The sequence below is a fragment of the Rattus norvegicus genome, chromosome 16, assembly GCF_021556685.1.
Source record: "Rattus norvegicus strain SHRSP/BbbUtx chromosome 16, alternate assembly SHRSP_T2T, whole genome shotgun sequence".
NCBI lineage: Eukaryota > Metazoa > Chordata > Mammalia > Rodentia > Muridae > Rattus > Rattus norvegicus.
In genome coordinates, this window is record NC_141549.1 from 114,136 (window position 1) to 185,492 (window position 71,357).

Genomic DNA, 71,357 nt, shown 5'->3' on the forward strand with positions numbered 1-71,357 from the left:
CTTCCTCATGCCTGAAGGAGATTTCCACAGTAGGACATAGACCAGCAGCCGGTGCACCAGTGACTGTCATGGCGTCGCTCTGCACACAGGTACAGGGGAGTCACAGACTGTGGATGTGGAGAAGGGACTGTCGGGGCAGTAGGTGTGAGAATCGCAGTCTCTTGTTTCCACCAGGATCTCTACTTCTATTTTTCTTCCTCAGAAGTGAATGGCTCATCCCCACTGTCTCATTGCCTCTTTGTTGAAGTTTATGTTTTTCCTGTTGAACTTGCATTCAAGTCTATTTTCCAGTCTCACCTTGTGTCCAGCGCACCTTACATAAGACACAAGTGGAAGACAGCGCTGAGGGCGCCCCCTGGTGGCTTCTACTGAACGGATTTCAGATAATGAGATGATGAAAGACTAATTCTGAGAAAGGTGCTGTAGTGTGTACAGTAAATTTCTTTACACAAATGTTTATGTGTAATGTTTATTTTATTAGAAAAATTTTGTAATAGTTTTATAAATAAATTTAATAATTACATTATATATTATATAAATAAAATTTTAAAATAAAAGATTTAAAATAAAAATTAAATTTTAAAAAAGTTTTCACGGTCTTTAATTTTAAAAGAAAAATTGTTTCTGGGTGAATGAATCTTTGAAGCACATTTCGGTAGCCTATTCCCAACGTGATCAGGACTCTAGCTGGAGGACAGGATGTGCAAACTTGCTCAACTACATGTGTTTTACATGACTGTGCTCCCACATCAAAGGGAATCTTCTTATCTGTAGTTTAGGTGCAGAGCATCTGGGTAACAAACCATCTTCTTCAAACAGACATAGAGCCTTTTGTCATCTCAAATAAATCTCACCCACCTTCTTAGGGAAGAGACAAGAATTCTCCTTTTTTTGGGCAAAGGTTTTGCATTTTTATTCTTTTTTTTAAGATTTATTTATGTATTATGTACAGTGTTCTGAGTAGCATTGTTAAAAAGGAGCTGGCAAAACAGGACACATTGGGGGTACACCTACTACTCTTGGACTTGTACCCAGAAGGCTGGGACACGAGAATCAAGAATTCAAATACAGCCTTGACTAATTATTGGCATCCAAGCCAGGCTTGATGACAAACATCACCTCCAAGGAATTTGTGAAAATTTAAAAAACACAATGAGGAACAACCACCCACCACCCTTTCACAGACAACACACTGTCTAATACTAAACAACGGAACACTCAGCTAATAGGGATCCCATTTCATACACAGCCGCAGACAAATACTATCACCAAGTGACAGTGCAGTAGAAGATGGACAGAAGCCACAGAAGAACTACAATAGCCTAACATACTTCTTTTTTTTCTTTCTTTCTTTTTTTTTTTTTTTTTTGGTTCTTTTTTTCGGAGCTGGGGACCGAACCCAGGGCCTTGAGCTTCCTAGGTAAGCGCTCTACCACTGAGCTAAATCCCCAGCCCCACCTAACATACTTCTGTAAGTGGATTTGGCACACATACACTAAACTTCAATAACCACTCCAAAAGTTGCAAAATACAAGCCACACCCAGAATTGGTGGTCTCCACCATTACATATGAGTGAACATGGAAAACAATTTGCTTTCATTAAGGCTATGATGAAAAAGAAATGAAGCAAGATTTATTTCCCCATGAAACTGAAGACAATGATGATGTCTAAAGTCTTTATCAGATCACTCACATAGATATGGCATTTCTCTTATATGAATTCTTTATTTCCTACCATCAAAGTGAAATATAGTCTTTAAAATATTCACAGGGTTAAAGACATGGCCAAGCAGTTAAGAAGTTCAATCCTGGGATCAAGGTCAGGTGAATGACAGATCCCTGTAATTCCTACTACAAGATCCCAAGGGATTAATACACACACACGCGCGCACGCACACACACACACACACACACACACACACACACACACTCAGATCACACAATTAAAAAGAAAATTCAAACAAATGATTTTTACTCATGAATGTTTTTCTTATGGAAGCATCCATTCCTTTAACTCAGGAGTTAAGGCACCTAAGAGGTTACGTACAGTGTTTCTTCATCATGAATAGAAACAGAAAGCAAGCACATAGGCATGAAGTCAGAGAAATCAAGACTGCTCAGTTGGTTCCAGAGGACTACGGGATCACCATGAAGGTGGCAATGCAGCAAGTGTCAGACCTAGGAATGGTGTGCAGACCTAAATTCGCCAGTCGACCGCAAGTGATATTTCTCCTTCAGCAGGGCAGCATTTCTTAAATCTTCTGCCCAAAAAATAACGCATGACACTTGCTGCATAAGTCAAATTAAACTCTTTTGTAAGTTGCCCTAGGCACGATGTTTTATTATAACAACAAAAAAGGCAGTAGTTCACACCTGTAAACGTTTACATCGGATGAGTTGTTTCCTGTAATTGAAGAGAATTGTGACCTCTAAAAGGGCTAGATTATCACTTAAATTCATACAGCAATTGTGCATATGAATGTACAAGTACAAATAAAGTCAAGAGGAACATCGTTATGCTTGGATTGTTTACACCCATCAGATGTTCTCTTCAGAATAATCTTGTGCAACCAAAGTATGTTGGCTAAAGTTCTTATAGGATCCTTATAGATCCCCTACAGTATGAATTCTTCCAGGTCACTAAACACTACTATGGTGTGTAAAGTCTTTAAGAGATTGATTACACACTAAGGGTTTTAATATTGCATAAAGAGATCATGACATGCAAATCTTTATCACACTGACTGCACTCACAGTTTCTTTGCACCATGGCTTTTTCTCCTGAGCACAGCTACACGAAATGCTGCTACTCACACAGGCTTTGCCACATTGCTTACCTCCTAGTGTTTCTCTCCAGCAGGTGTTCTTCTACTTAGTCGTACAGAACTGCGTTAAGAAAAGGCTCAATCACACTGATTACATTCGTAGGGTTTCTTGCCAGGACATGTTCTTTTAGATATTTGTAAATAACTGTTCTGAGAAAAGGGTTCCTAATTTGACTCCATTTATAGGGTTACTCACTTTTATGTATTTGAAGAAGGCTGTAATATGCAAATGCTGTGAACGAGTGAAAGAAAACTGTCCTAAGTACAGCCATTTTGTTACCAGACTTCATTTAATCATAGAGCGAAACAAAATTCAAGTTCCTAGAACATCAGGGAGCTGGAGACTCCCTGATAACTGATAAGCTTCCATTATTCATCTTTGTTCCCCACAACATGATTGTTCGTAACCAGGGTCCCTATTCCACAAAACATATCGACTGTTCCTAACGACAGCTTCTGTTATTCATCTTTGTTCCTTCAAACACAGTACCTGTTGCTAACCACGAAGAGAAAATGGAGATGATCTTTAGACTGTAAACCTACGTCCTGCCTGCATCAGCAGACACAGACCAACTACACAGGGAATACCCCTAGCCCTGAATCTGATTGGTGGGAAAACATCGTTGTACCTTGACACACATGTGTGTGGTTTCCAAGCTTTAACGTTCAGTACCATTCTGGTTCACGGTCAAAGTTCAGCTCCTGAGTATGTTCTGTGGCCCTGATTGGTCAGTAAAGGCCTGATTACAATAAACCTCCATCAGCATTAACCTGGTTTCTAAGTTGTGTTGGATCTCTAAGTGGGCTCCATAACACAAGGACTTTAGCACATCTCCCACATTCATATAATTTCTCTCTGGTATACTTTTGTGATGATGAAGACTATAAAACGTTCGCCTTCACCGTATTAAATACATTCTTGAGGTTTCTCTCCAGGATGAATTCATTTATGCCTCTGAAGATTGCTGAGACATACGAAGGCTTTACCACATTGCTTATGTTAATAAGGTTTCTCTCCAGTATGTGTTCTTTCATGTATTCAGAGACTACTGTGATATGCAAAGGCTTTATCACACTGATGTGCAAACAAATCAGATGCCTGACACTGGGATACATGATGTCATGGTTTATGTATGCTTGGCCTGGGGAGTGGCACTATTTGGAGGTGTGGCCTTGTTGGAGTAGGTGTGGCCCTGTTGGGGTAGGTGTGTCCCTGTGGGCATGGGCTTTAAGACCCTCATCCTAGCTGCCTGGAGGTCAGTATTCTGCTAACAGCCTTCAGATGAAGGTGTAGAGCTCTCAGCTCCTCCTGCACCACGCCTGCCTGGATGCCGCCATGTTCCCACCTTGGTGATACTGGACTGAATCTCTGAACCTGTAAGACAACTTCAATTAAATGTTGTTTTTATAACATTAGCCTTGGTCATGGTATCTATTCATAGCAGTAAAACCCTAATACACATGGTTTTGTGAGGATTTAATAATCACAAATATGCTTAAAGCCGTGCTTTTTAAAATGTTTCATTTTAAAACTCTTCTATGACATAGTAAAAATTTCTTCAAAGGCACTATTGTATTAGCTTGTACATGAAAATTACCTTCCATGTCTTCTAGGACTTTGAAAATGTTCTTCAATATTATGTCTTCCAAACTGTAACCTAAAATATAGCATCAGAAAATGTATGCTCTATTATTGGAAAGTAGGTAAAATTCAAGTTGTTATCTTCATTAAACTTTAGAGCCATGATTTAATGATTTATTTATGGCTTTCTTCCTCATCAGCAATTGACATGACAATAAAGGATTAATAACAAAAACGGTTGCACCTTATTTTAAAAAGTAAAGAACATTTAATGTCAAACCTATAGCCGTGAGTTCCAGTAGGTCTCCAGCATCACATCTTTGTAAAGACCTTTCTGGGAAGGATCCAACAAAGCCCACTCTTCGGAAGTGATAATGGATGTTATAATGGAATTACGAAGTAATTTGAAGAGAACTGAAGAGGATGGTGACCCTTGTCATTTCTCTGCCCTTTGAATACAATATAGTCTTGCAAGAGTAATGGAGGGAGGGAGGGAGGGAGGGGAGCAAAAAGATCAACAGTAGGGAGTACATATCAGAGAAACGATTTGAATGATTACTGACAACAGAAAGGATGGGTAAGATGGCTGTACTTGCTCACGCCTTTAATCCCAGCAATCAGGAGCCAGAGGCAAACCTATCTCATTGAGTTGGATGCTAGGCTAGTCTATGTGATGGGACACAGGGCATGCAGAGGTAGATATTAAGACCCTGATTCCCCTGCAAAAATCAGTTAAACAAACAAAATAGAAAGAACTCAGAGGTCTTTACTAAAGTTCCTGCAAAGATATAAAATTTAATACAGTTCTGTATTCATCTACCTGAAACTTTAAGTGCCCCAGTTTAAACTGTAATATTAATAAGAGCTTACTAGTAGGAAACACATGCTTACAGTTATGAATAGATGGATAAAACATTAGAAATATAAATGTTAATCATAAATAAGCAACATAGGGCAGGAGGGATGGCTTACCAGTAAAATAAGTGCTCTTGCTAGTCTTGCAAATAATTGGAATCAACTGTACTTAGCCCAGCAGCTACGGTTCTGCCCTGCCTTAACAGGGACCCCTTTTCCAATCCACACCTGCACCTGCAACTGATGTTCTGCACCCCATACTCCAACCCACAGCTCTTCTGGCCTTTTGGGAGGCTTGCAGCTATCCAGGACAACGAGTCCCAGAGACTTACTTACCCAGGAACTACCAGGCACCAACACAAGAGTAAGCCGGATGGCAGAAGGCAATGCTAGAACATAATCAACAGAAGCAGTGCAAAATGACATCATCAGACACCAGCTCTACCACTTTGGCAAGCCCTGGATATGCTAACACACCTGAGGAGCAACACTGTGACCATAAATCTCACCTCATGAAGATGATAAAAGCCTTTAAAGATGATATAAATAAATCACTTAAAGAAACACAGGAAAATATAATCAAATAGGAAATAAGTAAATAAATCACTTTAAAATTATAGGGAAATACAATTAAACAGGTGAAGGATAAGGATGAAATGGCTCAAGACCTAAAATGGAAATAGAAGCATGAAAGGAAACATAAATGGAGGCAACCCTGCAGATAGATAACCTAGGAAAGAGAACAGGAACTACAGATGCAAACATCAGAATACAAGAGATGGTAGAGAGAATCTCAGGCACAAAACATACCATAGAAGACACTGATACATCAGTCAAAGAAAATGCTAAATGTAAAAAGTTTCTAACTCAAAATATCCAGGAAACTTGGGACACTATGAAAAACCAAACCTAAGAGTACTAGGAATAGAAGAGGATGAAGAGTCCCAACTCAAAGTGCCAGAAAACATCTTCAACAAAGTCCTAGAAGAAAACTTCTCTACCCCAAAGAAAGAGATGGCTATAAACATACAAGCATCCACGCAGGCCTGGTGCAGGAGGAGCTGAGAGGTCTACATCTTCATCTGACGGCTGCTAGCAGAAGACTGGCTTCCAGGCAGCTAGGGTTGGGGTCATGACCCCCACACCCAGTGATGTTCCTACTCCAACAAGGCCACACCTACTTCAACAGGACCACACCTTCTAATAGTGCCACTCCGTGGGCAGATCATCTACAAACCATTACAGAGAAGGAGCTATTTTATCCTCAGTAAACAGGGCCTTACGGGAAGTTCCCACCCCAGGCTGTTGCTAGCTCTGACAAGCATGTTCCTGGGCTTGAGAAAAAGCTGTGTCATTCTCCATACACGAGGGCCTCCTGGAAAGCCTTGCTTGATCAGGCCAGCCCTTAACACAACCATGTTGTGTTTTCAAAGAGTTATCACCCGGTGTAGTCTTGCCCATGTGGCAGAACAAGAAGAAAATGTACCTGTAGGGCACATCAGGTCTTAATGTTGGTTATGACCATTTAATGCCCCCTGGGCAGCTTGTTAGACGCCTGTTCTTGGATGTGACAACGAACCTCATGGCTGATTGTAAATCAGGGGCATCTCCTTTGTTATAGTTTGGAGCCAAGTTTCTGGACAATCATGGTCAACAGACATGTGTATCCTAGCCTCTTACTCTCTACTAGGCCTGGTTAGCCTGCTTCTTGTCTGTAGGGTGTCTTAGCTTAAATTTTATTTGATGTCACTTAGTATTTGTAAGCATTGGTAAATCTTTTACATCATCTAGTCTCCTCTCCTACGTCACAGCTAAATACTGGAGTGCTGCTACCCAACACTTGAGAGACCTTGAACAACCTCCACAACGTTAACTCCAAATGGATCTAACACCTAAATGTTAACATTTAAATGCTAAGGGCAGAACTTGTGAGAAACTTGGGCCTTCCAAGCTTGGCTTCCTGCCAAGGATGTTTCTAGACACAAGACACTGATCCAGCCTCCAAAGTGAAGTCATTTCAAGGCCACCGCCAGGTCCGCGGAGTAACTAGGACCCTGAAAGACTTCAGAGGGGGCTGCAACAGGCTGCCACGTCTCACCCAGCCCCAGGAAAGACCCACCACTGAGGGCTCCCAGCGCTCAGCCGCCAGCTCCCACCACGCCCTGAATGCAGAGCTCGCCTGAGCTCCCTCACCGCACCAAACTGCAGCGCACAGAGCAGTCACACCGAGCCATTCAAGCCTTCTCAGCTGCAGAGCTGGACTTGTAGTATGGCACCGGGAAGAACCCTCCTCTTCGACTGACAGGTCTGCCTGGAGACTCTGAGTCTTGAGCGGTTAGAGCACCTCCCTAAGGTTAGAGTGTGCTGAAGTCACAGAACACAGTGGTTCCTGCCCGGGCTTCCAGTCCAAGGCCAGACCTTTTCCGGATACGTAGAGATTCGCATTTCAGTAGCACTTTTTCTTGTCCTTCAATACCCACACTGCCAGCTCCAGAGAGGCCCCACCACTCCAGCTCCTTGCTGCTCAGCTGCCTGCTCCTCCCCTTTGACCCTGCTCTCACCGCCTGTGACGTCAGAGCTTGCCTGGGCTCCCCTCACAGCGCTTCCTCCCTTTTCCTCCTGGAATCAAGGTGGGCAGCTTGCCGTGGAATTATCAATATGTCCCACAAGTGGAAGGGTTTTTTGTCTTGTGGCTTCCTGCTAGGTTCAACTACTTTCACCTGGGAGGTATAAGACAAGACTTGGAGGAAAGCAGGAAACAGGTGACAAACAATGTGTTTGCCCAGCACATCTTCCTCAGTGGGGAGGTGGAAAACAGCAGAAACCACTGCTGTCTTAGTCTGGGATCTCCAGATGAACAGAATTGATAGATTGAGCCTCTGGAATGTTCATCTTGTACGATCAGGTCTTAGCTGAAAACAAGTAAATGACACTGTGAGTCAATTCTCCCTGTTGATTATGATGTGTGATCTAATAGATGGAGATATCAATGCCTCAATTCTCACATACGCAAAGAACACGGAACAGCACATCAGGAAAAGCCACCTGTGAATGAGTGCCTTTCTTAGAGGGACAGCTTTGCTGAGCTTTTCTAGCCTCACAATGAGGCTGTTTTGCCACTGAGCAGGCTGGCTCTGAGGAATGCCCCAGCTGCTTCCACACAAGACCAGAAGGAGTTCATGTGAACTGGTCCTTACTGTTGTCCATCTCAGGGCCGTGACATCACTGTAGAGAATTCTGTATTTCTAAGGTTTGCTTTTATTTTATATGCATGTGCGTTTGCCTGTATGTGTCTGTGTTCCGCGTCAACAGAGATCAGAAGAAAGCAGGAGAATCCTGGGGCTGGAGTTATAGTAAATGGATAGCTACCATGTGGTTTCTGGGGATGGAACCTGTGTCTTCTGTAACAACACCTATTGATCTTAACTGCCAATGTATCTTTCTGGCCACATTTTAATTTAAAATTTATTTTTATGCATTTAAATAGAATATATTACATTACTTCTCCCTTCCCCTTCCCAAATTCTTCCCAGCCAATTTCTTCCTTGTTAAGTGTGTGCAGATAAGTATGATCAGATATATTAATAAAATTTGCTGGGGTTGGGGATTTAGCTCAGTGGTAGAGCACTTGCCTAGCAAGCGCAAGGCCCTGGGTTCGGTCCCCAGCTCCGAAAAAAAGAAAAAGAAAAAAAAATTTGCTGAGTCCATTTCTGTCGGTTGTGTGTATGGTTTCAGAATTTTCCATGTTGCATTAGATACCGGGAGAGGGAGCTCATTTGCCTGAAGCTAGTTCACCCACTTGCAGGAGAGTTCCACTTCTTAAAGAGCAACAGGATGTTGGGGTTTGGAGCTAAACCTCAGGACAATCCTGGTGAACAAACATGTGTGTCCTAGCTTCCTATTCTCTAACAGGCTTTGCACTCACAAATCACTAGGGAAGTCTGGAATGTTAAAAACACAGGGGCCTTGTTCCCCCTTCTAAGTAGGATTGAAGCATCCACACTTTGGTCTTCCTTCTTGTTAAGCTTCATATAGTTTGGTGAGTTGTATCGTGGGTATTCTGAGCTTTTTGTCTAATATTCACTTATCAGTGAGTGCATACCATGTGTATTCTTTTCAACTGGGTTACCTCACTCAGGATGATATTTTCTAGTTCCATCCATTTGCCTAAAAATTTCATGAAGTCATTGTTTTTGATAGCTGAGTAGTAGTCCATTGTGTAGATGTACCACACTTTCTGTATCCATTCCTCTGTTGAGGGACATCTGGGTTCTTTCCAGCTTCTGGCAATTATAAATAAGGCTGCTATGAACACAGTGGAGCATGTGTCCTTGTGATATATTGGAACATCCTTTGGGTATATGCCTGGGAGTGGTACAGCTGGGTCCTCAGGTAGAGCTATTTCTAATTTTCTGAGGAGCTGCCAGATTGACTTCCACAGTGGTTGTACCAGCTTGCAATCGCACCAACAATGGAGGAGTGCTCCTCTTTCTCCACATCCTCTTCAGCATCTACTGTCACTTGAATTTTGGATCGTAGTCATACTGATTGGTGTGAGGTGGAATCTCAGGGTCGTTTTGAATTGCACTTCTCTGATCACTAAGGACTCTGAACATTTCTTTAATTGCTTCTGTGCCATTCTAGAGTCTTCTGATGTGAATTTTCTGTTTAGATCTATACTTCATTTTTTAATTGGGTTATTTGGTGTTTTGTAGTTTAACTTCTTGAGTTCTTTATATATCTAAGATATTATCCCTCTGTCAGATGTAGGGTTAGTGAAAAAAAAAATTCCCAATCTGTAGGTTGCTGATTTGTCCTTTTGGTGGTGTCTTTTGCCTTACAGAACTTTGTCAGTGCCCAAGCAGACACGGTACTGAGCCAGGTGTGGGCCTGCGAGGCATAAGAAAAAACACAGATTCAGGTCATTGCGTCACAAGAATGCCAAATCTTTTACTTTGTTCAGCGAATATATACCCCAAGTTCACCGACTGGAAAATTCCAGGAAGCACAATGGAAAAATGGGCTTATGCCCTCAGGAACAAAGAAAGGAACAAAAGACAGGAACTGATTTTCGCCCACATGTAGTGACCCAGGGACTTCAGGGACTGGTCTTTCCTTTGCTAGGAACAAAAGGCTTCTAAATGCATCAGCAGGGCTTCAGCCAGGGTCAAAAACTGTAGGGGACCCGCAGGGTCCGACAGAAGTTTTTCAGTTTCATGAGGTCCCATTTATTAATCATTGATCTTAGAGCCTGAGACATTGGTGTTCTGTTCAGAAAACTTCCCCTCCACAGGCCAGTCCCAGGAGCTAACACAAATATAGTAGACATCTGCCTGGTCAGGTCTTAGTGGGAATTTGCTTAATCCTTGAGAGACTCAATCCTTGAGAGACTCAATCCTTGAGAGGCCATAGGGAAGGGGGAGGCCTGGTGGGAGAGGGGAGCAAAGGGAAGGAGGCATGGATGGGGGGCACTCAATGACTGGAATATAAAACAAAAATTATTAGGTTTATAAAAGATAGAATGTAAAATAATGCTTGTTTAATGTATTAAAGCTCCATCTTCATGCATTTGTATACAAGAACATATCTTGCTGGAAGCCAAATTTTGTGACATAAAAGTAACTCACTTGGTGTTGAGTTTAGAGTATACTTAACTGTTGACACTGTTAAAACTAGGTTTTGCTTTCTCAAAATTATAGCTGTGCTCTATGTCTTCACACTTTAAAAGGTCCTGTATTGTGATATTACAAAAGCACACAACTCAGAAATCTTAAACTTTTTTAAAAAATGTTTTAGAGTTTTACAAACTGAGTATTTAAAAAAAAAGCTTTAAAAATGTTTAAAGTTATAAAGCTATGGGACATACAGTCTTAGCCCTTGGTGGAAAACCCTGGAAGCACAGTGGAAAAACACCAGGTGCTTAAGTTTATGGTCTCAGGATAAAAACTCAGGACTTAGCAGTTGCTACATTGTATGCTACAGCCTTGGGCAACAAACTAGCACATCCCAGGGTGTGTGTGTGTGTGTGTGTGTGTGTGTGTGTGTGTGTGTGTGTGTGTGGTGGGGTGGTGAGAACACATGACAGGGACGGTACAACATGAGGTTAACTCAAGGGTCATTTTTACAAGGGAATCTAGAGTGTTTGGTTTACAATTGGGGTCACTACTACAACATGAAAAAGGGGGTGATTATCACAGACTTAAAAATATATCTGTCCTTACCTAAGGTCTATTCAAGCTAACAAAGACTGGTTTAAATATGTATGCCTAGCCTTCCCCTTCCTTGTTATCCTTCTGAATAAACCTCCAACACATATGTATTTGGAAAAAACGAATCGTGAAACACCCATGCTTACACATTGTACATTCACAAAACTCTTGCCTGGATAATTTTAAACGTTTTATACCAAATTTGTAATGTGGTTGTGTTTTTTTCTTTTTTGTCGTTGTTGTTGTGGTTTTTGCTTCATTTTTTTACCTTCCAAATGAAGTGAAATGTGTGTCTTATTTGAAAGGTTTTGGTTCTCTATGAAATATTTTATTATTTCCATTTTACCTATATTCTCCATCCGCCCCTGTCCCCCATGTTAAAACTCATACTTTAACTTTCATTTTTAAATAACTTTAATGCTGAGTTTGAGTGACATTAATGTGTACATTGGAAGCACATTAGGATTTTGTTCCATTGAAGAAGATAATCTGTTACAATTTCTGCTTTTAAATGGCTTAAAACAGCCCTACAAAGTCAACACATAGCACGATACAAATCTAGAAGACTCAGCAAGCTTCCCTGCATATTAATGAATTCTGATTGACAGTAAAGATAAAAATTTATGTAGATTTACGAATCTACAAGTACTTAACTAGAGACATCTCTCTTGTAACATGCTTTTGGCGTTTCTTTTTTTCATTGTGCCTTATGTCTTACATGAGATATACGAAATCACTATTCTAAATAATGGGAATAATAACCAAAGAACTCAAGGGTTGGGGATTTGGCTCAGTGGTAGAGCACTTGCCTAGCTAAGCGCAAGGCCCTGGGTTCGGTCCCCAGCTCCAGAAAAAAAAAAAAAAAAAAAAAGGAATAACCAAAGAACTCAGGTTTCTCTGAAAAGCATAGACTCACAAATTCTTGTCTTAGCATTGCTAAGTTTAGCAAGTTACTCCGAAAGTAACTTTTACTCTTCATTTGTCTGCATTTAACATTTCTGATGTAAACATGGACGTTCTAAAGAGCTCTCAGCTTTGCCAATTGTTTTTGCTTATTTTTAAAACATGAAACAATTAACCAGGTGTGTTGGTTCAATTGCAGTACTTGTAATACAAAACCTAACGCTAACCCTAATGGGATACATTAGGTATGAAATTCTACGTTTTGAAATATTCTTAAAAAGAAACACTTGTAATGCTTATCTAACACCTAACGCTAACCCTAACCAAAACCTAATGAGAACAACTAAGTATGCACTTCTGTGTGATGTTTACGAATCGTTCATTTTATAGTCATTTACTGTCAGGGAAAAGATACTGTCTTGGTTTATGAAAAGGATTTGTGGAAACTCTAAACTGTAGTGATTTCGCTTTTTCCACTACTTGACGTAACTTACACCAAGACAATAATTACAGATATCATTGAGAAAGTGACATTATATTTGTAAAGCTTTTGTTATTTAAATAAAACTTTTTCATGTTCATAGAAACCGACTCTTATAATGGAGAACACTTCACTGGGGCTGGCTTACGGTTTCAGAGATTTAGTTCATTATCATCATGGCAGGAAGCTTGGTGGCAGGCAGACATGGTGCTGCAGAAGGAGCCAAGAGTTCTGCATCATGATCCACATGCAGCCGGAAGAGATAGAAACAGAGGGCTTGAGCTTCTAAAACCTCAACAACCCTCCTCCCCATGACACGTTTCCTCCTATAGTGTCACTCCCTAAAGCCTATCAGGGGCCATTTCCATTCAGTGTGCCAACCCACCCAAGGCGATCCTCCTGCCTTCACTTCAGGTGCTGAGATGACAAGCATGTATCACCACACTTGGTTTATGTGTCACAGGGAATCTAACTCAAAACTTCGTGTGTGATCTACACCCCAGCCTGGCAGATTATAAGACTTTCTGTCCTGCAAGATTCATCTCTCCAGAGTAGGTAGTAGGTAGTTGATAAATATTTTCTTGGGGTTGGGGATTTAGCTCAGTGGTAGAGCACTTGCCTAGGAAGCGCAAGGTCCTGGGTTCGGTCCCCAGCTCCGAAAAAAAGAACCAAAAAAAAAAAAATTTTCTTGAGGCAAAAAGGTAAGTCTCTTGGGTTCTGGTGAACTTCAGCTTCCCCCACCATCCTGGTGGGATCTCTGAGTGTCTTTCAGGAGTAGCAGTTACAACGAACGTGGAGCTCAATCCTTCCCATAGTGCACAGCAGCAAAGGTGAATTTCCTGTCCAGCATTTCTTGGCCTGTACATGAAGTATAGCACGATTTGTGCAATGTCTGTCTCTCACCCCATACCCCAAAGTGCTAACCTGGCAGTTCTCAAAACCCAGTGTGAATCTCTCCTATCCACCATAGTCATTTTTCCTAATCTCTATCCTGACTTTTTAGCAGCAAGTAAGCAGAGCCTAGAGCAGAAGAGAAGAAGCCAAAGCAAACTGCTGTAAAAGCTTATGAACAACAGATTCTTCTGTCCGTGAATGAATCTGATCACACCACCAAAGGCAATAACAATTTCTGAGCAGTGACTACACCCCAGGCATGGCTCTAAGTGCCACACATCCATTGACTCCTTTGATTCTTGCACTACTTCGGTCCAGTGATGATCCCTAGTTTATACAACAGGGAAACAGAGAGGAGACAGCCCAGTGGTTATTGGACTTGATCATGAGTCCAAACCTAGGGGACTGGACACGGAGTCATGGAGAGAGGATGGTTGGGGAATCCAGGGTGAACTTGGGTGGAGGAATCACTCCTTTTTTGTAACATGTTAAGTAACTGGCTGGTGCTATTTAGTTGTATATTACAAAATAACTTGTGAGAAGGATTTTGAATGTTCTAAGACATGATAAAGGTTGGCAGTGATGGGCAGACGTGTTGCTGACCCTGGGACCTCACAAAACTGCAAAGCTTCTGTAAGGCAAAGGACACTGTGGTTAGGACAAAACAGCAACCAACAGATTGGGAAAAGATCTTTACCAATCCTACAACAGATAGAGGCCTTATATCCAAAATATACAAAGAACTCAAGAAGTTAGACCGCAGGGAGACAAATAACCCTATTAAAAATGGGGTCCAGAGCTAAACAAAGAATTCACAGCTGAGGAATGCCGAATGGCTGAGAAACACCTAAAGAAATGCTCAACATCTTTAGTCATAAGGGAAATGCAAATCAAAACAACCCTGAGATTTCACCTCACACCAGTGAGAATGGCTAAGATCAAAAACTCAGGTGACAGCAAATGCTGGCGAGGATGTGGAGAAAGAGGAACACTCCTCCATTGTTGGTGGGATTGCAGACTGGTACAGCCATTCTGGAAATCAGTCTGGAGGTTCCTCAGAAAATTGGACATTGAACTACCTGAGGATCCAGCTATACCTCTCTTGGGCATATACCCACAAGATGCCCCAACATATAACAAAGACACATGCTCCACTATGTTCATTGCAGCCTTATTTATAATAGCCAGAAGCTGGAAAGAACCCAGATGCCCTTCAACAGAGGAATGGATACAGAAAATGTGGTACATCTACACAATGGAATATTACTCAGCTATCAAAAACAATGACTTTATGAAATTCATAGGCAAATGGATGGAAGTGGAAAATATCATCCTGAGTGAGGTAACCCAATCACAGAAAAACACACATGGTATGCACTCATTGATAAGTGGCTATTAGCCCAAATGCTTGAATTACCCTAGATGCACAGAACACATGAAACTCAAGAAGGATGACCAAAATGCGAATGCTTCACTCCTTCTTTAAAAGGGGAACAAGAATACCCTTGGTAGGGAATAGGGAGGCAAAGTTTAGAACACCCATTCAGAGACGGCCCCACATGTGGCCCATACATATACAGTAACCCAATTAGATAAGATGGATGAAGCAAAGAAGTGCAGGCTGACAGGAACTGGATGTAGATCTCTCCTGAGAGACACAGCCAGAATACAGCAAATACAGAGGCGAATGCCAGCAGCAAACCACTGAACTGAGAGCAGGACCCCCGTTGAAGGAATCAGAGAAAGGACTGAAAGAGCCTGAAGGGGCTTGAGACCCCATATGTACAACAATGCCAACCAACCAGAGCTTCCAGGGACTAAGCCACTACCCAAAGACTATACATGGACTGACCCTGGGCTCCAACCTCATAGGTAGCAATGAATATCCTAGTAAGGGCACCAGTGGAAGGGGAAGCCCTGGGTCCTACCAAGACTGAACCCCCAGTGAATGTGATTGTTGGGGGGAGGTGGTAATGGGGGGAGGATGGGGAGGGGAACACCCATAGAGAAGGGGAGGGAGAGGGGTTAGGGGGATGTTGGCCCGGAAACCGGGAAAGGAAATAACAATCAAAATGTAAATAAGAAATACTCAAATTAATAAAGATGGGGGAAAAAAAGAAAAATAAATAAATAAATACATACATACATACATACATACATACATACATACATACATAAAAAGAGACCAAGCTGGATTTGTTCTCTACAGCAAAGTGAGGGAGCTGGTTCAAAGCTACAGTTTCTACTTTGTAATGTAATTAGGTTGGGTAGCAATGCCATTAAACACAGTAGATAAAAGCCTGGAATCTGAGCATCCTTCAGCTTCCTTACTTACCAGTTGTATGAACCAAGGGAGATCACTTTGCCCACTAAAGGGCAGGGAGGAGCAGGGAGAGGCTATGCTTTAGAGAATGAAATGTGTGTATCCCGACAGGGTTGACGTGGATAAGGCTGATGGGGAGAACGGATGCGTACAGAACATGTACGGCACCTGGAGCAGCTCAGGCACGGCTGGGGTTTGGGCGTGCCTACTCCTGGGAAAATACTGCCTTTGTCTTGTGCAGTGTGAATGCTTGGGTTGCTGGGGATAGAAACCACATGAGCCGGTTATTAGTTGAGTGATGGGACTGTCCAGGGCTCTGTGGGGCTGGAGCCCTCCCAGCAGTGTGCTGATGTCACCAAGGAGCCAAGGTATTTTGGCTTTTCTGTTCTCTGCCTTGATGCCTCCCATCCCACATAGGCAAAGCACTAGTGAGCTCAGAGGCTGCTGACTTCCAAGAGAGGCTCAGTACAGTGGAGAAAGTTGCCTTTGCCCTGCAGTCAACAAGCCAGTCCTCCAAGTCTTCCAGGCTCCAGCTTTCTTTGGCCTCTGTAGGGTCAGAGTTCTTCAGTAGAAATCCTAGCTGCTTTAAGCAGAAAGGTGGAAGGGTGAAAGATGTTAGGTGCCCACAGAGGCACTGGAGGAGGGGACCTCTCCATTAAGCTTCTAAGAATGTGCCCCAGACCACACTGTAGATCTGACTGGGTGAACTCACCACCACTGAAAGGTGGGCTAGCAGCCCTCTACCACGTCCAAGTCCTGGGTGTCAGGGGCTCACCCTGGCTGCTACCACTGCTGTTGTCAGCATCCGATCAGGGACGTTTCATTTAGGGGTACAGCCTCAGTGGGGCTAGTAGCTGACAGGAGACAGCAGGTCCTTTGTCCTGGCAGCATGGAGGTGGACACTTTGCATCTCGAGGTAGACTATGAGATGCCAGAATTGGTCCGGGGACATTTCCTTGCCCACAGATGCATTGTCTGTCTATTACAGGTGATCTGTCTTTGCCGATTGCTTTTTAACTGTCAGCCTAAAATCACCTAAGAAAAGTCTTACTGAGGGATGGCCTGTGGGTTTGGGCGTGTGTTGTGGGTGTCTTGTCTGTAAATTGAGGTGGGAAGACCCACCCTGAAGGAAGGCAGTAAGTACCATTTCCTGGGACAGACCCTGAGAGGTGGAGTGGAGAAATCTAGCTTAGAGTGAGCAGGGAGGCAGCATGGGTGCACTTGCTTCTCTCTGGTCCTGACTGTGGAGAGGGCGTGATGTTAAGATGCCTGTCCCTAACTTCCTCCATAACAATGGACTCTAAACCAAATCTCTGTGATGGATTTTGTCAGAGTATTTTTATCAGCGCACAGAAATGATCAAACCACCTTTGATCAAACCCTTAGGCAGAGATCTAGGGCTCCACAACGATAAGATTGGGCTGACCCGACCAAACTGAGGACTTTCCTGATTCAGTCCAGTCACCTCCTTTCCGGTGTCTCTATATGCTCATGGCATTTGCAGATCTTCCTGTGGTTGAAGTAGGGTCTGGTCTGGCTGTGTAAGTCAGGCTAGCTTAGTATTAAAAACAAAAAAAAAACCCAAACCTTCCCGTTTCAGCTTCCCAGTGCTGGGATCAGGTGTGCATCACACTTGGCTGCAAACATGGCTTCTGATGCTTCCTAAGGCCCAGGTACCCTGTCTTCCCAGCCATCCACAGTATTTCTTGCTGATCCTTGTCCCTGTCTAGAATGCTACTCCCTTTCCCCTTTGTCTACTACAGGAGTTTGAATGTTATTGGCTCCCAAGTATATGTGTGTGTGTGTGTGTGTGTGTGTGTGTGTGTGTGTGTGTGTGTGTGTGTGTGTGTGTATGCAAGTTTAGTCCCCAGTTGATAAACTATTTGGAACCTTAGGAAATACGTCCTTGTTGGAGGAAGTGTGTCACCGAGAGTGGCTTTGAGGTTTCAGAAGCCCATGCTGGGTCAGTGTTGCTCTCTGTCTCCCCCTTGCTATCAGGATGTAAAACTCTCAGCTACTGCTCCAGCACATACTTTCGGCCCTTCTGCCATACCCCCACCATGATGACCATGGACCAACCCTCTACTGTAAGCCACCCCCCAATTAAGTGCTTTATTTTATAGGATTTGCCTTGGTCATGGTGTCTCTTCACAACAAGAGAATGCTAAGACACCTACTATCTCTGGTGTATACTTAAGAACTCATTTCAATCATGTTTTTTCCCTACCCTTCCAGCTACTTAAAAAAAAAACAGTGTGTGTGTGTGTGTGTGTGTGTGTGTGTGAGAGAGAGACAGAGACAGAGACAGAGACAGAGACAGAGACAGAGGAGAATCCAGAAGACCAGACCAGAGGACAACCTGGGTGTTCGTCTGAGACAGGGTGCTCAGGTATGACAGGATAGCTGGTCCTTGAGTTTCCAGCCATTTACTGGTCTCTTCCTCCCATCTGGCTATAAGAACACTGGGATTACAAATGTTGGCTACCGTGCCAGACTTCATGTGGGTCCTGAGGATCTGAACGCTGGTCCTCACACTGGTACAGGCGAGAGCTCTAAACACTGAGTCATCTATCTCCCCAACCCCTTTTTAGGGGATTCATTTATTATTGACCCCTCCTTCCATCCTTCTAGAACATGAAATGCTGGTCTCGTTCACAGCTATTAACACAAAACTTGCCAGTTAGTGATTAAAGTGTTTTTGGGGGTCATTAAGCAAACCCTATTACTGGTATTTAAAATGTCCCTCATGTGTCGAAAGACATTTTGATATCTTACATCTTTAATGATACCACAAAGTGTTTAGTATACCACCGCCCTTTAAGACCACACATGTAGTCATCACTTCCCATGTCAGTAGTCAAACAACGATGCCCTGGTTGCTACTTCTTCTGAGGGTCAGTTCAGTAACAAGCTGTTGATGGAAACAAGAGACATGGCTGGTATCAGGATAGAAACTTGAATTTGGGAGTGAGGACTGATGGTGCCAGAATAGGAAATGTGCTGCTTAGTCTTGCCCCTTGTCATCAGGGACATCACACTTCCCTGGCCAGAGATTAAATCAAGATGATCCATTGGATGTTAGTGGGCTATTTAACCACACCTGAAACCCGCACTAGATCATACAACCCACCATAGATCAGAACAGGGTGAAGTTCAAGCATCTGCATAAATGATGAATACCTTGGTATACGTCTTGGTATATCCATGGGCCCACATTTGTTAAAAGACTGAGTAAATAAAATAACACTGCTGTTAAGAGAATTTAGGGGAACCACTGCTCTTCTTGCTAGTGATATTCCAGTCTTTACTTGGATGCCACAAGCGACCGAGTCCTCCCAAGTGTCTCACGTTACTAGGCAACTCAGCTTCCCTCTCATGTAATTTACAGTTACATGGACAGGGCCTGGACAGGGCCTGACCAGGGCCTAGCCATCCCACACTGGACCTCACATTCTTAGGTTCTTTCCCAGTATGCTTTGAAGATGGTGTTGTTTCTACAGCCTCTATCTCAAAGTAAAATAACAATAAACACTTAATACCTCAGAACAAATAAATAAAGAAAATGTATTTACATTAGTTCATCATTGGAAAATCTGGCATAACTGAACGATGGGAAACCAGGACTGTGTCCTAGTCTCTTGGGTCTAGACCTAGCTCACAGGGCAGGCATGGGCACCTTACAACCTTCTGTAGAAACGGAGAGAGGTGGCATGGGTCTTGAGCAGGTTGAGCAGCAGCGTCGACGCCCCTCAGTGAAGAGAATCCCAGCGTCCCAATCAAGGAGCTCCTGCTGAGGGCATGGGCTTCGTCTAACCATGTTAAGTTCACGTAGACATCTGTCCAAGTTAAACAAAGTCCTTCCATTCAGCAGTACATAGGACAAGGAGCCATGGTCAGGAATGGCAACCTCTTGCCACAAACTATGTGACAAGAGGGATGTGGAATTCATGTGTGTCAAATATCAGGGGCCTCCTGGGTGGTTTTGGGTCCCTGTTGGCTTTGTGTAGCAGTTTGAAGAGACCAGTTCCAATGTTCATTGGGATTCCCATGATGATGCACTCAGACACACCTGAAACCAACCAGAACCTTGGTTAGTGAAAGGATTCACAGAGTGGAGAAAACAGTACTGAGTTAGAATTGTAAACTTGAGATTTGAGGCCTAGCCCCTCCATGTAGCAAAGGACAAAAGCTCGGGACCCTGTCTCTGGAAGGACAGCGCCTACCACAGTCTGCAGGTCACTGGAAACCAATTCAGCTCAGCCATTTCTAAAACAAGAGTGGATAGATAGTCTTAGGGAAACAGCTCTGACACCAGGCAGCCTGCACATGATCAGTAGATGATGAGTTTGTCACTATTTTCCTTACTCTAGTGCCTAGAAGAAAGGAAGACAAACAGCTGGACGTGCAGGGCCCTGGGAACCAGTGACAGGATCAGAACACTGAGGAGGTTTCCATTGACTTCTAGAGGGGATGGGTGCAGAACCCCTTCTTGGCTTCACTTCAACTCATTCTTCTTTTCTGTTTCCGTTTTTTCAAGGCAGTTTCTCTGCTTACCCCTGGAAGCCCTGGAACTCACACTGTACACCAGCCTGGCCTCAAACTCTGCTTCTGCCTTCACAGTGCTTGGGATCACTGGTGTGCAGCACCACTGGACAGTTTTAGTCAGTTTTAAAAGCTCTAAGTACAGTCTCCATTATAGAAATCTGATTCTCTAGGAAGCAAGCAAGAGGCAGATGCAATACAGGTTGATGCCACAGACAATGACAGAACCAGAGAGGCAAGGAGCTGATCCAAGTCCAATAGACAGGGAGAGCTACTGTTGGTTTAGAGTACTACAGGCATAGAGGCAGGGGCAATTTCAAAGTGGGATGGGGGACAGAAGGTGGACTAAGACTGCATGCTGTCACAGAAAGTGGGTGCTGTCGAGCTCAAGCAAAGACTTGCCTCCTAGATCAGGTGGGTGCCAGGCCCTAGTACCTCACATCTAGCTCTACTCTGGCTTGTGCCTGAGCCTCTCCCATGCTAAGCCTCCTCACTTTTTTTTCACTTCCTTCTGGTGTTTTTAAGACAAGCTCTCACTGTGTAGCCTTGACCGGGCTGAACTCACTGTGTAGAGCAGCCTGGCATGGAACTCACAGGTTTCTGCTTGCCTCTGCCTCTTTTGACCTGGGATTAGGGATGTGCACCACCTGGCCTGACTTTCTAGTCATTCCCACTCCCACCCTCTTCTCTCTTTCTTCACCTTGTGTCTTTCCTCATTCTCTGTGGCGCTTGACTTTTGAAATGATGTTCAATGTCTCACCAGGAGGCATGACCACAGGCCACTCTCCTCTCCTCCTTGTGGTACTTACACTGTCCATCGCCTGTCAACCCTGGGCAATGTAGGCTTAGTCAAGCGGGCCAACTCAGGATCCATATATTCTTTTGGAACTCAAAAACTGTCTGCACTGAAAGTAGTTCACACTAAGTAGGAGAGCAAGGTGCCCAGCTGGGTTCTAGAGACAACAGATCCACTCCAAACCTACCACACACGGAGTCCTTCTGCCCAAAGTAGGCAGCATCAAAGAGATGGTCAGCTGTCTTCTCAAAGGAGGCCAGCATCAACACACTCTCCTTCATCTTGGCCAGGCCAAACCTGGTTATACCCAGTACTTCACCCTGTGTCAGCAGAGATTGTCAGAAGTCACTCTCAGAATTTTCATAGCAAAGCAACAGGTAATATCCCAACAACAGAAACACCAAAAGCAGCCAAGCAGCTATTCAAGGAATCGAGTCAACCTCTGAGTTTTTTTTTAAAAAGGGGATGGGGGTGGAGGTAGCGTCTTCCTTCTGTGAAGCTAATACTGCAATGCAGGTATTTCCGGTAAATGTAGGACACACGCCAAGCACACACAAGACTGGTGCTGTCAACATCTTAGGGTGGAAGGGAGGGCTTCAGGAACCCTTCTGTGAGGATTTACATTTTTCATGGGCACAGTCAGTGACAGACATTCTCCAGTGGTATAGACACTGGTAAGGTGCCCGTGCTCTTGTAAAGGACTCCTCCCTCACCCTGACCCTCTAAGCAGCCATAGTGAGATTCACTGGGCCTTTACAAAGGGGGACATGAAAACGAGGATGATCTGGGAGGAAGAATGGGACGAGCAGAAGGGAGTCAATAAGACAAGGCAAACGGAGGTGACTCCAAAAAAACCACACCAAATGGTCAAAGTGCAAGCCCAGGCAATGCACCATTAACATGTGCCAATAAAAACATCTAAAAACCATGACATGGAAGTGCACAGCTTCAATTCCAGCACTCAGAAGGCAGAGGCAGGTGGTCTCTGAGTTCCAGGCCAGGACTTGTCTATAAAACCAGTCCATGACAGCCAGAGCTATACAGACAAACTGTCTTGAAAAGCCAAAAAGAACAAAAAGGCTTTAAAAGTCAAAGGTCAATGTCTGAGGATCAGTACCCACACTTGAACTCTGACCTTCATGCATGAAGGAATGCACTTGTGATTACACACACCCATGTATACACCACACACAAATGGAACGAAACCTGTCTGGCAGCCACAGTAAAATAGCACATGCGCTCAAATACCAGAAGGCGCACCTGAGATACCTGCTTTAGGGACGCTATTGTCACAGAAGCCAGGGACAGGGATATTTATCATCACTGTGCTCCCCACCTCTGACTTATACGTCTGGGTCCTAAAAGCCCTTTATTGTAGTAGTGGGTTATCATGAAAACTGATGGACTGCAGCTTCCCCACACTCACTTGAGAACAGGGCAGATCTCTGTCTGTCTGTCTGTCTCTGTGTGTGTGTGTGTGTGTGTGTCTGTGTGTGTCTGTGTGTGTGTGTGTCTGTGTCTGTGTGTGTGTGTGTGTGTGTTGATGGAGTTCAAGCACAAGGCCCATGCTTGGTAGGCAGACAATCTGTGACTGAGCAACATCCCCAGCCCTATTCTCTGGAAACAGCTAAACAATCAGCACAAGTGAACAACACCCCAAGTGGCCGTGGCATCCTAGTTTTGGTAATGGCCAGTTTTGCTATAGAACTGGACTGAGGAAATGGAAAAAGCCATGTTCACTCACTTCTCTCCCAAAAATTGGCTGTGTTGAAATGCTGACCCTGGGAATTAACCAGAACACCCGGCCCCATTTCCACACTTAATGCTTTTTGGTGGTGACACCTTACTCCCTGTCCAGGTTAGTCCTCGCACCAGTGTGCTTCACACGCCATAGAAGCTCTCTGGCTGTTTGCCAGGTAGTGAATTCACGACTGCTGACAAGCTGGAGCCTCCCTTGTCTCACACCTTGTAGGTCATCAGATCAGAGAGCAGCATCACGTGCCTCCTGTCAATGCTCATGCCATGGTTGACCATCGTGTACTGGATCTCATTGATGATGGTTGTCCTCGCAGCCTCAATACCCAGGGTTTTTTCCACCTAGGAAAAGCATGGAGTGAGCAGAGGCAGCCCCTGCAGGATCCACCCCACTCCTACTCCAGGTGTCAGACAAGTGCAAAGCAAACCCTGCTCTATTTCCACAGCACATGCTGTGCAGTTGGTGGGGTTAGAGAAAGTAAATGTCAGGATCAGGAACTGTGCTGGGTATTGGCCAAGGGTCCAAAGGGGGATGGTACCTCATAGGTGTTATTAGAAGTGGTTCGCGTGCCTTTCACACCATGGGTGGCCATGACTGCCCGCAGGTTGTCACCTTCTACTAGAAGCTTGAACTTCTCCTTCCCACTCTGCTCGTCAATGTGGATGACTGCTCTTGACACCTCTGGGATGCCCTGTACCACCACCTACATTCAACATAAAATGTTCAAGATGAAATAACCCCTTGGTCCTACCCAGGAGCCTCAGACACAGGGCAGAGGAATGGGTGATAACCTGACTCGTCATTCTCGGCCATCCCCACCCCAGTGTGTGTGATCCAGGGGCTATGCACTGTTTGGGGTTAGGGGAAGACGGTCCAGGGGACAGCAGTGCCCAACCTACAATCAGCTTGGAGAGAGAGGAGAAAGAAGACCAAAGGACAGAGCTTCAGCCGCAGAATAAAATATAAAAGCAGGCTGAAGTCTCAGTCTATAAGTCTCCCCCCACAGCCTGAAACCCCAGGTTTGATTCTAAGGTCCCAAAGGTAGAGAGATCCAAGTACCACAAGCACCACACACTCCCACACCTCCAGAAACACTTATTAAGAAGAGCAAGACTGAACCCGTGGGTATATGGCCATGAAGGGCTGGGGTGCCATCCTTGGTCTTATAGTGACCTAGTCCTCAGCTCCACCCTGGCTGTTTCTCCAACAGAGGATGCTTTACCTCACCTTGGGTAGATCCTCTTTTAGAAACTGCAGCACATAATACATGGAGCTCTTGCTGTTTTCCCTGGGGGTGACACACACCACGGCCTCCCCATGAACCGCCACATCGCCAGGCTTCACTCGGAGCTTGGATGTGCAGATGGAGTAGCGCACTGTCTCAGCATTAACCTGCAGGGTGCCAGGGCCGTTACCAACAGACATATGCAGACTTCCACAGCAATGGCTTTCTTCCTTAATTACGGGATGACTCTTTAAGAAGTCTGGGGAGTCAATTTTGCCACAAAATTTTATTCATGTGTATGTGTTATGTATGCCTGTGTGAAAGTATGTCACCTATTTGTAGGTACACATGAAGACAAAAGGAGGGGTTCAGACCCTTAGAGATGGAGTTACAGAAGGTTTTGAGATAATCTATGTGGGTGCTGGAGCAGAATTCTTGCCTCCTGGAAGAGCAGTGAGTACTCTTAACTGTTCAGTCATCTCTTCAAGCCCACAAATGTTGCTATATTGTGTATTGATGTTCAATACCTGTGCTTTATTCATAAACAGAAGATTTTTTCCACTTAAAAAAAGGAATATTTTTCTCATTGAACATTCATGCTCAACTCAGGAAAACAAACATAAGCAATGGAGAAACCTCTAGGGTGTCTGGAGAACAGAGGCCAGAAAGGCTGAAAAGTTTGTGGGTTTCATGCTATATACCCAGATGCAAATGCATCCTTCAGTTCTTATTTTTTTCCAATCCCTAGATAAACACATGGGTCTTGTTTATACACAGGAGGCAATTACTCTACTACCAAGCTCCATCAAGGCCTATAAAGCGAGTGTTATCAGAGTCACAAGTTATACAACAAGACAGGACTGACGGTCATATGGGAAACATGAGAAAACTTGAGAAAAGCTTCAAGATTTTTCAAGGCTAAAATAGGCTTAATTAGCAGCTGACCTCTGCTTACCCCCACCAAGGTTGCTATCAGTTAACCGTTATCTATCCCCACACATACCAGTAAGAGAGGCCAGGTTAACCCACAACTGAAAACAGTGCAAACCAGCCAAGTGCTATGCTAAGGATCCATAGGTTACTACGACAGAACTGGCCCAGGCTCCTTCCACACCACATGAAGATGCACAGAAATAAGTTATCCTAACACATGTGAAGGTAAAGCAGTAAACATAAATTACACCCACCAAGTCATTTACTGTGGTGGCCATGTGTCATCTGCATCAACAACCACCAGCCAAAATCTTTATGCTGTTTCTCTGGCTGCTGAACTTCACATCCACACATTCTTATGACTCACCTCCAGTCTCAGAAGTCGGATCCGTTCCAGGGACAGCTTGACAAGAATAAAGCAGTCATCAGGAAGAAACACTTCTTCAATGTACTCTGAGATCTGCCATGGCAAAGAGCAGGTGGTTACCTCCATCCTCAGGGCCCCTTCCCCGTCTCAACCCTACACAGGCACACACGCCACATGGACTTAGCCACAGGCCCCCACAGCAGCCGCTCTGCCACATCCTCAGCACTGTGGAGAGGAGAGGATGTCTGACAACATTCTCTTGTCATCAAAAGGGATTCCTTACCTCCCCCAGGAGGGTTTTCTCAATCCTGCCCTTCACCAGGCGTGCATAATCTGCATCGTCATCCATGTCTAGCTGTGCTGTGATAATTGGAGTGCTGCAAGGAGGAGCAAGGATCAGCACACAGGAAGGGACCTGGACTGCACAGAGCCATCCTGCATTGAGTCAGAGTGCTACTTAGCCATGAGGACTTTACCAGAGCTCGATTCAGGGAGGCCTACAATAAAGAACTCTCCTAGTTTCAGGAGACCCTGGGGCCCAGTGTCTGTGACACGAAATTCCCTTGTGGGAAAACCTACCTCTTAGCTCTTGACCTCAGGGAACCATTTCCTCTCCCTCTGTCCCTCTGCAATAATAATGCCCCTGCTCCTCTGACCACCATTGTCACCTTCTGTTCTCACAGGGACAGTGTCCAATCAACACGGGACCTTGGGTCAGACCTGACCAGCCTGCAGGAGGCAAGCAGACCTCCAACCTCCCTGGCTGTGCACAGGGGCTGGTCTACCACCAGGATCTGCTATCTTTAGCTCTTCCTAAGTTGTTATTTCTACTACAAAACTTAGAGAATAGACAGAGTGATTTTTTAGCCCTAAAAACACGATGTCTCTCTAGTTCTTCTAATCCAAGGTCTCTTGAAAACTTGTCCGAATCACTAGGGGCTCACAGAGAATGTCTCTAAATCAGGCAGGAGAATAATCAGTCAGCACTTCAAGCACGGAGCAATGCCACCAAAGGAATGAAATGTCTACTGACCTATTCCTCAATACTGCTAGCTTGAGTAATATTCTATATTTCATGTAGGGAATGGCCATAAAATTAAACAAGTTTTGATTTGAGCCACTTTCTAAAAATCCAAACAACGATCAATACAGTAGACCTGCCCTCTGGACACTAGGACTTCCCAGTTAATAAATCACAGGCGTTCGTGAGCACAAGGACCACTGGTCCCCAAGAAACAGGCCAGGGCACAGCTACCTGATGGCCTTGGAAGCATTGATGATCTCCTTGATCCGAGGCACACCCAGGGTGATGTTCATGGACGCTACCCCTGCAAAGTGGAAAGTCTTCAGGGTCATCTGGGTGCCCGGCTCACCAATGCTCTGTGCACAGAGTGCACCCACTGCAGAGCCTGGCTCCATCTGTGCCCTAGGAGAAAAGGTGCAGAAGCAGATATGACACAACAAGGAAAAGGCCATCAAACGTGCGGGACAGGGCTTCAGGTCACTGCCTCTTAAAGGAAAATATGTAAATTCTGTCAGGTTTAGGGTGGAAAGAGCAATGGGCCAGGCAGTGTTTGTGGCAGAGGAAGGGGCTGGCACAGGTGAGGAACAAGTGTCATCAATGGAGTGAGATGGTCAGAGGGGCAGACAATATGATTAAATTCTATGTGATTAGCTTATGAAATACACATGGTTGGTGTCCACTGTGTGGGGTAAGTAGAAGTGATTTGCTCTTATGTGTAATGAAGTTGGTCAGAGAGCTTGAATCTATCATACACACTGTGAGCTTCCTTATGGGTACAGGACATTTGGGACATTTCTTTGCAAGTCCTTTCCTGTTTAGGAGCATCCAGGTTAGGGTCCGACTGGAGAGAATAGATGTGAGGCACAGATCTGTCCAAAGCCTGGAGTAATGTCGGTCAGTGCGCTTGCTCATTGATACCATCAGCCTGACCTGACGCAGATTCATGGGGAAAGACAGACCCTCAATAGGGAATAATCTATGTTACACTGACTGTGGGCATGCCCGAGGAGGACTGTACAGATCATTAATTGAGGTGGGAGAGGTCAGAATCACTTCATCGTGGGGGACCTGAACTGTGCAACATGAAGGAAGCCAGAGCACAGGCAGAGGCGATCAGGCAGCATGGCTGCCCCCCTTCCCTCTGCTCCCGACTGTGGGTGTGATGTGACCACCTGACTGAGAGTCAAGCAGGCAGCATGGCTGCCCCTCTTCCCTCTGCTCGAGTGTCACTGTGATGAAACTAGGTGAGTTCTTGCCTTGACTTCCCCACATGAATAATTACCTGGAACTGTGAGCTAAAAATCACCTTTCTCCCCTATGTTGTTTTTGGACAAAGTATTTGACCCCATCAACGGAGATGAAACCAGACCAGCCAGGATCCTGAACCCAGAGAGAACACCCAGGACATGGGAGTCCTGGGTGGACGCCTGGCAGTGTAGGACAGTGAGCGTGCCTACCTCATGTACTTATCCCTACAGGTCTCCAGAAACTTCTCTATTTGGGTACGGGTAATACGGTCCAACTGGTACAGCACACGAGGCTGGAAGGACAAAGGTGAGAGCACGGTCAGCACGCGCTCTGTCTGTGAACCTCTGCGCCCAGCAGTCTGAGAAGGCAGTACCTCTGTTGTGCCGTTGTCATTGATGCCGTATTTATCTCTGGTTTTCTTAATCTTCTCAGACACCCCTTTAATGAATGTTTTTATTTCCTGAAAAGATTATGGAACACATACCAATTTGTAGGATTTTCAATGATTGTCAATGATTTAGACAGCAAAACCACTCCATAAGTCAGCAATGGATGCAGTACTCTACATCTTAGCAACTGGTGACTACACAGCATCCAGGATGCAGCACAGATGCTGGTTCTCTGTGTTTGTAAGGAGCCCACTGGGCTTTCCTACCTGGGGAAACTTGCCCTCTGCTTAAGATGTTCGTTAGGCCTCACTACCCAACCTTTTCCAATCAGTTATCCTGGACCCTTATCTCAGCCACATGGCAATAGGAAGGAGCTTGGCATAGCTCTCGGGGACTCTACAAGGTGTAAGATTCCACGCTCAGAACCCTCATGACTCCACAGTGAAGACCTCTTTGGAAGCATTGGCAGTCACCCTAAACATCACTGCGTCTCTCCTGTGGTGAGCTGCAGGCCTCATAACTGCCTGGGATACTCAACTCAGTCATTCTTTTGAGAAGGTGAGAGACAAGGAGGGTGACTCTGCAGTTCAGACTTCCGTCTACATAGAAACGATTTCATTTTAGAAAGAGCTTTTTTACATTGTAAGACTTAAAGTCTCAGGATGGGCTGGAGAGAACGCTCAGCAGTTGAAACACTGGTTACTGTTCCAGGACATCCAGGTTCGGTTTCTAGCACTCACAAGGAAGTCTCAGTGGACTTGACACCCTGTCTCCTGGCCTCCAAGGACACCAGGGATGCAAGTGGTGCAGACACACACATGCAGGCAAAATACACTATACATAAAATAATTTTTAAAATTATGCCTCACAGACTGATGTGGCAGAAAATCTCATTGTTTGTGAGATGGGTTGGGGTGGGGGGTAAAGTGCCTGTCCCAAAGCCTGATAGCCTGAGTTCTGTCCCCAAGACCATATGGGAGGAGGAGTTGTCCTCTGATTCCCATATGCTTGCCATGGCAGAGTATGCACACCACCCAGAATATAAATGAAAAGGCAGTAATGTTGAAAAGAAAAGAAAAATTCTCCAGACTAATCAGTCGCCTGCAGCTGGTTTGGGATACTGAGTGACTGCAAAAGACAACCTGCAAAGGAAAGGTGGGAAGCCACTGCACTGGGCAGGCTTCTCTCTGTGCCACTCAGGGCAAAAAATAAAAACCCTGCTCATTAGTGGCTTTCACACCTTACTACGTGTGGTCTGGCTCAGGGCTGAGATCTAATGGCCCAGGAGCTGTGACAACTCTTTCAGCGAGGGGAACAAACAGCAGAAGGCAAAGAGGACAAACACACACACACACACACACACACACACACAGACACACACACAGACACACACACACACACACACACACAGAGACACACACACACAGACACACACACAGACACACACACACACACACACACACAGACACACACACACACAGAGACACACACACACACACACACACAGACACACACACACACACAGAGACACACACACAACCAGACACACACACCATACAACAGGCTACAGGCACTAGAGTAACATCTGTCAGTGGCTCCCCATGCGACACGCTCCCAGGGGCTTGTGGAAAGGAATGAAGTCTAGGGGGCACACACACTGGATGTGAAGTTTCTAGAAATGGTAGAGTCACATGGAAGAACCCAACCTTATACAAGCACCAAGCTCTGGCGGGCGAGTCTACGCATGCTAAGGGGAAGACACACACATAGCACTCAGCAGGCAAATCAACATATAGGCAACTCGCTAGTCTCACGCTCATCCGGGTACACCTAAAGCATTCATACTGGCCTCTGCTCAGGGTGGGGGAACAAGGGCCAGCTACTCAGACCTGCCTCAACTGTAGAACGGGCTGAGCTCAGCACTGAATTTTAGTTCTGTTAGTGCATCTGAGTTCCTCAGATTGTGAGAGACTGGGTAGAGGGGACATGCTTCATCATTGTCATATCATCAAGTCTTTAACATGAGTGACACAGTGGACAAAATGAGCCAGTGCTCACTGAAGAAACTGCTGGCCACAAGGCCACCTATGGAAACTGGCCAAAGGCGTAAGAATCAGCCAGAAGAGGAACCTGTGTTTGCTACAATGGGACAGAAATGTGTAGCTGTACGCTGGCAACAGGTCGTCTGCTGGCTCGTAGGCCAGGCTAACACAGCACATGGCTGTTACTTCTCAGGGAAGGTCCTTGAGGGCAAAGAGAAGATAGCTAATATAGTCAGGTGGAAAACAAAACTGCCATTCTAACCTCTAAATAGCAAAAGAGGAAGATGACGTCTGGGGTAAAATCCAACAGAAGTGGTACTTTGAAGAGACCTTTCACCTTTCCTCCACACAGGATTACAGGGAGTGGGGTCTCCCCAGGATTTCCCTCTGGTCCTGCTGCAGACACAAAACTAGCCTGTGGACTCAATCCCAAAGGCAAGCACTGGTTGGGGTCTCGACCTCTCTGCTTTTGATCCTAGCCATGATTATAGATGAGGAGACACTGCTGGAGCAGGTCCTCACTGGCCAAAAACAAAAAGCAAGCCAAGGCACACTATGGTGATGGCCCCAGGAGGAAGTAGAAGATCACTCAATTGGTTTCTGATCTGTGAGAGAAAGAAGCTGTAACTGAGGCAGATGGCAGTCAGTGAAGACAGGCGTTCAGAATGGCTGCAGAAAAAAAGAAGAAATGGACACGGGGCTGGCAAAAGGATTACATAGACAAGATCTCTAGGTTCCTTCTAACACGAGTCACTTGTGTGAAACACAAGACATTATTCTTCATTCTGGATAGAGAGAAACTGCCTGGGACACAAATTTTCCCACAATAAAACCCTGTTTTATAAAACAAGTGGGAGGAGGGCTGGGGATTTAGCTCAGTGGTAGAGCGCTTACCTAGGAAGCGCAAGGCCCTGGGTTCGGTCCCCAGCTCCGAAAAAAAGAACCAAAAAAAAAAAAAAAACAAGTGGGAGGTACTAGTCAGAGGCTTCAGGCCCACCAGGTGGAACCTACCTGCAGGAAGCTGTCTTGGCAGCACAGGAACTCGTTCTTCTTCATGATGGCCTCAGTGGTCAAGGTGAGCTCATTCTTACTGAGAGCACGTTCACTCTGACATGGATACACTGCCTGAGTATCAGAAGAACATGGTGTTATATGTGCCTGGGGAGGGGTAAGGGAGAGGACTAGGCAGAGAAATTTCCCAGATATAAAATTCTGCAGAGTGAGCTCTTAGCAACCTGTGGTTTTCTTTGCTAACTCTGGACTCAACATCTCATATGCAAATGAACACCAGATAAGCTCTGCCTTCTATTTTGTCTGACTGAGGCAGTGTCCTGTGTAGCTTAGGCTGACCGCAAGCTTACTACACAGTGGAAGTTGGCCTTTAATTCCTGATCTTCTTCCCTCCCAAGTGAAAGGATTATAGGGATGCGCTATCCCATCAGGAACCCCCACATTATTTAACGAGTTCCATGTTACATTGGCAAGTATGGATCTACTGCTTCCCAACTCAAATACAGCCCAGATTTCTACTTAGGGGTTTTGTTGTTGTTCTTTGTTTTTTGTGAGACAGGATTTCTCTGTGTAGCCAGGGCTGTACTGGAACTTGCTCTGTAGACCAGGCTGGCCTCAAACTCAGAGATTTGCCTGCTTCTGCCTACAAAATGTTGGGATTAGTACTGCCTGGAATATTTTATATTTGTAAAAATGTACATTGCTGTCACCAGGCCTAGTGGCCCACAAGTTCTAGCTTGCCTAAGCTACAGAATATATTTAGCTGCAGTTGGCAGCCAAGTAAGACTTAGCCTGAAAATCAACAAAAGTAACAAAGGATCAAAGATGTGGCTCATGCTAGAGCCCTTTCCCAGCGTAATCCAGGCTCTGGCCTCCACTTCAGGACTACAGATGACAACCAGCCAATTAAACATTTCAAGAGGGAAAATATTTTAACACATCTTAAGCACATGGGGTTTCCTCAAAGTTTTACTACATTTTGACCCATTCTGAACTGGTAGTTTGCAACTGCTAGAACAACTGGAAAAAAACACCGCAATGGAACAACCTCCTCTCACTAAAATTGCTGTGTCAAAAGCACTAAACTGAAACCAAGATGAATACTGTCCAACTTATATTCCTGGCTCTAGTATATGAAAAGAGCCTACTGCCTAATACCACTCTTTATAAAATTCATCTCTAGTTCACTCCACTAGATGAGAGGAACCAGGCCTCTTCCATTTGTACCTGATTTGGACTAACAGGTGCCCAAATGAAAACAGAGTCACTCAGAGAAGGGTAGGAACCTAATACGCAGGTAGAGGTGACTTAGAGGGACGCTTTAAGTGTGGTAGCACAAACAGTGCCAGCACAGGACACAGCCCCCCTACCCCAGAAGTCTGTAGCCCCCAACAGAGTGCTGTATCTCACCTTGATGTTGTCCAGAACTCTTTTAAACTCCAGTGGTTCATCTTTGCCCTCCATGGCGGCAGGATCTAAGCCATCCCCTCCATAGATGAACTGGATGATGTCACCGGTGGAACTCCGAACGGTCAGATCATACTGGGAACAGAGGTCTTCCAGGGATTTGACCAGTCTTCTCTACAGGAAGAGAAGAAAGCTTAGCTGCCCACTGAAAACTGCTCCACACCACACAATCAGACTTGCCTTTCAAAGTTTTAAGGTCACAGGTCATTTATTTGTTTGTTTTTCCTGGTGCTAGAGATCAAGCCAGGGCCATATGAGCACCAGTAAGCACTTGATCATCAAGCCTTATCCCAGCCCTGGGTTACAAGCACTGGAGTTACCTCAACAGCACTTATCAGAGATTCCCTCAAAGGGCCTCCCACGCCCGAGAGCAGTGAGCCACAGGTGCAGTGAGAGGCAGCTCTTGCTCTAACCTCGTCTTCACTGTGTTAAGTCTCCGTGTGACAGAAATCTCGACAGTCCCAACAACTCCCACACTGCTTTCCTGAACTGCTTTGCCTTCCCACTCAGCTCCCTGTGGTACAAACTATAGTTTCTACACATACTCAAGCCAGGACACCTGTAGACCCAGGACAGAGAATCGATGCAAACTCTGTTTTTAGGATAGAGGAGGAGAAAGCAGGGCAAGAATCTAAACCAAGAGCAGCAACCATTTCTCAACTCTGCTTGGGAGAGCCTTCCACCAGCGTCCAGCATTGTACCTTAGAAAAACAAATTTCCCATTGCCAGAACCACTGCCTCTGAGTTAACACACTGCTCCAGAAATTAACATTACATACGTTCATACCCTCAGTTATGGCTTGTCTTGCAGGAATAGGAAAAGCATTTACAGTCCATTGGGTTTCTGAGAAAAGTGGCACACTTCAGGAGCAAAGGGTGACTCCTAGCACCGACAGCACCAGGTGATACCAAACACGGCACAGACAGGGCTCTGACTTGAACATGTATCTTCTGCCTCTATTTTACCCTCATAACCTTTGTTTGGCTCACTGGTTCATCAATCCTGGTCTATAGGGACCGCATTTCCAGGAGAGACAGGAAGCAAGCCAGAATCAAGTTTGTGGCCCAATAATGGGGCCTGTTAATTTTCAGTGGTGCCGGTAAAAAACATGGAGAGTTTTTGTGGGGCTAGCACTATGCTCAGCAGTTAAAGCCCTGGCCTAGCATCTGGGAGGCCCTGTGCTCCAAGCAACAGAAGCACACAAAGACTGTCTTGTAACACACAGAGCTGATATGTGGAGAGTGGAAATGACCTCCACCAGGATCTGGAAATAAATCCTGCTGCTCCCTTACAGGAGATACATAGGGTCAAGGTTGACAGCCATTCGTTAAGTGCAGCAAAAATCCTCTAGCTCAGCCCTGCTACCCTGCAGCTGTAATTCCCGGGAGCCATGGAAAGAGAGAATAATGGGATCCAAACAGTAGCAAAGTGGGAGGCAGAAACTACTCAGTAACTACCAGGCCAGTGTCACCTCACACCCTTCATTGCTAGGAAACTGCTAGAGAGGGCGAATCACAAGTTTGGGCTATAAGCTGAGCATCTTCCTCTAGGGCACTGAGTCTCTACCATTCAGGGTCCATAGGACAATCTGAATTGGGTTACTATTTTGTTCTGGAGCACCTACATGTCTAAATGTTCCCCTTCAATACCAAGATGGTGGTAAACCACAGCTCATGAACAAAAACAAAAACACACAGACATAGACACATATTCTCTCTCTCTCTCTTTCTCTCTCTCTCTCTCTCTGTCTGTCTCTCTCTGTCTCCTCTCTCTCTCTCTCTCTCTCTCTCTCTCTCTCTCTCTCTCTCTCTGTCACACACACAGAGCTGCTGCTCTGCAGCTAATGATACTTCCTCACTTACCTGCATGTATCCTGTTTCAGCAGTCTTTACAGCTGTGTCCACCAGACCCTCCCGACCAGCCATTGTGTGGAAGAAAAATTCAGTAGGCGTTAAGCCAGAGTAAAAGCTGTTAGCCACAAAGCCTTTGGCAGCAGGGAGCTAAAAAGAAGCAGGAAAGAAGAAAATCAAATGAAGTTCAAGATCCAAAATTGTGAAATCCATCCACATAAGAAAATGTTCCCTGGAGGCTTCTCACACCCAGCCAGAGGCTGAAGAACTGGTAGATGCTGTATGCTTTGCCTGCAGTAGAAACGATTTGAACAGGCCTTCTCTGCAGGAATGCCAGTGCACGTGAGTGCTTCAGAGAGCGAAGTGTGAGTTGGAGCTGCCGTCCCAAAGTGTTAAGGAACTCGGCAGGTGCCAGACCCATTCCTGGGAAGCTGCTGCCTTCAAGACGTCCTTATTGTGGGCCAGCACTACCCACCTCCACATAAGAGGTGGACTAAAACCTTAAAAATGAACTGTTGTGATTGATGGTGGTGAAACTCTCACATATCGACAGTCACTAACAAGCACTTCAAATGCTTCAAGACTGATGTGAAGGGGACCTCAATGCCACAGCCACACATCATATTAAACATCCCATGGAAAAACCAATGGTGGCATTATACCCTGACAGCTCTGTGTTCCTAGAGGACAACCTAGACAAACCTTCCCAATCCTCCACTGCCATTTACCTTTGAATGCTTCTCAAAGTGAGGCAAAGATCTGTTCTCAAAGCCATCTGGAACACGGGAGCCACTGATGGCTTGCTGTCCCACACAGGCAATCATCTGTGATATGTTAATGAAGGAACCTAGGGCACAGGTCAGAATGTAAATTATACTAGAAAAATGTAAAAATGCAGAACAGTAACAGAAGCCAGGCAGAACAGGGGATAAAATAGAATGGGACACAGCACAACCCTTATGCTCACAACCTAGGAGTCCACGGGTTGCTACGGCAACATAGGTGAAGGCAATGAAAGGGCTCAGGGGCATGTGCATGTGTGAGGTGGAGGGAAGCCCCTTTGGGACCTTTCAGATGGTCACCAGAATGGGGTTTGCATACATAGGAGGACAGGGAGAAGGAATCTGAAAGTGAGTGCAAGAGAAAGAAGCAAAGACTGAGGAGTGGAAACCCAAGGTGCACACCAGGGACAGGAAGTAGAACAATGGGTAAAAGGCAGCCAAGGTAGAGAGCTAGAATTCTATTTCATAATAAACAAAAATTACAGCAATAGAAGCCTCAGGTTCTGAGTTTGAGCACAGATTATGAAATCTGATACTTTTACAGGTCTGAGTAAATACGGTTACATTTTGCCACATCTGAGACAGAGCTACAACAGGTCAGTAATAGAGCACCTGCCTAAGATGCACAAAGCCCTAGATTTGATACTCAACACCACAAAACAGAAAAAAGGAAATAGTGCTACATCACTAAATCTATTACCTTTGAACTCAGGAACCCAGTCATATTACCAACTAGTTTCTCCAAAAGACTTAAACTGCCCTAAATGCAAAGGTTCAGTCATCCATGATTTAGAAACAGGCACTTAATGAAATGAAGAACCTCTATAAAGTTACAAGTACCAAATATCTGTATTCTTCAGCCAAGCCCCTGGCAGGCCACACAAACATCCAACCCTGTTGGCTTAGCTCACCTTTGGAACCACACAGGGCCATGGTGAGAGGGCTGTTGCTCTTGTCCAGCTCTCGGAGGCAGGCACTGCCAGCATGGTCCCGGATCACAGACAGCTCCTTCAGGATCAGAGCCTGGGGCGAGTGGGACAGGGAAGAAAATGCAGTCCGTGAGAAGCCATGCTCTGGCTCTACAGATCACAAAGCTTCAATGTGACATTTACAGAAAATTCAAATGATGTCCAATTTCCAATCAGTGAAGTTTACTGAGCTCTGATAATCAAAAAGTCCAAGTGGCATAGAGGCCTTTCTTCTGGAGAGCTCTGAAAGAGTGTGAATAGCTAATTATAATAAAATCCTGAAACAAAAAGTCCAATTGTTCATGAAGCAGAATGTATACATGGCCTTGTGTATTGCTGTCTGTGTCAGCTCCTGGATATCCCACTGTGTATATGCACACATGGCCCTGTAAAGACACATGTGGCATGTGAAGAAGAACTGCTCACTCTGCTTGTCTCTCTACCTGTTCTCACCAAGCATGCTTTCAACTTGTAAGAGCAAAGAATGTGACAAGATGACTCCAGGAGCCCCCTTACCTATGAGCACAGTCATAACACACAATTTAAGGTGCCTGGTGAACCCCCTAGAAGTCCTGGTCCTATTGAGGACTCTAGTAATTTGAAGCATCCCAGTAAGACTTAAATGTCTTCCAGGGGATTACTATATATACTATATATACGCAGGAGGCTATGGCGGGATTGTAATTAGAGACTATGAAGGCTTACATAGAGTAACCTTGTCTCAAACACCCATCACGAAAAGAATTCTTCTTCTCTCCACCTTTTTTTAGTCATAATATTGTTAAAGTTGCCTAATCTGGTCTTGAACCCTCTTTAGCAAAATATTTATATGATCTGAAGAGAAAATAAAATACTAGCTTTGAACTATCCATTTTCCTGCCTCAGCCTCCACGTGACTGGGATTATAGGTGTGTGCCACCACGTCCAGCTTGGAAAACTTAACGCTTCAAGAGCCTATCTTCCCCACTACAGTGAGATAAAGGCATAGGGGTCAGGTCACAGAGAAGGCAGAAAAAGAGAGATATGGTAACACATACTTGCGAATCCCAAGGCTCAAGGACACTGAGGTCAGAAGAGTTTGAATTAGAGACCAGCCTGAGCTACAGAGTGAGACTCTCATGAAACAGAACAAAACAAAGCCCAGTGCCCCACCTGCTGGGGGGGTGCCCCACCTGCTGGGGGGGTGCCCCACCTGCTGGGGGGGTGCCCCACCTGCTGGGGGGGTGCCCCACCTGCTGGGGGGGTGCCCCACCTGCTGGGGGGGTGCCCCACCTGCTGGGGGGTGCCCCACCTGCTGGGGGTGCCCCACCTGCTGGGGGTGCCCCACCTGCTGGGGGGTGCCCCACCTGCTGGGGGGTGCCCCACCTGCTGGGGGTGCCCCACCTGCTGGCACCCCAGTTACTCTAGAACTTTATGCTTCTAGAGGAGAGGTTAACAGATTTTGATGGGGCCAGCTCAGGACTCAGCCAAGCAGTTTCGCACGTGAGGAGGCTGTGTGTAAGACCGTCCAGCATGAGTATTTCCTGCCCTATACATACCCAAGCCATGGTAATGATCAGCCCACTGAGAGCTAGAGTTTGGTGTCTATGGAAGGATGCTGGAGGCAGGGAGGGCAGAGGCACTGAGTGACAGTCAGAGCAGCCCCATGAGGTCAAAGAACAGATATCATGTTTCCATACCAGAGAGCATGGAGCAAAGGCCCTGTCTTGTCAGAAAATAAGAACACAGGCCAGGACTGCAACAGATGGTGCTTCCCTTCTCGCTCCTCTGCCATCTCCTCTTCATGACTTTTAGCCCATCCCCAAGCACACTGTAAGCAGGACAACTGACCGTGCCGATCTGGAAGGCAGTCTCACCTCTAGTGTCTCCTCAGCAGTGCAGCCTGGCTGCTGCTGCAGCTTGCCTGTGTTCAGGGCTTCAATGTATTCGTCACATTTTTTGTAGCCAGCATTTAGTAGCTCATACTTGGCTTTCAGCAGTCCCTGGCCAGGCGTGACGTCACCAATCCCAATGGAGAACCCACGGTTAGCTGAAGAAGAATTGGCAGGCAGGGTAAGAGAGTGATAACCATTTTCCGTTAACCTGTCAGGCAGAGCTCATCCTACCGCCTGCCCTCTTCTCAGAAACCACTTTCAAAGAGAGAAAAGGAGGAAGTGTTAGGCTGGGGTGTAACTCCGAGGGGAAAGAGCTGTGTAAATCTGGGTTCTGTCCCCAGTGGGGAACGAAAAGGCAATATAAATGCCATTTCCGGTAGGCCGGGACTAAGCTTCAATGTGAAGAAGCGTGGCTGAGTGGTCAGTCTCAGCTGCATGGGAAAGGAGAGGACCTCCCATGTCGGGAGGTGGAGAACCAACAAGGCTTAAGCCTGAGATTGCTAGGTCCTACAGACATGGAGATGAATATACTCAAAACCAGACGAACGGGTGGGAAGTCTGTGTAAGGAACAGGCTCTGGCTGTGCTCCAAAGGGAGACAGCAGGACACATACTCAGGAAGGAACCAAGGGCTCCAGATTTGGGAATACTAGTCACAGCCGATAGGACGACATGACACTGGAGAACCACCTGTGCAATACAGAGCAGGGAAATCTGAGCCCCTCCTGTCCAGCTTCCAAGTCACTATCCCTGGGGAAGACATGTCTTCTGATGCCTCTGAGGGAATCAAGCCTCCCTAGGGAAACCTGTTACTGCTGGAGATAAGTGGTGGCCCTTTGGGTGCGATGTACTAATCGCTGATTGGAAATGGGGCTGTGGGTTTGATGGTCCCCTAGGTTCCTTGGTTGAACTGAGAGTCGGCCTTCTCACTGCAGACCAACACGTATCAACAGAAATGATAAGAGATGAATCAACAGTAAAGACATAGGTAATAGAAAAAAGGTATAAAAAGCACAATTTATGAAGTAAATAGAAATGTAATTAACACAAGGTAAAAACAGCAAGAAATGAAGATAACATTATCCAAGAAATAATGAGGAAATTTCCAGAAAGAAAGGACACGGTTGCAAATTTATGACTGACTGATTAGCATAAGAAATGAAAAGGCTTACATATACCAGGGCTTACCACTATGAACTTTTCCAAAAAGCACAAGACAACACACACACACACACACACACACACACACACACACACACACACACACACACACACACACACACAGTATGAGTGGTTGGGATCAAGAGAAGCCCAGAGGGACCATTCCCAAGTACCTGGGCAGTGTCACATAAAGGGCTTTATATGCAGTGAGCCCATTTATAGACAATGGGAAGCTACTGAAAGTTCTGATTAGGAAGAAAAAAAGAAAATCAAATTCACATCCCCAATTTGGCAGGCCTGAGTTGACCTTACTGCTACATGCACACATGACTTAGCATTCTGTCCTGTGTGGGCGTGAGGATGAAGCGGTGGAAGAGCACTTAGAACACATTAAGCCTTCCCTACTGCAGCGGCATTAACATGAAACATGAAGCTACTGAGACACTCACACAGGTAGACAGGAGCCAGCCTGGCAAGCCGAGACATGGCATCGGCAGCCTCGTTCTGCCCCCAGTCTCGAAGCAAGATGTAGAAGATGTTGTTCTTGGACCCCGACCCCAGAGTCCCTTTGTCCATGCTGCCGCACATCAACTCGCTGTTCTGGATGGTGACATCTGGAAGGGTGATACTTGACAATGCATTTAGGTGGACAGTTATCTGGTCAACAATAATGTTAACATCCCGAAAATTCAAAGTACAGCCAAAGAATTTCTCCTTAAAACCTTGTTTTCTGATAAGGCAACAAATATGAGAAGAAAGTATCCCTCCAAACACTAGACACAGTCTAGTCTGACCTTCAGAGAGCTCAGCAGGGCATCCCGGATAGTCACAGAGCTAGTCCCAAGGCCCTGCTAGCCATGCTCATTCTGACCTTCGCTATGCCAGGGACTGCTTGCCAGGAGCTGGGAGAGCTAAAACGATTGTGCTAGACAGTAACCACTGGATGCTGGTTGTGAATCTCACTCAGAGTCACTGATTTTACTAAAGAGACATGAATGAACTGTATTTAAATCCTCTTTCTGGGGGTTGGGGATTTAGCTCAGCGGTAGAGCACTTGCCTAGCAAGCACAAGGCCCTGGGTTCGGTCCCCAGCTCCGAAAAAAAGAAAAAAAAAATCCTCTTTCTGTTATGCCAAATCTTCATGTTAGCAAGACTTCTTTCTGACCAAATAAATTAAACCCATCAGTCTTGAGGAGGGGTGTAGTTCTGTGAGAGCATCATGCATAAGGCCCTGAGTTCAATCCTCACTACCAAAGCAGAGCAAGGTGGGACTGCTCACCACGGAAGTGCCAGCCAGCACTCTTGAAGTGAAGCAGAAAGATGCTGTTAGCTCCATGTTGGTTTGGGCTACAGTGTGAGACTTTACCTCCATTAAAAGCTCACCTAGTTAGTAGTTGTGCTGTTAGACAATGAATATATTGTCTAAAAGGCATATATAATAATAATAATAATTATGATAGTAACTTATAAACCTTAAACAACCTTTGATGCTCACCTGCTCCCCACTCCCCAGAAAAAAAGAGAAATTGCACTAACTGACAAAACCATTAAAAAGGACCACTCTGACCCCTGGATCTCTGCCATCTAGAGGAACCAAGACTGATATTTCCGAAAAAGATCACTTCCTCCTGAGGCCTTTGTAGGAACAAGAGTGGAGTTCACTCTTTGCCATCCCATCCCTTCCCTTCCACTCACAGGAATCGTTGGTGCAGAGGTCTTCCCCCTTGCCACAGTACTGCTTGCCCTTGGTTCGAAGGTTGGCCCTCACTGGATTGTCGTCACTAGGCCTGAGGATGACACTGAAGATTTGCTTTCCGGTCCACAGGGTGACAGGCTGGAGGAAAGGAGGGACAGATGAGCGCTGGTCTTCTCTCTCCACTTCAGAAAGGCAAGAGGGTGCAGTGGGGACAGGCAAGCCCAGCAACGGCATGGCCCCCTTCACTCCACCCCAACCCACGTGGACCCCAACACACCTTTAGTATTGTAGGGGGTGGGAGGCGCACTTTAATTTTTTCATCTTTGCCAACCAGTATTGAAGCAATGATCTGGCAAGCCTTGGCTCGATCAAAGAAAGTGTCCTTGAGGGTGAGGAGGTAGGCACCTAAGAAGGTAAGGAACCAGCACAAAAGGAAAAGAAACCATATTGGGGAAGCGCACACATTTTTAACCTTTAAGTCTGTTTCCTAGATTAGAATTCAAACAGAGGTACTGACTGTGCCCCCGACTCTACCCCTAAGTTAGTGAAGTGGCTTTGTCCCATCCCCTGCCTCAGTTAGAGCTGTGGCAGTCAGTACCTGGGCCAGATACTAGGCCCCTCTAGTTTCATCATAAGCTCAGTCAGCCCAGAGGAAACCCTAATGAACATCTCCCAACACATGCTCAGCCTATATGAAGCCCCACCAAATCCCCAGACTCAGCCTACCTGAAGCAACACTCTTTGCCCCCACCTCCTCTCCCTAAGCCTCCACCATAAAAGAAACAACAGAAAAATAAATGCAAAGTCTGTAGAGCTCAGTGAGTGCACCCAGAATCAAATGATAATCAACCGGTTTAAAATAAATACCTCCAGCAAGCTCAAGGGTAAACGACAAACCTAAAAGCACAGGGCAGAGCACGGAGGTGCACACCTATACCGATGACACCTGGGAGAGTGGGGCAGGATTCTGAGCACCAGCCCAGCCTAAGCCACCCAGGGGACCCTGTCACAAACCAACAAGTGAATAGCATACAATGAGCAGTGTTCAGTTCAGGCCATCATAGGAATCACTGTGGCTTCCCAAACTCACCTGTTAGGAAGTCCTGAATGGCAGCAATGAGTGGCTCCCCATTTCTTGGGGTTACAAGGTTCGCTTTGGTCTGAAGGAGAAACAAGTACAAGTCAGACACTCTAGCTGTACACTGCAGCCTGCATCTGTGACTGTTGAACTGTGAGGTCTCTACCCCAGCATCCTTATTATCTGGTAGCTTCCTTATCTACCAAGGGAAAAGAAAACTCTCTAGTAGGCACTCATTCTGTAGCCCAGGTTGGCCTAGAGCTCACTCTGTAATCCAGGCTAGACTGGAACTCACAGTGATCCTCCAGCACCAGCTTCCCAAGCACTAGCATTAACAAGTGTGGAACCAGTCCAGCTAAGAATGCCCTTCAGTGAGTGCTAAGAGAGTGTTAGCTCTGAAATCAACAAGTCCATGTTTCTCCACAATCACAGCAGGACTGAGCAATTTCTCGTGTTTGAGCTGTCAAGTTCTAACAGCACTTGAGAACAGGCAGAAGTTTCCATGTCAGAGTGGGAATCTTCCAATGTCCATGAAGTGATACAGAGCACTGCTGTGAGACTGGGTTTTCTGGGCCTCCTTGCTACCTCCAAGACCCTGCCAGACCTTTTACTTCCCAACTGTAAGCCACCATGCAGTGATGACCCCCATGTCCCCTAGGTTTTGAGTGAAACTCAAACATTTGTTCAGATAGAGCAGACCCCACACACATGCAAGTGTCTAAGCCTATAGTTAACAGTTGTGATTTTAGCCAAGAAGTTCGTCTAACAGAACAACAATGGTGTGGCCCCTACAAGCAGATTCTGACTGGATGAGTCCAAGTGCTAGCTATTCTTCCTGAGAACATTTTAGTATTACTTTTAATTACAAAACAGCAGGTACTTTCTGTTAGAAAAACAAACAAAAACCCTACAAAGGCAGACAATGCAAACCTCAGAATTAATACATGGACTAAGGCCTAAATCAGTGTTAAGTCTGAAGTATCACATCAGTGATGAAGCCTGTAGCTAAGTGCAGTATTGTAAGTCTATTATATTAAGGCTAAAAGCAGATGTAGGAGGATCATGGTGAGTTCTCAGCTAGCCTGTGCTACAGAGCAAGCCCATCTCAACAATGAACGTGTGGAGGCGGAGTGTGCCTTAGTGGTCGAGAGTACAAGCCAAGGAGTAAATCCCAACACTACAGAAGAAAAGCTGGATCAAAGAAATAACTGGCCTTTAAAAAAAAAACCTATTTACATTTAGAGGGACTGGGAACTGAATTAACAGCTTTGAGCATGTCAGCAAAGAGTCCACCATAGCGCCATAGCCATACTCTCCCTACAAGTGATTTTTTTGGGGTAGGATTATAGAATACTTACAACTATGACATAGGTTAGTTTATAATGTAGAAATGTAAGCCAGAGGAAAAAAAGGCCAAGCCAGATGTAGTGTAATGTATAGTTTGACCACTTAGGAGACTGAGGCAGGAGGATCACTTGAGCTCATGACTTCAAGGCTAACACAGGCAACACACCTAGGTCCCAATTAGAATCCACAAAACCCAAAGCTCTACAAAGGAACCAGTCAGGAATTATTAAAGGGCAGAGTCTGACAGAGAAGACCCCCAATAGTGCCATGTGCCGCAGGAATAGGAAGGGCAGTGAGGACAGTGCATAGACAGAGACCAACTCCTCTAAGCAGGTGCCAACCTCCCTATCATAGAACCTCTGCAGCCACAGCAGTCTCATTTTAAGTCTGGAGGAGAAAAGAGTTAGTGCTGTGCCCTTTAAGAGGCCAAAGTAACATGAAATACACTTCAGGGAAGCTTCATTTAGAACATACATGTGCCAAAAGCTACTGGGAAATCCACTTGGTTGGGCATCTTCCCCGACAAGGGCCATACTGGCACTGATTCACACCCCCCTGCCAACTTTTTTGAGATAGGATCATGTAATCCATGCTGGCCTTGAACTTATAATGTTCTTGTCTCTACCTCCAGTGGGCTGGGTCTCACTCAATAGCTAAGGTTCTTAAGTGCTGGAGTTACAGGCAAGCAGTACCATGTCAGGCTATTTCTTCTCTTCTCTTTTCTTCTTTTCCTTAGACACAGTTTCTCTGCGTAGCCCTGGCTGACCTAGAACTCACACTGTAGAGCAGGCTGGCCTTGAACTCAGAGATTCGCCTGCCTCTGCCACCACTACTGCCCAGCTGAGCCTGGCATTGACCTGCACTGCCATTTCATGTGGGGCCCGTCTCACAGGCACTACCTACCCCCATGAGAACAAGGGCCTCTGCTTTGGCTTCCTCTGTCTGGGGAAGATGAAGGTTCATTTCATCCCCATCGAAGTCTGCATTGTAGGGAGTGCAGACACATTCATTGAATCTGAAGGTTCGATGAGGCTTGACCTTGGCCTATAGAACACCAAACAAAATGAAATATGAAAAGGACTTAGGCGTGTCCAGAAGAAAAGCACTTCTACATGTTCTGTTGTGGTAAACATCATTTGTAGATCTAGTTAACAAGCTCTGGTGACCAAAACAAATGTAACATACTATAAGGCAGACACCAACACAGGATATGACATGTACACTCCACAGTACCCAAGCAGTCATTAAGTTTCACACTGAGTTTATAACAGGTGGAAGTCAAAAAAACAAACCTATCAAGTAAGTAAACTGGAAGTGCCTGCGTCTCACCTCCACCGACTGAAAAGGAAGGGAAAGAACTAGCCATGAATACTCTTTCCTCTGTGAACTGCACTTCAGGGGGAGCCACTGCTCCAACAGCAAGGAAAAACTTTCATTAAACTTGTCTGGATAATGCAGGAGAACAGAAAGAAATTAGAAATTAGGCCTCAGTATTTGAATCTTTTTATTAGCATCAACCAGAGTGGGTGGCCAGATTACACGAACCTCCCCAAATAAGCCAAACACAATAACCAACACCATTTAGACATCAGTTCTGCCAAAAAGGCGAACCTGAATCTGGGGATATCTTCAGGCTCATTTTGAGCTCACAGGGATGAAAAGCAGTAGCAGGAGCAGAGCCTCATCTGCAGGGGGGCCCACAACACAGCTCTCCAAAACCATGTCTGCCTCTGCTGGTGCCTATGACATTCGACACTCTTCAGGAGGCCTGCTGATACAAGTCCTTTAAGCATTTCAGTTGCTAAGTTAACAGGCAAAAGCAAAACCAAATGATTTTCTGCCTATTTTATACAAAGCTGTATGCACAACACGTTTGCCTTTGCAAAATGAAACCATTTCTGCTGTTTTCACACCAACTCTCAATTAGATCTGTGCCACTGTGGGCTGGGTATGGTTCTTACAGCTTGAATGTGAAGAACTCTTTAGGGAGGGGCTGCAGAGGGTTCTGAGGTTAGAAGTGCTTGCTACTCCAGAGCACGCAAATCTGGTTCCCAACCCATTCTGGTCCTCTCACACTGCCTATAATTCCAGTTCAAGGGATCTCATACCCTCTTAGGTATCTGCACACACATGGCACGCACGCACATGCATGTGCGCGTACACACACACACACTCTCTCTCTCCAATAATAATAATAATAAAAAAAATAATAATAATAAACTCTAAAAAATAAAGTAAAAATTAAAAAGTTCTATTTCTGACAACCTGAGTTTGATCTCTGGGAAGCACATAGGAAAAGAGAATCAGTTTCTGTGCATTGTTCCCTAACTCCACATATGCATCATGGCATGACCATAGACACAGTCACACAGACAGACACATAGACATAGACATAGACACAGACACAGACACACACACACACACACACACACACACACACACACACACACACACACACACACGATTTTAAACAAGTTTTCTTTAAACTGAAATGGAAAGTTCAAAGTTATAAAACTTGGAGATTTTCAGCATTTTTAAGTTAACTCACTGACAATTCAGCACACTATATACGCTGTAAGTTCCCACTCAGCAGGAAGTAAGAGTGGGAACCTCACACTCACCAGATGGGCCATGATGCTCAGTTTGTGCAGTGAGGGCTGCCGGTTGAACAATACCACGTCTCCATCTATCAGGTGTCTCTCTACAATGTCACCGAACTTGAGCTCCTGAGCCATCTTTTCCCGATTCCCATACTTCAGGAACCTACAGGTGCAGAATGCACAAGGTCTCTGAACGAAGTTCTCCCCTACAGTTCTCGTCCTGCAGATCAGGAACTGGTGTCTATGACACTTAAACTAGTCTGAGACAGACATTACCATCTGACTGACTAATTTGAGACAAGGTCTTCCCATGTAGCCAGGCTGACCTGGAACTTGTAAGCCTCCTTCTTGCCTTAGTGTGGGCTTCCAAGTGCCTCTGCCACCACACACGGCTCCATTTTCAAGATATAACACTAGTCTATGTATCATCAGGAAAAAAGCTGTTAACCTATGCCAAGTTGATTATAAGACATGCCCTACTTTTAGAAATGAGAAAACAGCTAAGAATATGGCTCAGTGGCAGAGCCCTAGGTTCAAATCCCAGCTGAGTACACCCCAATATGGACTATACATCGAGACACACACACACCACACACCCCCACCCCTGCTCTTTGTTTTTTCAAAACAGGGTTTCTCTGTGTAGCCCTGACTGTCCTGGCACTCACTCTGTAGACAAGGCTGGCCTCAAACTTGGAGCTCTGTCTGCCTCTATTTCCCCAGTGCTGGGTTAAAGGTGTGCTGCCATCACTCAGTGAGACCCAACTTTTAAAAAGAGGGTACTGGGAGCTGGAGGTATGGCTCTGCAGGACATAGGATGTTTGCTTAGCATCCTCAAAGTTCCGGATTCATTCTCCAGACCCAGGAGAGACAGGTGTTAAACACTAAAGTATTTTGTTTTAGAATCATAGCAATATAGTAGTGCGCCTTTTTGCACAGGATTCTTAAGATCCCCATGACAGAAGCCATTAGCGGTCACCTCACCTGGTGCCGCAAACCAAACCTGGTGAAATGAGCACCAGTGAGCGTAACAGAGAAAACAGACATCTGTACCTCAAGGTGCTCTGTGCATCCAGGTCTAATAATGTCGCGTGCTAAAGACCAATATACTTCCTGCACATGCAGTGATTAAACAGTAACAGACATAAGTACACTCGACTGAAACATGCACACTACACTCCAACACGCCACTATTTGGAATGCACGCCATGGTCCTGGGGAGCAGTGCTGTAAAGCAAGTTAATCCCAATTGGGAAGGCATTACCTTTTCATCTGCATGTGCCTCTGTTGGATAAAATTGGCTCCTGGGTGAACATCTGGGCCATTTCGAACCAGTTTCCTCAAAAAATTGATGTTTGCTTTGTTCACCTATGGGACCATGATAAAAAACAAAAAACAAAAAGACCCACACACAATGAAACAATCTTTCCTTTCATAAGCTAGCCAACAGCACTCAGTTGTTCCTTGTATAGATTCTAAGAGAAAAAGAGAACAGTGAGCTGGCAGGCAGGAGACTAGATCTAAGGAGGCATGGCTAAGTCTCTTCTCAGTCTCCAGTGTCCCCATCTGTACCACTCTGTACTGCACAGTGTAATACTGTACTGGATTGCAGTCTGAGGCAGCTTCATCTGCCAATGTGTACTAGGCTCTAAGACCTAGAGATGCGGCAGCCAACACCACGGGCCGTGGCCTGCTCCAGCCATACTCTCTAACTTCTCAGTCAGCAGTTCCATGGGAGGGCATTAGATCGTTTTTCATTCTAACGAGGACACGAGGAACAGGTTTACTATAAGCACCGATGATCCAGGCTGTCTATAAATCACAGGTATGCAATCAATCAGTGAGTTTTTATGAGCAGGCCCTACAGTGCTCTAGGTGTCCATGCAGAGCTCAGTTTTGGGTGTTCTGTAACCACCATCTTATATAAACTCACTGCGCATGAACTGAGTGCAGACTGATACAGGCTTTCTGGGTGACCAGCAACAGCTTTCTAATGATCAAACTCCTTGACTCTGTGATTCTACAGTTTAAAAACTAACACCCCATCCCAAAAAACTAACTAGGAAGAACTGATGGTTTTGACTATTTTGACAATTGTGTGTCCAGAAGTTTTTGGATGGCTAGACTGCAAAATGTACAAGCAAATGAGAAACACTGCTTATTTTACTTAGGTACCATTTAGGAAAAACATTTTCATGGAAATAGTTTAAATGTGAGGATTAAACCAACAAAGGTGCTGAAGATGTCAGCAGGGAGCAGAGGTGGAATGTATGGAATGTATGCATTCACAAGCAGGAAAGAGAGGGACTCCAGGGACCACACTGTCGCGCATCTCGACACGCCCCCAAAATGTGCACCCCAGAATGGTTAAGTAACACTGACGGAACTGAAAATAGATGGAGTGGGTTTTGGTGTTTGGGGGAAGCCTGACAGAGAAGGCATGACTTTTTGTTTTAAAACACTGCTGAGGGGCTGGGGATTTAGCTCAGTGGTAGAGCGCTTACCTAGGAAGCGCAAGGCCCTGGGTTCGGTCCCCAGCTCCAAAAAAAAAAAAAAAAACCAAAAAAACAAACAAACAAAAAACACTGCTGAATGAACCTGAGATGAGGCCTTCAACTATAGAACGTAGACAAAAGGGAAAAAAACATCAAAAGGAAAAGCTGACTCTTTTTGTTTTGCAAATATAAAGAAGTGTTCTGTTTTCATTTGCAGCTGTCTCTGACAGCAATTTGGTAAGAACTGGTGAGGTGGCTCCTTGGTTTGGTAAAATGCACACTATAGGTCATGTACACTCACACTCATGTAAGTGTACACACATATATGCAATCAGAATAAAAACAAAATACAACGAAAGTAACTTAGACACATTATCAATCTTCCCTTTAAAACCTTAAAAAGCTGATCTGGGCAGAGGTGGCACATGCCTTTAATCCCAACACTTGGGAGGCAGAAACAGGAGGAGCTCTGTGAGTTCAAGGCCTGCCTGGTCCACATAGTGAACTCCAGAACAGCCAGGGTTACATAGTGAGTGAGACCCTGTCTCAAAAAAAAAAAAAAAAAAAAAAAAAAACAAACCACACCTTACCAAAAACCAAAACACTTAAACTATTATCAATGGGCTGGAGAGATGGCTCAGCGGTTAAGAGCACTGACTGCTCTTCCAGAGGTCCTGAGTTCAACTCCCAGCAACCACATGGTGGCTCACAACCGTCTGTAATGGGATCCGATGCCCTCTTCTGGTGTGTCTGAAGAGAGCAACAGTGTAGGTAAAATAAATAAAATCTTAAAAAACAAAAAGCTATTATTCACTATAGCTATTTGATAATAACTGTCTCCTTAGAGTCGGTGAGAGGCTGCTTTTGGTCTGTGGAGAGGGTGCAAGTCAACGGTTGAGTGCTTATGTGACTGGCACCAGTGGTCCGAGGTTAGACCTCTACAACTACAACAAACATCCAACAAGCGCCAGCTACAATGATGACTATGCCAGTGTAGATGTTACTGTGTGTGCTGTGTGTGTTTAAAGTGAGATGGAGAGATGGCGGAGGGGTTAAGAGCACTGAACTCAATTTCCAGCAATTTCTCATGGTGGATAACCACCATCTGGATCTGATGCCCCCTTCTGTCCTGCAGATGTACGCAGACAGGGCACCCATTTCAAAACAAACAAAACCCCCATAAACAAAGAGGAATGAGATCTTCTCACAAAGCTGTGTGTTTCTGGGGATTTGCCTGTATGTGTAGCATGACCCATCCGATAGGAAACACTGCACTGAAACCAAAGAACTGGGCAGCTGAATGCTACGAACCTTCTCAGGAAAAGTTAGAATTTTGGCCACATGAACTGGCACAGCTACTTCATCAATGCGGAGGTTGGGGTCAGGTGAGATGACTGTTCGGCCAGAAAAATCCACCCTCTTCCCTGACAGATTACCTCTAAATCGACCTAAATAAATCAAAACACATCATGAGTTCCACGACACACTGTGCTGTTTGGCAGTTATCGGAACAGACATCTACTCCCTCACGAGGTGACAATGGCACATCCTGTCAGGAGCCTACCCTGCTTCCCCTTCAGACGCTGGACAAAGCCTCGAGTCCACTTCTTAGGTGCCATGTTGAGAGGGATGCCAGAGAGCTCACTGTTGATATAGAGGGCACACTGTAGCTGCAGGAAATCCCAGTCCTCCATGATCATCTGTGTCTTGGCTCCAGAGATGCGGTGCTAGAGTAGAGATCAGAAACAAGCCTGTTCTCTGCGTCTTCGCCAACTGAAACTAAGCAACATCTCCAGATGCAGCCACTGCAGGATGCAAAGGTTAACGGGAGACACTGACCTTTTTAATAACATCATTTAGGAAAATGATCTCGGTCAGTTTCATTGTCAGATCATCTTCATTGGTTCCAGACTTCAAATCACTCACGACAGAAGGTCTGATACACAGGGGAGGCACCAAAAGTCGGGTGAGAATCAAATCAGAGGGCTTTCCAGCTTCTGGGTTCATCAGAAGTAACGGGACATCTTCAGCTGGGATGCGCTTAAACAAGTTCAGAACTACTAAGGGATTCAAGTTCTCCTACAGGAAGTAGGAAGGAATAGGGAGAGTAGGTTAGTTTTTTTCAGGTTGGTAAGGTTATCCTTCCCTGTCTGCTTTGCTTGGAGACAGGATCCCAAATAGCCTCAAGCTTACTATGTAATGGAGAATTGCCTAGGGCAGGCTGGCCAGCCAAGCCCTAGGGTTACGCCTGTCTCTGCTTCCCCACGGCTGGGATTATAAGCACATACCATCACACTGGCTTGACATTTGAGTTCTAGATATTCATCACAAATCCTTTTGCAAGCACTTAACTGACTGAATCTTTCTTTTTATTATAATCGAATTTTTCTTAATAAGCTTATATGCATTACTTTTGAATTAAGCTCATTAAGTGTTAGACTGTGGCGGCTGGGGATTTAGCTCAGTGGTAGAGCGCTTGCCTAGGAAGCGCAAGGCCCTGGGTTCGATCCCCAGCTCCGAAAAAAAAAAACCAAAAAAAAAAAAAAAAAAAAAGTGTTAGACTGTGAAGGAGGCCAGGGCTCACAAGACTCCACTCCTAGCTGAGGAACCATTGCTAGTTGATAGCCCTTAGGAAAAGAAGAGCCAATTCTCTTTAAGGGTGTGGCTCCTGTTGGGTTAACCGTGCTCCAGTGATGACCTCACTCTTGATACATGGGCAGCATAAATTTGACTTGGTGGGTTAATAAAAAGACAAAGATCATGAAGGTAGGAAGGGACAAGCCATGAATCTGAGGGGATGTAGAAGAAAAGTAGGGTGAATATGATGAAAATATATTGCACGCATATGTGAACATAAAATTATTATATTAAAAATGTTAAGATATGAGTTGCTAACTTATTACAAACTATGCAAGTGATCAGAGATCTAAAGATCCTAAGAATGTAGCCAAGCATGGTGTCATACACCTTTAATACCAGCTTTTGGGAAACAGAGGCAGACCAGCTTGGTCTACGTAGTGAGTTCCAGGACAGCCAGGACTACATAGAACAGCGGTTCTCAACCTTCCTAGTGCTTTGATTCTTTAATACAGTTCCTCATACGGTGGTGATCCCCAACCACAAAATTATTTTCATTATTACTTCCTAACTGTAATTTTGTTACTGTGTTTTCCAATGGTCTCAGGTGACCTGTGTGAAAGGGTTGTTGGATCCCTGTGGTCAAAATGCAGATCGAGAAACACTGACAAAGAAAGACCTTGCCGCGAAAAGGAGCACTGACTGCTCTCCCAGAGGTCCTGAGTTCAATTCCCAGCAACCACATGGTGGCTCACAACCATCTGTGACGGGATCTGATGCCCTCTTCTGGTGTGTCTGAAGACAGCCACATGTACTCACAGAAAATAAGTAAATAAAATCATATATATATATATATATATATATATATATATATATAATTAGTTATAATGAAATGTTACTTAAGTTGACATTAACAAACATGTCCTAAAGGGTCTAGGAAAGAAACAAAGTTAGAAAGAAACGTCTGCATAGCTACTGCCATCAGGACCCCAAAGCATGGAAGGCAACTGTGGACAGCAGGGATGACACAGGTTAAGGAGCTCCTGTCTTCCAGCCATGAACACCTCCCTACCACATGATAAAATAAGGTAGGAAATCTTCAAGTCCATTGAGAAATGGTAGGAAAGGGACAGAGAGAGAACCAGCTGCAGCGAGACAGGACACTGGAATGTCATGGAACTGAAAGGCCCAAGGACTGTAAAGTCTAAGACACTTATTAGCAAGAGCAGCTCTCTGGGGCACTGGACTGGAAAGAGGCTGCTGGCAACTGAACCACAGACCAGCGCAGAGACCAGGAACTACAGGTAAGGAACACGGGAAGCAGGTAGAAGATGTGGGAGATTGCCGACCTCTATGGAGGGACCGTTCACCACGTCGGGACATACACTGTGTGACAGGAGTTTGAGGACTCACTAGTCTTTTGGGGACAGACTATAATTTCTGTCCAATTGCCATAGGTTCTTCTGGGTGTGGGAGTACAAGCCTGGAATGCCAGCACTTAGGAGACTGAAAAGTTATGGGAATGGAAGATCCTGGGCTACACCGAGAACCTGTCTACTCTCCCACCACCACTAGGAAAGAAAACACTAACGGGAAATCACAACCAAACAAGTAGAGTGAGAAAGCCAACTCAAATAGACTTTGCACCAGATATACACCCATCTCAGTCATGGGAGGTGCTAAGGGCAGAGGCATAAAACCCTCGTTACCGTCTGAAGACTGAGGGTACACTGGGGGTGGAGAGTGGAAGGGGAAAGGGATGAGTTTGTGTGCATGTGTGTGCATGTGTGTGGCCCGGCATGATGTTTGAGAGGTGCAGGCGAAGGCCCAGCACACATTTCCAACTCACCTGGGCCCTTCCTAGCAGTGGTTCAACCTCTTTGTTATGCTCAATGGCTGTCTCAAAAGACTGCAGGAAGTTTGATACAATGGGATCCACAACTTTTTTGTTTGTCTTGTATTTTTCATGAATTATCTTCAGCAAACCACATTTCTTTACAGTACCTACAAGAGTGAATTAATTTACCAAGGATTAAAATAGTCAGGTTCTCAGCTATGCTATCTAAAGGTTATAGTCTAACAAAACTGCGACGGCAATCAAGGGAGAGAAACATTTTCTAGGAACACACTGGCTGCTGGCCCCGTAATCACAGGAAATCATAGGAAAACAGCTGATTTAAAGACATCATACCGGATCAAGCCCAGAAACAAAGAGTGAGCAGAAGGGCCATCACTGAGTTTGGGCAATCGCCTCACCATTAAAAGCACCACAGTAGTGACAAGTGCTTTTCTTCCGGCACTTGTCTGAGATCTTCTTCTTCAGGCCTCGCTTCTGCAGGTAGGTTAGGCCAGGCCTCTTCAGGAAATCTAGAAACTGCTGCTTCTCTTCCTGGGACAGCATAATGTGGCAGCAGGTTTTGCAGATCATCTTTCAAAGGTTAAACAGAATGGAGACAGAGATAAGAGGGTAAACAATCCCTCCTCTTTAAAAATGACACTTCCGAAACTACTAAGACAGAGCATCGGGCAGTGCTCGAGGCCAAGCCTAATGACCCGAGTCCAATCCCTGGGAGCCACAAGGCACTAAGAGAAACTGACTCCCGAGAGTTATCCTGACCCCTATTGAGTGCGTGCAACAAGCGCACATGAAACAAATAAATAATATTACTAAATGTCACCGCTTTGTTGGCAAGATCTTGTCGCTGTATTTTCTTTGTGCTTTCTGTGTCGTTGGAATTGTTATCACTTTGGTACAGTGTTTGGGATTGAGCCTAGGGTCTTCTGCATGCTACGCATGCTTATTAATGAACTGTATCTACCCTACTGCCCTTGTTATTTAAATCAGGCTGATCTTGAACTCACATGTCTCAAGCTAGCTTCAAATCTGCAATCCTCCTGACTCTGCTCCTCTGTCCCTGTGATTACACGTGCACATCACCACTCCTGTAGTTTTTTTTTAACAGTTGCAATCTGGACTTTTCAGACCTTAAGACAAGGGTTCATCACACAGCCCAGGCTGGTCTTGGACCTGGGATTCTCCTTTTCTGCTTCTTGAGTGCTAAGATTATGGTGTATGTTAAGCCTAGCTTAGCACTGTTTGCAATGAGTAAACTACCACTTTCATTTGGGCGGATTTTTTTCTTTTAACATGCATTTATTTCAGTGTGAGCTACAGCTTATGTGTGGAGATCAGAGGACCTTAGGAGTCAGCACTCTCCTTCAACAACATGGGACTGGCAATTGAACTCAGGTGCTCAGATTGGCATCAAATGCCTTTACCCATTAAGCCATCTCCTCTGCCAGCTATTACTTTCTTAAGGGAAAGAGAACATTACAGAATCTGTATGAAATTTAAAATAATGCAAGAGTAGAATACGATGTACTTAGTATAAAAACTTCTCCTGGGTATGCCCCTCCCCAGTCATAGTTCCAGTTCATGCCAACGCCCCTGACCAAGCACTGCTGAACTTCTCCCTTGCTTACCTGTAAAATGCCAATGACAGCTCTGAAGTACCCGACATGAAAGCACGGCAGCTCTAGATCAATGTACCCATAGTGGCCCAGACAGTCTGCCAGGTTCTTCCCACAGGTCTCACAAGGACGATCCTTTTCACTTGTCCCCTTTGGAGGAAAGAACACCCAGCCATTAGTGGAGAGCACAAGAAAGGAGCCCAATCCTCATTTCTCACAACCAGTCGGGACTAAGCCTTTAGTGTGTCGACTGTGGAACACTGGGAGGGACAGGGCCTTACCATTCTATGGTCAAGCACTCCATACAACAAGGGGGCATGGTTGTTGTCTTGGCTGTACAGGTTCTTACTGACAACCTGGATATGTGCCTGCTGGCGCATCTCCTCAGGGGACTTCATTCCAAAACAGATATGGCTTCTGCAGTGGGAACAGAGGAAAGTTATATCAAAGCCCATGGATCTAGGCACACACGCACGGGCACAACCAAAACCAACCTGTCCTTCTGACTCGCTGCACAGTCTCGTTCCCTGACCCAAATATAGTTTAATAATTGGGTCCTCCTTCAAAATGTCTTTTTATCCTATGGGAAAGAGTTTCTATTTTCCTCATGAAATGTTATTCCTGGGTTGGGGATTTAGCTCAGTGGTAGAGCGCTTGCCTAGCAAGCGCAAGGCCCTGGGTTCGGTCCCCAGCTCCGAAAAAAAGAAAAAAGAAAAAAGAATGTTATTGCTCTCAAGGTCACTCCCTTGGTGGGTGGTCTTAAGGATGAACATACCTTTCTCAGGTTACTGTTCTGCGGGCACTGGGGGTTCACCCCACTCTCTTCCCCATCTGGACTTGCTTCCCTGTCTCTGCAATCAGGGTTCCCTACTCCCAATCGTTCCTCTCCTCTACTTATACTCTCCTTTTTTACTGTCTTCATTTAGTCCTTTAGTGTCTTGTGAGGTTTCCTCTAGACAGTGGACCGCCATTCTGGGTCATAACCCTCTTCTTTTCACTGTACAATCCTCTCGGGGATTTCCTTTGTATAGTCTTCCAAATCTCTTTAGGTTAGCCGCCTTTAGCCAACAGGGCGTGGGCATTTCCAGCTCAGTGTATCTGAAAAGTTATGTCTATCTCACACTCGTACAGGCTTCCCGGCCCTTTGCTATTTTCTAAGAAACACAGTCAAACAGCCATGTGCATGGACAGAGAGTTTATCTAGAGATACTGTGCCACTTTGAATAAAGGACTTAACATCTTCATAGGTAACTATCTGTTTTGAGTGGTGGGACGGGGGAGGGAGAGTGGGAACCAATGTCCTATGCAGTGGTAACTGTTCATAAAAGTTACAGAGAATTAAAATGACATGGAATGGTACAGTCTGAGAGGACACCAGGGTCTGGTCAGAATGCTTCTCTGCAAAGGTGACCTTCTAGCTGAATTCTAAGTAGGAAGGGGCAGTTAGGAGAATGAACATTTGAAGCAGAAGGTAAAGATCCCTTGGCCCACATGCACTGGGCATCACTCAAGAATCATAGACAAGTGGCACAGTGGTGCGCAGATCGCTAAGGGTACAAGATGAGCCTAGTAAGGCCTGCAGGCAGGGTTTGGGAATTAGGAGGGAATCACGTGTCAGTGCTGCTAGAAGATCCCAGTGACATAGATCTGGTTCACACTGAAAGGATGGTTCTTGCTCTGTGGCTTAGACTAGCCTCAAACGCCTGACCTCCTGCGTTGGCCTGAGTGTTGTAAGTATAGGCTTGCGCCATCTCGCTTGACCTTGTCTTTGTTCTAAGAGCATCTCTGGGCTGCTGTGTGAGGATCCTTTTATGTGAGTAGGGTGGCTGTGAAGGACAGAAATGGGTGGACACTCAGAAGAGCTGGGAGGTCACCCAGGTAAGATGCCTATCCCAGTGAATGGTGACCAACACAGAATTCAGTCAATCTCATCTTGTTCATACCTCTGTCTCTTCCATTTTATGCCCTATACCCCTTTAAATCCACTTCTCTCCAGTGTCCCCACATCCACCCTCAGACCCCTGGTCCCAGCTCGAGTCGTCATCATTGCCAGTCTGGAGCCCTGCCATAGCCTCAAACTCTGTCCTGGTCAAGCACTCCAGCAGTCCGACACAGCTTACAAGACTCACGTAGTGTAAGGCCCCTGCTTCACTTCCATCAGCCCACCCTGTCCCTCCAAAATGAGTTCTGAAAGAGGCCTGGTCTGCACTGGGCCCGGACTTATTCACTACTTGGTGCTTTCGGTGCCCTCTGCTTGTCTTTGCATTTGCCACAGCCATGGCTGATTTGTCTCCTCTAATAGACCAAGCAGAAAGACTGCAATCGTGCAGAGTCTTTGGTGCACAACGCGGGCCTCAGTACACTCTCTATGTAAGTTTAATGAAAAAATTGCGCCTTAAGCCTCCCCCGCCAAAAAAAAAAATAACTGAAAAGTTATCATAATGAGAGTCTAGGGCTTAATAGCTAAGCTTTGAAGCAGAGAGCCCAGAATAGCTGCCTGGTTCCTAAGTCTGCCACCTAGCTGCCTGTGAAGCCACTTTCCAGCTGGCAACCTTGAGTCAGCACACACTGTCTCCTCGTGCCACGGGAAAAGGCTCGCTGAGACGAGTCCGCGCAGGGATTCGGGAGGTGGCATCTTGACCCAGAATACCCGTCCCGACCCTGCTCTGTCCATCCCACTTTCTCCACTTCACTTCAGGGATACACCCCAACCTCACTTCGTCCTTTCCAGGATCTGCAATTCCACCATGTAACTTCTTCGCTCCCTTAACTGTCCCTCACCTGGGACCCTCTGGGACCCGGGACCTCAGCCTCCACCTCACCCCCACCCCTCTGGCTGCGTCCTTACATTTTCTTAGCCACATCCGTCTCGCGGAACTGCTCCTTCACCATGGTGCCGGCTGCCTGGACACCGTCCTCGAAGCTGCGACTATAAAAACCACTGTCTGTGCACCTTCCCGGGGTGCTTTGCTGTTCAGGGGTAAGAAAGTCGCAGCCGCCTCCTCGGCCACCGTAAAGCGCCGCACGTGCCGCTTCCTCTTCCGCCGCGGGACTTTGTAAAGAGAAGCTTTGCGCAGGCTGCTTTGAGCCCTCCCTCTAGATTGCCACCTAGCGGCTCCTGCGTGAAAATGCACCTAGGCCGCGCAGATCAAAAAATATCTTTTCCGGTGGAGTTCTCAAAACCGCAGAAGGGAAATACCGCTTTTTTTTTTTTTTAATCACAATCCCAAAAAGTTACGTCAAATAGAAAATTAAAAAGAAATCAGTAAGTACTTTGTGATTGAAGAAAATCTAATTGTTTAAGGGATATCGAAAGCCAAAATCCACCTGTCAAAGAAACAGAAGAGCACCTTGTAGGCAATCCAAAGAAGAAATAAGTAGTTGAAGACAATAGCTATGCACACAAGCCTCCGGTCTATAAAGTTATTTAAAGGGAAAAGGTAATATGTACAATAGCAAACAAGGACGTGTGTGTGTGTGTGTGTGTGTGTGTGTGTGTGTGCGCGCGCGCGCGCGCGCGCGTGTGTTTTCCTGAGAAAGGATCTCCATATATAGCCCCTACTGGTCATCCTCTGCCTCCATATTCTCAGTGCTTCAATTACATTCTACCTGGTGTAAATAAGTAAATTTACATATCTAGTATATAAGCATATATACAAACACATTATAACATGTTTATACCTACACAGTATGTATAATACATATTATATATGTATGGTTCCTTTTTCTATATATTTTAAATATATATATTTTTATGTATGGGTGTACACATTGTTGCCTTCAGAAAAAGGCATCAGATCCCATTACAGATGGTTGTGAGCCACCATGTGGTTGTTGGGAATTGAACTCAGGACCTGTGGAAGAGCAGTCACTGCTCTTAATCATTGAGTCATCTCTCCAGCCTATATGGTTCATTTTTAATTGTGTGTTTTGTAAGTAGGTGCAACAAAAAACCCACCAAATCCTTCAGCTCTCCATGGAGAGAAAGAATGGTTTATTAAAAAGTACCAGGCCACCACTCCCAGTGGCAAGGGCTTTTTCGATTTTAGGGGCTTATACGACTGGAGTGGGGGCTCTGTCAGGCAGAGAGGAGACTGACGGATACGGTCAGGAGCCTTCAGCCAGCTGTTAAGAGCTTCTGAGAAATGTTTTAAGTCTGTTTCATAGCAGAACCAAGTTCTGATGGGGCACAGACCATCACTCTAAAACACTTTAGACCAAAATACAGAAACAGGAGGGAAAACAACAAAATACAAAAGCAGGAGGAAAAGAAAGTGAATCGGGAAGGAACACGCGACTGTGTAACCCTAAATCCGTTTGGCTGATCCACCTTCCTTCAGGTCAGCCAACCCACAGTTCTGGGGGCGTAGCTAAAGGCAAGTGAGGCGTGACTTTGGGTACTTTCAGTCAGGCATTGGCGTGGTCTGCCCCGAGACCTTGGCCACGCCCCCACGTCGGGGTCCTTCAGTGCGGGTTAATATGATTGGTCGGCAGTGAGCGGTCCTCTTTTCCTCCTTTACAGCTCGGGCACCGTAGCCATCATGGTAAGTCTCCTCGGGCTCTCTTCGCTATCCGTCGCATATCCACGCCATCCCTGCCTGCTCAGGCCCGCCACTGGAGCCGCAGCCATCCAGGGCCCACTTACTCTGCTTCGGCCTGCCTCACAGAGGCCGGTAGCCCAGGGTCGCCGGGTCGCGGCTGTCCGGTGCGGGCGTCGAGAACACGCCGGGCTTTGGGCTACAGGGCCTCGGCCATGGAAATCCCTGTTGAGCTTCAGGGGCACGGGTGAGGCAGGCCCTGGCAGGCCAAGGTGATGAAGGCGCCTCCAGTTCTTGGCCCTGTGGGCCCCTCGAGTAAGTCAGCAAACTTAGCGCCTGAGTAGAATGTGTGTGTCTTGGGAACATTAAGATGGGTTGGAAGGGGCTGCCAAAAACTGGCCTTGCCCATTTCTCTCAGAGGCGAAGTACTGAGTTTAGCGAAACTTGCGGGCTGTTTTACTCTAATGGGTTTGGTGCTATCGAGGCGACTTGATTCGTACTCAAGTCGAGGTCGTTAAGGCTATTTGCAAGCTGCTGATTTAAGTTGGTCTCTGATAAAATTGTTTTGTCTGCTTAGCCTTGCTGAATGCCAGCTACCACGGTAGTTTATGAGGTGCCCACTTTTTGGGGCTTTTTTCCTTTCCTTTCCTTTCCTTTCCTTTCCTTTATAGCTTGCTCCCAATTCCTGCTTTTTTCTAGACTGCATTGCTAGTAATTGGTGAAATATCAGCAAAGGCAAGACGAGGTTTTAACAATCTTACTGACTTGTTTGTTATCTGCAGAATGACACGGTAACCATCCGGACCAGGAAGTTCATGACAAACCGTCTGCTTCAGAGGAAACAGATGGTAAGGGTCAGGGTGTCAAGATTTGGTCTTTATGTCTGCTTTTGAAGATGTAGTTAACTGTAACAAGCACCTCTTTTTAGGTCATTGATGTCCTTCATCCTGGGAAGGCCACAGTACCAAAGACAGAAATTCGGGAAAAGCTGGCCAAGATGTACAAAACCACACCAGATGTCATCTTTGTATTTGGATTCAGAACCCACTTTGGTGGAGGCAAGACAACTGGCTTTGGCATGATCTATGATTCTTTAGATTATGCAAAGAAGAATGAGCCTAAACACAGACTTGCGAGAGTAGGTATCTTGTTTGTGCTACATCTACTGAAGACGTAGTTCCTTTCTGGATACATGCCTGCAATTCCAGCCCAGGCTCAGTTACCATGGCAAGTTAGATTTTGTTTTCCAGTATATATTGGAATAGAATGAGCAGTTTGGGCCAAACTTGTAATTATCCACTAACCCATCTCCACATAGTTTACCTGGCCTTCCAAAGTGAAATTTAGCAGTCTTCCCTGGGCTTTCTATTGAGCTGTGCTGCCATATATGCTGAGGAAAAGTTGGTAGTCCTTTAGTTACCATATTTGTTACAGTGCACAGACAGTACCTTTAAAAATTTAGGACAGAATTTCATGTAGTCCAATGGGTAACAAACTTGATACTTGGTTGATGATCAGGGTTGACCTGGCTGGTTTCGTTTCATTCTTTAGGTGGGCTCTCACTGTTGACCAGGCTGGCCTGGAACTCTGCCTCCAGAGTGGTGTCTTGTTTCATTGGATTGTTAATTTGAGGCATGGCCTCTAGTGCTGGCTAGCCACAAACTAGCAGCTACTTTATCCCAGTTTCCTGAGTGCTAGGATTGTAAATGTGAGGAGTTTCTTGAATCCATTTCTCCTTGCTAGGATGAATCCTCTAGTATAACAGTTGGATATGAAAGTTTCCTGAGGCTATGTTTGTTGAGAATAGGGTGTTACCCTAGCTGGCTTCAAGTCACAGGGATCAGCCTGCCTCTGTCTCCAAGCTCTGGGATTAGAGGCATGTACCACACCTGGCTAGATACTGTTTTAAAGTGGTGGTCTGGGAATCTTGCTGAAAGCCTTGGGAAGATTTCTGTCCGGAATGCCAAGAACAGATTGGTGAGTTAGGACCTGAGGTGAGAGGGTAGGGTTCTTAGTAAGGGTGTCCAACCTTCACTAGAGAAGCAGGAATTAAAAGGCAAGATGCTGAGCAGTGTCCTGGCAGCTTTTAAAGTTGAATTGGTTTGTAAAGCTTTATTTCAAAGTTCTCTGATTGCCTCAGTTTTCCCATCAGAGTGGTGAGGAATGATTTCATTGGATGCACTCTTCTCTCGTAGCATGGCCTTTATGAGAAGAAAAAGACCTCCCGCAAACAGCGAAAAGAACGAAAGAACAGAATGAAGAAGGTCAGGGGGACTGCAAAGGCCAATGTTGGTGCTGGCAAAAAGGTATGGTTCATGGGTGGTACAGAAGTGTCATTAATTGTTAAGCTTAATATTGTCTGTGAAGAGGGGTGTTCTTTTCTAAATAATCTTTCTTGGTGTTTTTCTTTTCCCTCTTCTGGATTGCAGAAGGTAACGTTTTGAGAAGCTCAGTAGCCTAGTAGTTATCCTAGAGTAGACTGGCCCACCTCTTCTGCTCATAGACTAGCACACTCCAACATAAGGCCACATTGATTCAGTGACTGCTTTTAAGGCCTGATTGTTCTAGGAATTTCCTTCTCATGTTAATTGACACAGGCCCCTCAAGGGAGAGCTGATCATGTTCCCGAGGATTTCGTTTTTTTTTAGCATAGTTTTTGAAGCAGTTGGATCAATGTGGCTTGTGCTTTTCAGATGTCAAACTGCTTTCCTCTCCCGTTAGCTGAGATCACAGTGATTTGAGTAGTAGCTTTATAGCAGCTTTGCTAGCTAATCTTGACTAGTAGAATGGAATTAAGGTGTTGGGTTGCTGAGTAATCAAGTGTTCTATGAATTTTTTCCCCTCTCCTACTGTCTTGGATTTCTTGTTCAACAGAAATGAAATATCTAGCAGGTACTGCCATTGGGCACGGTGTGGGGTGTGCCACCTTCACTGAGCTGGCTCTGATGCTTTGCATGTTGGCTTCTAGATGACGGTTTCCATAGTATGGCTTATTAAAACACCAGTGCCTGTTTTAAGTAGTATCTTAACTAGCAGAAGGAAAAGCTTTCTCATTTATTTTGGAAACCCAAAAAGACAGGATAGATGGAGGGAGGTATCTACTAAAGGCAGGTAGGTGCCCTAGTCTCCTTTTATTTGTAGTTTGAGACTAGTATTCAGGAAATAGCTTCAGTGACCCATCCTCTCTAGGATGCTGCAAGACTAACAGATTCTCTTAGGAACAGCATCCAAGCTAGCTGGTTCTAGCACTTCTGTTAACTAGTCTCCTGTTCCTAATAGAAAACTTTGAGGTAACCTCCTGAAGCTTGGGGTACTATTTTATCACATGCATTTTAGTCAGAATGGCTCCCTATTCCACATTTATAATGTGCAGTGGGATTAAGTTTGTATGGTTTTAGAAATGTGCCTACTACCTTCTGCCTACCTTTCAAGCTGTCTGCCTGAGACCAGACTCAAACTGACTTGCTACTTTTCCTATCAGCACTGGTTAATGAACACTGCCCATAGACGCACTGCATGGGTGTTGCAGATTATACCTATTGATCAGTAAAATCTTTGATATAGATTTGTCCTTTGAGTCAGAACTTTAGGCTGTGTGACACGGATTCTTTGCCAGCCTGTCCCTCTGAAAGGTGTTCTGTGGAGCTGGTAATCTCACTAGCACCATTTTGAAAGGCTAGCCTAAACTATTTTGCTTGATGTTAGAGCTTAAACCAAGGCATTGGTGGTCATATATTTGCAAAGTAATTGGATTTTTATTTCAGCTAAATTTTTGTCACTTGTATACCTTGTGGTATCCAAGATTGGTATAAAGTATAAAACATGAACTGAACAGATTTCAAAAGACTTGCCTAATCCTGTGGAGTTGTCCCATTGGAGTCTAAAGATTCCCACCAAAGGGCCCAGCCTCAAATGCATCCCCCCTTCCATGTGCTGGTAGTGGCAATATGGGTGTGGCACACTCTGGCACTAGTGCTTGTTACTTTGTAAACTTTGGAGTCATGGTAATCAGGGAAGGTGGTATGCAAGGAATGTTCTACACAACCACAGGGTAGTCACCTGAGGTATCTAATTGCATGTACTTCACATAGATAGCTTTGCTATTTGAGAAGGGACTACTAATGAGCTGTCTGTTTTCCTCCTTCCCATCCCCTTCCCTGCCACTGATTCAGTGAGTGGAGACTGGATACAGGTATAATTCAAGCTACTATGTAGATCACTAGACTCCTTGTTACTGACGTAGTTTGAACAAGCACGTGAACATTTTTAAGTAGATTTGCAAGTGTAGTTTGTAACAGTACTAACAGTGACTGTCTAAAATTCAATGAAGTTGACTTGTTTTTTTTTTTTATTTTAATTTCTAACGTGAATGTTAGTTTAGTTTCTGTGTTTGTATCATTCTTACGGTTTCTATTTTAGGTTAATACTTGTGCTGCATGAGTTATTTTTAGAATTTGTTTGTCTTTGAAACCTTTTCAGAGCTGTCGCTGACTGAATTTCTTTCTTCATTTACAGCCAAAGGAGTAGTTCTACGGTGACTTGATGTTCTGCTGTGATATGCAAATTTCTGAGGGTAAAATAAACTAAAAAAGCTTCTGCGAGTCTGGAGTCTGGTGCTTATTGGTCATTAGAAGTATCTGGTGGCTGCTCCGGTGTTGCGGTTCCCCTTTGAGTTCACTGGGCTTTGTGGAAGCCTGGTGTAAGGAGCTCTTACACATCCTCCTGTTGAGGGTGGTGATGGGAAAATAAGGACATTGGTAAAGTATAGGGCCAGTGTGGTGTGTGCTCTGTTAGCATTTGTCTTTGCTGACCCCCGTTCTGTGTCTCAAGACTCCAACCTAATTCTTAAAAGGTTTTCTGGGCCTTCCTCCCTACTCGCCTAAGGGTCTGTCTCTAGCTTTGATTGGTCTGGAACTCCTTGTGTAGACTAGGCCGGCCTTCCTCGGGTGTGTTTTCCTTGTCCCCCATACCTGGCTTCTGGCCTTAGTTGAAGCTAGATCTGCTTGAGACTGTAAAAGACAGACTTACCAGATCTTGTCTAACCCCAATGGAAATTGAGTCTGCCTTTGGCCAGGACTCCAATGTTCTGACAGTGGCTCATAGCCATCAGTCCAGCAACCTATGCTTTTGCTGGATTTTGGGAGGGATCAAAGTCAGGACCCTGAACTGAGTTAATCAGGTGTTTGGGCAGATTGGGTAGGAGTCACCTGAAAGGAATTGCAGCTTAAATTTGTTTTTATGCTGGAAGTAATGTGCAGTCTATGGTTTTTTAGGTGAGTTTTTCTCTAAAGGTTTTTTAATCAATTTGTATGGGTCCATGTGGGAATTAAATGCAACAGCATTGGATGGAAAACTAGCGACTTCCTGGGACTGCAGATGAGTGGTTCAGGGGTTTGCTCTTGAAGATGCCCTCATGGTTGACTATCATTTGTAGTTCTAGTTTCAGGGAAATAAACATTTTATGTGCATTGGTGTTTTGATTGCATGTGTGCGTGAGGGTGTTGGATCCCCTGGAACTGGGGCTAATAGATGGTTGTGATGTGCAATGGAGTGCTGGGAAGTGAACCTGGGTACCTTGAGCAACCAATGCTCTTAATCGCTGAGCCCCTCCTGCCCTCACACAATTGTAATGGGACATCTTGAAGCAGTGTACAGGTGAGACCTCATTGGAAAACGACTTCAATGTGGGGAGCAAAGATGTGACTTGTCACTGCAGACTTGGGAGTGAAGCTTTTATTTTAGGGAATCTGTTCCCTTAAATGAGTAGTGTGGGCCGTGGGCTGAACTGGTTATCTGTGGATACGGGGTTACATGGAGTAGGATGAGCTAACTAAACAGTAAGGGCTAGAATGAAGCCAGGAGCTTTATACCAGCAAGGGTGGATCTCAGGGGCTAACCTGGTTCCAGGATGGCCAGGGCTACACAGATGAAGCCTGGAACAGGAGGTTGGCTGCTGAGCTGGAGTGTGGAAGCAGAGGAGCATCCAATGGGTACAGGGGGGACTGATGTTGGCAGGAAGTTCCATATAGAGCTGGTCTGTTGAAAGGAGTGCAGCACAGAGATCGAGCTGCCTCCTGAGTGCTGAGATTTAAAGGCCTTTGCCCAAGCACATGAGTTTTCTTTCTTTTCCATGTGGAAAAGTTTAATGAGAGAAGAGTTGAAGAGCAGAGTAGAGGCCGGCCGTGAGCACGTGGAAGGGTGGGGAGAGGGGATTGGGGAGAGAAGGAAAAGGGAAAGAATAAGGAGCAAGAGACAAATAAGTTTTCTTAATCAGGTATTAAAGCTGATAACTAGCTAGGGCGAGTAGGAAGGGTGGCAAGAATTGTATATGGGCCTTTTCTGTGGTTGATGTAGGCAGGGACAGTTGTGTAGATAGGCATGCTTCCTGGGCTCCTCAGAGTGGGCCAGGTTCTCCAGAGAAACAGTTCTACAAGTCTGCCTGTAAACTTTCCTTGATGGTGGTATTGTTGAAATAGCTCAAGCCACTGGCCCATCTCCCCATGTGATGGATGTAGGCAGCCCGGATGGGCATTTCCTGGCAACCAGCCTCTGTCTTAGCCAGTTAGCATTTTCATCAGTTTGTCCCCTGTAGTCTGTCCTCTCTGCTGCTTTTAGTTCCCCTTGATGTTTGTTGTCCTGGTTAATGTCACATTGAGAACTTTGAAGGGTACCTGTTCTGACATTCTGAATCATAAGTTATTTTGAGGCTCAGGATGACAGAACTATGGAGGCTGAAGGGCTTGAGCAACTGACAGGAAGTGAGGCTAAGGGGAAACTAAGTTGTGGGCAGTTGTGTTATTAAGCTTGGGAATGTTGGGAGCTTTGTCACAGCCATGATGATAACTAGACTGACACTGCTCTCTGCAGCTTTGGGCAAGCCCTTAGAAGAATGCAAAGTTGATTCTAGTAAGGAAACAGCCCCTCCAGCTTAGCTCTAATTGGAAATAATGAGTCAGTCTAGAGAACAAGAGCTCAAGACTCAAAACTCCAGAACTTGTGCCTTCTTGATGGGTGGTGTGGAAGCTTCCTTCCACGGAGGAACCACCAAGGGTGAGGAGAGAGGCTGGAGGTGGTTCTGCAAGTGTAGTGTCTCCATTGCGTTTGGGGTGCTGCTTTTGGATGGCTCCAGCACCCGTGTGTTTGTAGCTTTCAGTTGTCCTTCACTGCTTCCCTTCCTTGCCAAGTTAAATGTTTTGTTTGCTCTAAGAGTATCTTACACCAAACTCACGGGGCTGAGGCAAGTGGGGTTACAAATGGTACATTATGTGGTCAGTGGTCTACAATTTACCTCGAGAGGAAGGTGTATCTTCCAGACTGAAGAGGTCTGACAATTGGTAGTTTTAACTACCAGGTTGGTAGTGAGGATGAGATTAGCCTGCAGTTGTGAGACCCTCTATATATAATGTTCAGGAACCAACCTGCTTTCTTTTCGACATACCATTGTCAGTGAGGTCATTTGCCATAGGGATACTGAACATAGGTAGCCAACCGCATCCTTCATTTGCCAAGTTAACTATGTGCACCACCAGTCCCTGCTCCTGACACCTAGGGGAAGGTAAGACAATAGGGTGTATTTTATTTATGTCTTAGCTCCTGGAGTGGCTAGCAGGTTGGGACATGGTGGCAGTCTTCAGCCAAACTTGGTATAAGAACCTGGATCCTGGAAGGTTTCCAGAGGTAACGGTTAAGTGACATTATCTGGCTCAAACTCTCATTCAAGGCCATGAAAAATGATTAAGCATGTATATGAGGGAGTGGCCATTACACCATGGGTCAGGGGAAAGAGAGATGAGATGGAAATCCTCTGTGTGACTGGTGGTTTCAGGCAGTTGTCCTTTATTCCTGCTGTTCTTACAGGAGAAATTCCATTCTGGACAGAGGTCAGCAAGGACAGCTGACTCAACACAAGCTCTCCTGAAGCCCAAAGCTCTACACAGCTGTCCCTCTGTCCTCCAGACTTTCCTCCTATGCCAGACCTGAGGCCCTGTCTCCCAGTGTCTTCAGGCTGGGAGTGAGGTTGTAAGACCTGCTGGAGCAGAAGGTGCTTGGAAAAGCCCTCGGGAAACAACCCAAGGAAGACTGCCAGGCTGAGGGCTTTTCTCATTCATTATTTTGGTTGAGTAAAAGAAAATGTAGAGAATTAGAGATTGAACAGTAGATCAAGTGTCCTTGTCACATGCTGAGTTTTTCCACACAGAATACTTGAACTGTTTGACTGCTCATCAGGCATGATAGATTACAGCAGGAGAGGGCTAATGAGCTAGTATTTGAGCGGTGTACTGGGTGGGAAAGGGGGCCAGGCCAGGAGTCCAGACTGGTTCCTGCTCCTCAGTCTCTAGGCAACAGGAGCCATAGAGCAACAGAGGGGCTTACCATTTGGACCTCCACCCCTCCCTCTATATCAGGTACAAGGGCTGGCTTGAGTAGTGAGTGTTTGTTAAAAATGCTTAGCTGTTCACTCCAGTGTTCACCTTGTAGCTTGGAGTAGGACATTTATTCATCTGAAATTTTAACAGCTTTGAGGCTTGGACTGAGTTCACAAAGGTCCTTTCTGCCTATGTCTCTTATGCAACACATCTTGTCCAAAAGAAGCTTGCAAATGATAATGCTACAACTATTGCTAACAAAAATTCTGAGCACAGAACTAAGGAGGTGCTTAATGGGTAAAGTGCTTACTGTGCACACATGGGGACCTGAGTTCAAATCCCTATCACCTACGTAAAAGCTGGGCGGAAGTGGGTGCCTGCCTAGAACTCTAGTGCCAGGGAAGCCACAGGCAGATTTCTGGGAGTACTCCCAGCCTATGCCTAGATGATGAGGAATAGGTTTAATGAGAGTCCCAGTCTCAAAAAGTAAGGTGAAGACTAAGAGAAGATCTGAGGTCTACCTCTGGCCTCCATATCTACATGCACAGGTAAGCACCTGTAAATATATACATAATAGTCATGAACACATTTATTGAGGTTATACTGGGATCTGAGTCTAGGAGAGAGGCACTATAATCCCCATTTTGCAGATGAAGAAGTTGAAGTTTACAGGGAATTGAGGTAGCACAGTCAGCCTGATGAGCTAAGGAAGGTCATGCACATTCATTCTAGCCACAACAACCCCTGCTATAACTTATTAGAGTTTCAGGACCCTACTCAGCCAACTACTGGAAAGAGAGTGGGGCCCTGGATTTTAACAAGCCTGGCAGGGGCATCTGGTATGGAGTAAAGATAAGGGTACGGGGCTGAGGGAGACATCTGTGGAGGCCAGTAATGGGTGCTTTTGATAGCCACAATCCTGAATCTTCCTTGGTGGAATAAAAGTGGTCCCTCCGGCTGACTCCCACAAGGGGGCACTGTGGGTTCAGGCTTGGAATCACCTGCTTTGTTGTCAAGGCTGCTGCTCTGGGAAGCCTGAAGAAAGCCTGCTGCCAGATTAATAGAGGGGTCAGCCTTTCTTCTTCCGGGAAGGTCTGCCGGGGTGGTAATCTTGTTTACAGGATTCAGCCCTCGTAGTGAAACTGAACCTGGAGGGCTTGCTGCTGTTCACATAGGCATGGCGAGCAATGTCTACCCATCCATGGGGCAAGGTCTCTGCAGATCCTCTGCAAACAACATTCCCCTTTTGTAGCTGCCTGACTGGCAGCTTACCTTTCCTTTGAAGAGCGGAGCACTAGAACCCCAGTAGCCGATTATGGCTCAGCTTTCAGCATCCTTGCGTGTCATAGTGCTGTCTTGTTCGGATGGGGACCAGGAACTATCTTCAAGTCTTTGCTTTGTGATTTGGGACAGTTTTCCTTCACCTCTGGGCCTCAGTTTCCCAGCTAGGTTGAGGGGAGTAGCTTTGATTAGGTGGCTGTCAGCCACTCTTTCTCTCAGTGTCTAAAAATCCTGCCCTGGGGAAGAAAGGAGGAAGCCAACAGACCTTTCTCTGTTTCCTAGTCTACCCCAAAGTGAATGAACCATGGTTCAAACATGTCCTCCCCTTGTACAATAGAAGCTTCTGACATGTAGATCCTCTGCTCTCAAAAATAAGTGTAAGTGCACACACATGCAAATAAATACATACAAATCCTGCCCCAGGGAACTGGGGAAGAGCCCAACTCCTGCTTTGAAAGACATGTGATTTGAGGGGGCTGCGGGAGCTATGACATGACATCCATCTCTGGTGTTCATTTCAGTAAGCCTTTCCAGGGACTTGCAAGGCAGTAAGGTGGAACCTACCAAATTGGATTTTTTTTTCAGGTCCTTAGACACCCAGGATTTGCCTCTATATAGATTTCTATTCTGTGCATTTGGAAGAAGGAAAGATTTACATCATGGTCTCCTCTTGGCTGCACTGTGTATTTCTTCAGAAAATACATCGCCTCAGAGTGACTTCAGCGTTTCCCTCCTTAATGCAGGGACTGTGTCTTATGTTGACAGTGGCTGGACACTCAAGCAGTTGAGTGCCCAGTTAGGCACTGAGCCTCTGGCATTGCCCAATATGAGCTTATAAAAGTACCCAATACCAAGGGAGAGTCTAGCCCTCTGCTGATTGCCACCATGCCTGATGATACGCAACGTTTGGTTAGAAATTGCCCATCCCACCAGCAAGACCACTGAGCTGTAAGCCTCCACACTAGAGGGCACATGTTAAACAAGGTATCTGCTTTCCCAGAGAAGCAAAGGGAATTTTTTTTGGCTGATCTAGTCCCTCCACAAAAGTGTGGAGAGAAGTGTCAATGACTTGCTGAGGTCTCTGAATTTGTTAATGGTGAGAAGGGGACTGGGCTTCAGGCTGCTTCGCCCATAACTCATGCCCCTCCTGACAGCATGTGTCATTTGAAGAAGCTCAGGTACATTTATACGTACACAAACATTAATTACCCCACCCCTGCACACAGACATCCCCTCAATACACACTTGCTTGTGGTGCTGAGATGGAACAAGCAGGGAGAGAGAATGCTTTATCCGAGCTGCCCCTCAGCCCCTTTCCTTACATCCTTGAATTCATGAAGCTCCATGGTACCTTTTCCATGCTCTCTAGATCATTGTCCTGTGTCATCCTGCACAGTCTGTCACAAGCACAGAGGTGACCCCTGGGAGGATGAGGCTTGACATATCAACTCTGGTGCTTTCTAGGCCATAGATTCAGTGGGCTGGGAGGAGATCTTGGCTGCAAGTAACTTAGATTCAGTGTAAAGAGCTTTGAGTAGGCAGGACACTTAGCACTCATATATGTGAAGTCTTAGGCTTGGATGCAGCATTTCCCTAGGGTCAGCAATGGCCCAGATAGTTTTTCTTCTTCACTATCTCATATGAGTGCTGTGCTGTGGCATGTACAAATCACAGGTGGGCTAAGAACTAGGGAAGGAAACAAGAGTTCAGCATAAGAGGTCTTAGGAGAGCTTCATTACAGATGACTAGGTGAAGGATCCAGTTCCCCCAACATCAGCACATCTGGGAGAAGTCATACCTTCTCCACATAGGTCAGCTCTACCCTAAACCATCAGTGGAGAATGGCTTAGGGACCAGTACCAGTCTCTGCTGTGGCAGAAGGAAAACAATGGATGCTTTTTCTTTGGGGGAGGAGGTCCCTTTGACCAGAGACCTCTGGAGCATGAGGGGTTTTTATTAGAAAACTGACTGGAATTTAGCAGAACTGAAAAACAGACAGTGCTGGAGGCTTCCTTGGGATGGATGCAAGAAAAATCCCTCTAGAGCATGAGCAAGCTTTATGCTCCAGTTTCTCTACATCTTCTCCAACACTTGTTAATATCTGTAGTGTTGATTTTAGCTGCTGAACAGAGTGTGAAGGGGTAAGCTAATTATGATTTTGGTGTTTTTGACACAACGTCTTACAATGTTACCCAGACTGACCTCTAACTGGATATGTAGCTGAAGGTAACCTTGAACTTCCAACCCTTCTGCCTCTACTTCCCAAGTGCTGCCATTATAGCCCTCTATGTTTTATGTGATGCTGGAGAGCAAATCCTGGGTTTCATGTATACTAGGGAAGCACTCTACCAAGTGAGCTACATTTCCAGCTCTGTTTTGTTTGTTTGTTTGAAATAAGATCTT

General features: G+C 45.5%; 2 protein-coding genes across 9 annotated transcripts; one reads left to right on the forward strand and one right to left on the reverse strand.

Moving 5' to 3' along the window:
* Window positions 1-18,799: 18,799 nt before the first annotated feature.
* Polr3a (RNA polymerase III subunit A) lies at window positions 18,800-57,822 on the reverse strand. Its single transcript, NM_001414889.1, has 31 exons — window positions 57,618-57,822; window positions 55,051-55,186; window positions 54,782-54,919; window positions 53,555-53,726; window positions 53,148-53,302; window positions 50,561-50,800; window positions 50,286-50,448; window positions 50,033-50,169; window positions 47,491-47,594; window positions 46,251-46,392; window positions 44,533-44,673; window positions 42,295-42,364; window positions 41,482-41,609; window positions 41,204-41,342; window positions 39,958-40,122; window positions 38,331-38,503; window positions 36,418-36,529; window positions 35,453-35,571; window positions 34,737-34,874; window positions 32,817-32,987; window positions 31,407-31,520; window positions 28,338-28,424; window positions 28,174-28,256; window positions 26,948-27,118; window positions 25,976-26,069; window positions 25,693-25,785; window positions 24,395-24,559; window positions 23,706-23,870; window positions 23,377-23,508; window positions 21,599-21,731; window positions 18,800-20,142 (listed from the first exon to the last, which is right to left on the reverse strand). Exons 1-31 carry the CDS (start codon window positions 57,659-57,661, stop codon window positions 19,994-19,996), a joined length of 4,173 nt encoding a protein of 1,390 aa, NP_001401818.1. The 5' UTR covers window positions 57,662-57,822; the 3' UTR covers window positions 18,800-19,993.
* A 1,456-nt stretch (window positions 57,823-59,278) lies between these two features.
* Window positions 59,279-63,908, forward strand: Rps24 (ribosomal protein S24). 8 transcript variants are annotated; one of them, XM_087589233.1, is made up of 7 exons: window positions 59,284-59,622; window positions 60,090-60,155; window positions 60,236-60,445; window positions 61,503-61,613; window positions 62,182-62,199; window positions 63,480-63,499; window positions 63,823-63,908. In XM_087589233.1, exons 2-5 carry the CDS (start codon window positions 60,123-60,125, stop codon window positions 62,185-62,187), a joined length of 360 nt encoding a protein of 119 aa, XP_087445359.1. In that variant the 5' UTR covers window positions 59,284-59,622; window positions 60,090-60,122; the 3' UTR covers window positions 62,188-62,199; window positions 63,480-63,499; window positions 63,823-63,908. The 8 variants fall into 8 exon arrangements, with proteins under 8 accessions (NP_112374.1, XP_087445359.1, XP_087445355.1 ...); XM_087589229.1 differs by having other exon boundaries at window positions 59,284-59,313; XM_087589234.1 differs by lacking the exon at window positions 62,182-62,199.
* The last annotated feature ends 7,449 nt before the right edge of the window (window positions 63,909-71,357 follow it).

What these genes read in the sequence shown, in the direction of transcription:
- Rps24 (XM_087589228.1), top strand. An exon ending in TGCTTCAGAGGAAACAGATG is followed by an intron (nt 60,156 to 60,235) that starts GTAAGGGTCAGG and finishes ACCTCTTTTTAG; the next exon opens with GTCATTGATGTCCTTCATCC. An exon ending in CTAAACACAGACTTGCGAGA is followed by an intron (nt 60,446 to 61,502) that starts GTAGGTATCTTG and finishes CTTCTCTCGTAG; the next exon opens with CATGGCCTTTATGAGAAGAA.
- Polr3a (NM_001414889.1), bottom strand. Translation starts at nt 57,661, where the DNA reads ATGGTGAAGGAGCAGTTCCGCGAGACGGATGTGGCTAAGAAAAT. An exon ending in CCTCTGCACCAACGATTCCT is followed by an intron (nt 40,123 to 41,203) that starts GTGAGTGGAAGG and finishes TCACCCTTCCAG; the next exon opens with ATGTCACCATCCAGAACAGC. An exon ending in ACTTTGAGAAGCATTCAAAG is followed by an intron (nt 34,875 to 35,452) that starts GTAAATGGCAGT and finishes GCTTCTTTTTAG; the next exon opens with CTCCCTGCTGCCAAAGGCTT.